General features: G+C 37.2%; 5 protein-coding genes across 7 annotated transcripts; 3 read left to right on the top strand and 2 right to left on the bottom strand.

The window, feature by feature from the left end:
• Nucleotides 1–337: 337 nt before the first annotated feature.
• Nucleotides 338–14654, bottom strand: eif4a2 (eukaryotic translation initiation factor 4A2). Its single transcript, XM_079877188.1, has 11 exons — nucleotides 14353–14654; nucleotides 13537–13594; nucleotides 9634–9766; nucleotides 9116–9255; nucleotides 8447–8615; nucleotides 8141–8250; nucleotides 7534–7677; nucleotides 7107–7244; nucleotides 6757–6846; nucleotides 1103–1182; nucleotides 338–1014 (listed from the first exon to the last, which is right to left on the bottom strand). Exons 1-11 carry the CDS (start codon nucleotides 14379–14381, stop codon nucleotides 870–872), a joined length of 1236 nt encoding a protein of 411 aa, XP_079733314.1. The 5' UTR covers nucleotides 14382–14654; the 3' UTR covers nucleotides 338–869.
• A 1254-nt stretch (nucleotides 14655–15908) lies between these two features.
• dcun1d1 (DCN1, defective in cullin neddylation 1, domain containing 1) lies at nucleotides 15909–24720 on the top strand. Of its 2 annotated transcripts, none has more exons than XM_079877189.1 (7): nucleotides 15909–16003; nucleotides 16658–16871; nucleotides 17738–17906; nucleotides 17991–18121; nucleotides 18212–18294; nucleotides 19009–19105; nucleotides 23626–24720. In XM_079877189.1, exons 1-7 carry the CDS (start codon nucleotides 15926–15928, stop codon nucleotides 23700–23702), a joined length of 849 nt encoding a protein of 282 aa, XP_079733315.1. In that variant the 5' UTR covers nucleotides 15909–15925; the 3' UTR covers nucleotides 23703–24720. The 2 variants fall into 2 exon arrangements, with proteins under 2 accessions (XP_079733315.1, XP_079733316.1); XM_079877190.1 differs by lacking the exon at nucleotides 15909–16003 and adding an exon at nucleotides 16072–16299 and having other exon boundaries at nucleotides 23626–24494.
• A 1831-nt stretch (nucleotides 24721–26551) lies between these two features.
• Nucleotides 26552–49645, top strand: ccdc39 (coiled-coil domain 39 molecular ruler complex subunit). Its single transcript, XM_079877174.1, has 20 exons — nucleotides 26552–26741; nucleotides 26845–26964; nucleotides 27072–27218; nucleotides 33666–33824; nucleotides 35993–36085; nucleotides 36211–36339; nucleotides 36507–36698; nucleotides 37560–37663; nucleotides 37771–37903; nucleotides 40227–40421; nucleotides 40529–40693; nucleotides 43049–43186; nucleotides 43446–43654; nucleotides 44216–44339; nucleotides 45271–45430; nucleotides 45794–45900; nucleotides 47531–47671; nucleotides 48265–48444; nucleotides 49085–49173; nucleotides 49350–49645. The coding sequence occupies exons 1-20, from the start codon at nucleotides 26649–26651 to the stop codon at nucleotides 49513–49515; spliced, it is 2844 nt and encodes a 947-aa protein (XP_079733300.1). The 5' UTR covers nucleotides 26552–26648; the 3' UTR covers nucleotides 49516–49645.
• A 910-nt stretch (nucleotides 49646–50555) lies between these two features.
• LOC307161352 (uncharacterized protein) lies at nucleotides 50556–54870 on the top strand. Its single transcript, XM_079876001.1, has 4 exons — nucleotides 50556–50698; nucleotides 50912–50992; nucleotides 51384–51481; nucleotides 54082–54870. Exons 1-4 carry the CDS (start codon nucleotides 50635–50637, stop codon nucleotides 54154–54156), a joined length of 318 nt encoding a protein of 105 aa, XP_079732127.1. The 5' UTR covers nucleotides 50556–50634; the 3' UTR covers nucleotides 54157–54870.
• LOC307161351 (uncharacterized protein) lies at nucleotides 54745–58422 on the bottom strand. 2 transcript variants are annotated; one of them, XM_079875999.1, is made up of 5 exons: nucleotides 58102–58422; nucleotides 55926–56034; nucleotides 55591–55707; nucleotides 55223–55301; nucleotides 54745–55136 (listed from the first exon to the last, which is right to left on the bottom strand). In XM_079875999.1, exons 1-5 carry the CDS (start codon nucleotides 58197–58199, stop codon nucleotides 55045–55047), a joined length of 495 nt encoding a protein of 164 aa, XP_079732125.1. In that variant the 5' UTR covers nucleotides 58200–58422; the 3' UTR covers nucleotides 54745–55044. The 2 variants fall into 2 exon arrangements, with proteins under 2 accessions (XP_079732125.1, XP_079732126.1); XM_079876000.1 differs by lacking the exon at nucleotides 58102–58422 and adding an exon at nucleotides 57849–57867 and having other exon boundaries at nucleotides 54751–55136.
• Nucleotides 58423–62678: the final 4256 nt, after the last annotated feature.

Below are 62678 nucleotides of genomic sequence, written 5' to 3' on the forward strand. Positions count from 1 at the left end.
CTAGAGCGTTTTCCCAATTTATGAGTAAAATAAGGTCTGTAGTAAACCAGTTTAAACACACCCATTCTGAAAGCACGAATTGGGGCGCGAATGTGTGCAGTTTATGTTGCAGTAGAACAAATAATATCAAGTTATGTTTATCACAGGCTTTATTTGACTCAAATTGAAAAATCCCATAGGAAAACCTTGAAGTAACCAGCAGCAAATTAGTCTTCCGGGTTCTGACGTCATCCCTGCACCACTATTAATCCAAGCAGAAATGAGGTTCAAAATAGCAGTGATTTCTCAAGATTTTGTGTGAGATGTTCAACTAGTTCAAAAGACATGGAACAACGAATCATGGACAGAATAATCCTCTTTATTGTCAAATGGGCCAAACATTAAATGGGACATCGAGCGAAGGCGTTGAGACCCACCTTTGAAGAGGACTTCACAAAAAGTAGAACTTGATCAACAATATACATTTAAATTAATACATTCCACAGAACTAAAAAATACCTTCATATTACTAAAAAAGGTAGGTGAAGTGAACAGTTAAACTGCACACATATGTTAGCATAACATAATTAGCAGACTTAATGCAGCACTTGTATCTTTTAGTCCACAAGTAGATTACTAAACGATGAAGAACATCTAATAGATACATTTTAAGCGTACTAGGGAAAAAATACCTGAAAAAGAATACATGTAAAGAACCCATGTTTTGTAAACGCCACCACCAGTGAATACTGATATGGTGCGAGTCTACAACCGTCCACACAGAGAGTCAATGTCACGTATCGAATTCGTAAGTTTTTTGTCTTCCAATAAAATAAGCGTAAATGGAAGTGATCATTCAACAGCTATCCCTGCATTCAAATCTCCAAAGTTTAAATCAGGTCGGCGACGTTCATGGGCATCTCCTCAACAGTAGTGTTGTAAAACGTCTCAATGTCTCGAAGAATCCTTTTGTCCTCTTCAGTCACGAAATTGATGGCTACGCCTTTTCTGCCAAACCGACCTCCACGGCCAATCCTGAGAGGGAACGATTACAGCGAACGAGTCAACGTTAAATGCATCAATGCAGTCAGAGAAACATGTCAACACCTGCAGGTTTACTCACCTATGGATGTAGTTCTCTCTATTTGTTGGCAAGTCATAGTTGATGACAAGAGAAACTTGTTGAACATCAATTCCACGAGCCTATGGAACAGGTTTTAGGATTACTAAATGGACATTTATTTCAGATGCACAAAACTCTTAACTGAAGGTTTAAGTCTATACACGGGACAACTGAGCAATGTTGCTTGGGCACTTTTCCCATCGAGTATGGGCAACAAATTTCTATCTGGATACTTTAGATTGGTCGTGGGCCCGGTCTCACACCTGGTTGCCCGTTGACGGCAACATTGCTCAAAAAGTTGCCCCCGTGCATCATCTTATGACATCCCGTGCAACCTTATGACATTTTCTACAGCTATTTTCACGGTAAAATCCAGGTAAAAAAAAAAAAAAAAAACAGAGAAACCTATACGAGTGGTCATAGTCGTTCCAGAATTAAACTTGTTCAATTTAAAAATGGCTGTTAACCTTTAAGAATATTAGCAGGATAAAATGTTTTTTTCTCAGGTCGTCTAGAAATAAATAAGTCATTAAACAATACCAACCCTTTTGTCTTGTCCATACAAGTAGTTTCATTAATCACCGTGTAATAGGGGTGTTGAAATTAATTGTTGCATCGATGCAGTAATAGAACATAATAGATCAAAGCCTACTGACGTTTCTTTGACATCATTCGTCACATAGGTGCTTCTTGCACTTTCGCAAAATGGCGGAGGTAGGCGAAACACAAAAGAGAGTAATAAACACACCCACTAATTTAATATTTACAGCCTGAGGCTGCAAGTGTGGGCGAGTGTGTATGAACGTTATTGTAACCTTAAAAGTTGTGTTTGATGTTTGCTACATTCAGGAAGTGTACAGGAAGTTGAGTGACAAGTGTCAGCTACGAGATGAAGAGGTCTTTGCAATAAAAGGCGTTGCGTGTCAAAATCAACAACCTGTCATTTCTTAGAAATGGTCCCTCTTTCTCTGGGCCAAGAGAATAAGACAATAAAATGTCCTTATCTGGTATAGATCTTAATTAACATAACAGGAAAACAGCACGTGTAAAAAGTCAACCGCACTAGGTGAGGTTGTCCTTCGCAGCAGAAAACACTGTTTTCTACTACAAAAGACAATGGGTTTGGTTTTCATTGCAGTCTCACCACTAAATAGATCATTTTTGCAACGGTTCCTGATTTTAGTACCGCTTAAATAATTGCTTTAACTTTAGACAGAATGTAGCTTTACACAGATATTTTAAAAAATCTCCTTGTTGGAGTCAACAAAAAAAGACATTTGTTTCAAAGGCGGATCAAGTTAAAGACACTAAAGATGGAATTAGCTTCAAGCAACTTGCACTGCTAAATCATTCAAAATTGTGAATAAAATAGATGACTAGGGTTGGGAACCGAAAACCGGTTCTTATCTAGAACCAGTAGTGTTTTTTGAAAAATACCGGAACCGTGCAAAATTCATAAGTTTTGGTTCCTAAAATGGTTCACACACAGAGACAGACAGAGAGAGAGAGAGAGAGAGAGAGAGAGAGAGAGAGAGAGAGAGAGAGAGAGAGAGACAGAGAGAGACACAGAGACAGAGAGAGACAGACAGAGACAGAGAGACAGACAGAGACAGAGAGAGAGAGAGAGAGAGAGAGAGAGAGAGAGAGAGAGAGACAGAGAGAGAGACAGAGAGAGAGACAGAGAGAGAGAGAGAGAGAGAGAGAGAGAGAGAGAGAGAGAGAGAGACAGAGAGCTTTACTTTCACAATCTTTTCAACAACACAGTAGGGCTGCAACAAACGATTATTTTGATAATCGATTAATCTAACGATTATTAGAACGATTAATCGACTAATCGTCGATTATTTTGCCAACTAATCAGTAAGTTTGGAACGATTATTCAGCCTTTTCAATTAGTTAAAACACTGAGTTATACATATTCTAACTATAATATAAAAAAAGAAAATCACTTCAGCTTTTGAAATGGTTGGTTTAATGAACTTTGAGCCAACTAAACAGGTCATTCTCTTAAGTTTTCAGATTTCTGTCCAACTCAAATCACACACACAAATGTTCTCTAAGCATTGGTTAAATATTCTGTTCTCTTTCAATAGAAAAAAATAAACAAAAAAAATGATCAGCTGCATTACAGACAAACTTAAACTGCAAACAATTATTGTAAGAATACAATGTTTAAAAAAATGACAATTGAGCTGAGCTGACAGAGACATTCTCATTCACCTTTTAATTTACAGTATAAAAAAATAACTGACATGATATTCTTCATAACATCTCTTTTTGTAAGTCTTCATGAATATGGAACAAAATACAGGCAAGTGATAAGACTGTAATAACTAATAGAGTTACAATAATAAAAACAGCCCTGACTCCTAAGCTCGATCAAGTTTTATTCTATGCAAAAATAAATCATCACATTACTGTAATTATATTATTATTGTTAATATTGCCATTATTAGTAGTATTGCATTGTCTAATAAAGAGATTTACTGCTAGTTATTTAGCTCCAGCTGGAGAACATTCACCTCTCACCGGCTCGTCTCGTGCCGGGTTTTTCCTCTTTAAGTGTTTTAACATGCATGTTGTGCTCCCGTGAAAAGCAAGTTCCGCCTTGCTTGTATTGCAAACGACAGTATTCTTGGTTTGAAGTTTTGTGAAACTTTACACACCTTGCTAGTTCGGATTCGTTTGCACTCCGTCATAATTCGCGCTGTGTTTTCTTCTACCGCAATAGCATTTGTAACGGCTGCATTACACTCTAGCGCTACAGCGCCGTAGCGGTCAAATCGCGATATTGCAGGCCCTTACATTAGGTCACGTGGGATCAAACGACTACTCGACAACAAAGATATTTGTCGACAATTTTTTATTGTCGACGTCGTCGACAATGTCGACTAATCGTTTCAGCCCTACAACACAGTATCGGTATTTCGGTGTTACAAATATTCAAATGATCACAGAAGTACTGAAATAAAAGTTTATAGTTTGAGAATAAACACTGATGTCTACGGTAGCAACCAAAACAGTAAATCACCTTTTGAAAGTCGCTTCAAATAACGAAAATTCGCTTCAGAATTTACTAAAATGTACATAATGAGCGAGTACATCATGAATGCCTTTTTTCAAACCGTGTTTTTGTCTTACCCTGAATCACTACAGTAAGCCTGTAATAAGCGTTTATACTCGGACTACTTTACACTGGCACCACTGCGGAGTAGCACACAGTGCCTGAGTGACTCACCCGCGTCATAGAAATAAACAGAAGTAGCTCCGGCTACAATGTTCTTCCGCAAGATGCATGCAGTTCTGTTTATTAACCGCTAGAGCGCTGCTTCATCCAGTAATGAAGTGAAGTCTTTATCGATCAATCATTCAAATCAAAATATTATGTTTCACCTGTCTGGATCTTACATGCGTGTTCAAGCATATTCTACCCCTTCTGAGAGGGTATATTCTCCACTGCTGGAGACACAAGCTATAGGAGAGGTCCCAAATTATCCTAGAGAATGCAGAAATATTTATTTTCCTTCAGAAAAATTTATTATTTTTGCAAACATTGCTAAATATGTTGAATTTGTTGACATTACCAGTCTGTTAAACTCATTTGACAAGTATAAGAAATAAACACAAAAAGGATTGTGCATTTTCAAACCCTTACTACTAGGGATGTCCCGATCCGATCATGTGATCGGAAATCGGGCCCGATCACGTGTTTTCAGACTCGATCGGAATCGGACGTTACCTCCCGATCAGGACTCGGATATATATGTATATATATTCTCATTATTTTTTAACACATCTATAGTTACGCCAGTTTCACACTGCACGCGTTAGCAGAGTGTAAGCAGCGCAGGAGCAGTGTGTATGGTGAGCAGGAGCAGGACACGCGCGTTTTGCTTTCACACTGGCAGCGTTTGTCACGCGCGGCTGAACCGCGGGTTGTGTAAGGCAGGCTACAGACAGAGTAGGCTACTCTATAATGGATAAGTTGGCATTGCTTTTTTTCGTTTTCAAATACATTTAAGAGAAAAGACTTGTCAAGAAGCTTATTTTATTAATTTCATATAACTTTTTGTTCATCTTTGTTTTTATTGTTATGGCAACAAGTTTGTTTTTGGACATTTGTTTTCTTTTTTAAATTGCTGTTGGTCATTTGATTGACTGTTTAAAACACAATAGATATCATCAATGCACTTTTTGGATAAAACTGCGGTGTATTTTGGCCATGATCAATGTATTGTCACTTTAATTCAGCAAAAGCGGCGCAGCAAAAATAGACTCGGCGCCGAAACGATCGCGGCACTCCTGCTCTGCTACGCACTGCCGCGCCGCCTCTGCGCGCTGGTGTGAATGCTCTAAAGCCTGGTTTAATCTGTTAACATGGGCGGCGAAAAAAATACGCACTGCACGCTCTGCTAACAGTGCAGTGTGAAACCGGCGTAAGAGTTAGGAGTGCAGTTCCTAAAAGCACATTACTGGCTTTGCAAACACTGTAGCACTTTTATTTTTTATTTGTTTACATGCCTGCCGGGTATTTTAAGTTGAGGTGCTATTTGTTTATATATTAGACTTTTTTATATTTACTGTTGCACTAAAGTCCAAAAGTGAAGAATTTATTTATTACTTGATTGTTCAAGCTACCTCACAGAAGTGCTCTGTTTGTTAACAGAGTTGTTGAATGTTAAAATAAGGTGAATTAAATAAAAAATAAGGAACATCCTGGATCTGTTTTTTCGCTCTTCTTTATTCTTTTTTTATGTATTAAGTATCGGATCGGGACTCGGTATCGGCAGATACTCAAAATCAAATGACTCGGACTCGAGGGCAAAAAAACCTGATCGGGACATCCCTACTTACTACTATTTGTTTTAATAATTTGTACTGAATGGGAACCAAAACCGGAAAATGTCTTACCAACCCTATAGATGACACTAGCAGATTAGTAGTTTTTACTACAGGTTGAATTAAAAGGACTTTATTTGTATTTTTACCTTTAGATAATTAACCATCATCAGGGCTTGACATTAACGCTTGTCCATGACAAGTGGATTTTTCGAAGAGACAAGTAAAAAAAATTTACTAGTAGCCGGATTTAAACGTAAAAAAAAAAGAAAAAAGATAAATATAGGGAACTAGGGAATCACTAAAACGAGAGAACAGCTTATTTCTGGGTTTTTTGGCTTGTTTGCTGTACACCTTGTCACATAGCAGCTTTTAGACACTGTTTTGATTGCTATTTTTGTCAGAAGTGACGAGGCAGCTTCTCGCAATGCAAAGTCAATGGAGACAGTTGGATTGTATCATTCTTTCCAACGTTTCTTATTTGTATATTCAAAAATTATTTAAAACAATGTCATAACATTATTTAATGCTGTTGTAATTTTTCAGTGTAAATTACCAGGGGGGGGGGGGGGGGGGGGTATTGAGAATATTGCTTCAGAATAAATTTACAATTTTTTTTTTTTTTCAGACAAGCAGCTTTTTTACTCTGACAAGAGAATGACAGATTTACTTGTACGAAGGACAAGCACATGAAAAGGCTTAATGTAAAGCCCTGATCATATCATTACATCACCATACTGTCATAACTCCAGTATTTAACAAATCACCATGCAAGATTGACAAATGAGAAATTGTGAAAGTAAAGGCCTACTCACCAGCAAATCTGTGGTTATGAGCACTCTGCTGGAGCCAGACCTGAACTCTCTCATGATTATGTCTCGCTCCTTCTGATCCATGTCTCCGTGCTGGAAGACACAAAGACACAAGTTTAACTTGGACGAGCCAGCATAAATGCCATGCTTGGTTACAAGATCTGGATAAGTATGATCAGTTGTGTTTAAAAATTTCTCCATAAAAGGTCAGTCCCGAAAGATGATGAACATCATTTCATACTTCATCCAGCATTAAACATAACGTGCCCTCAGTCTTTTAGCTCAAATCACTGGCCTACAATTGTAATCCTTTTGATTACAACATAATATGTGCATGTACTTCTTGGACTTACCAGAGCAGACACAGTGAAATCTCTAGCATGCATCTTCTCGGTCAGCCAGTCAACCTTTCTTCTCGTGTTCAAGAAGATAACAGCCTGGGTGATCGTAAGAGTCTCGTAGAGGTCACACAGTGTGTCCAACTTCCACTCCTACAGGAGTAGTGAATTAACATTAGCAGAGCAACAGTGCAAGGAATCATCTACATCAATATCCTGAGGTTCATGATGTGTATGGCACAAAATCTCGAGACCTTGGACACCGGACATTAAGAAAGAGGTCCTTCCTAGACTCATTTCCGACCGTGTGCTTTTGCTCTACCTTCTTTGTGATTAACCAGTACTAGCATGAACACCAGAGCGAGACCCGAAGGCCTCGGGCTGGTGATTTTAGCATGGTGCTTTTTAAAAGAAGGGACATTAGAGACAACCAGTGCCTCACCTCTCGTTCTACATTGATGTAAAACTGCTTAATACCCTCCAAAGTCAGCTCCTCCTTTTTCACCAGGATGCGAACAGGTTCACGCATGAACTTGGTGGTCACCTCCAGCACATCAGCAGGCATGGTGGCCGAAAGCAGCACAACCTGGCAACATAAGCAAGCAGTTAAAGCATGGAAAAAAAACCAAACCTATATACAGTACAGTGCAATAAATTATGAAACAACAAACGAAAGATTATTCTGCATTTAATATAATTGGTAATAGGTACATTTTATTATCAGCAATAATATAGAAAAACGATTTTCAACATGGTTAAAAAAAACAAATAAAAAAAACCTTTAGTTACTAAAAAATATATTGTTAATATGATTTCCAGTTGAAAATGCATGTATTGTCGCACTGGACCTTGAAACATAAGCCACTGGACATTAAGAAAGAGGTCCGACTCAGTTTCATTTCCGGCGCAGGGCTACTGCTCTTCTTCCACATGATACTCTGCTAGCATCATTGCATAAACCAGGAGAACCTGGACTCTGCAATTTTAGCACAGTTCTTTTGAGCGGAAGACGCCTCCGTTCAGTGTCGGGCATCAGGGCGTTGACTTACTTGTATGTTTGTGCTTAATTTCTGGAAAATCTCATAGATTTGATCCTTGAAACCACGGCTCAGCATTTCATCTGCTTCATCAAGAACAAACATCTTGATCCATTTGGGAGCTGTTTACAGAAAAAAAAAAAACTAACTGTAATTCAAACTTTTAATAAAAGCATCACATGGCTCACAACCATATTGGTGAAATGTATGATCAGTTGTAAAGTTGTAAATATCTCCATAATAGGTCAGTCCCGAAAGATGGTAAGCATCACTTCATACATCATGCATGTTTTAGCCTAATTAGCATTCGCTACTTACACAGGTACCTCCTGTTCAGCATGTCAAACACTCGACCTGGCGTGCCAACAACGATGTGCGGAGCCTCCGCCTGGAGTTTTTGCATTTCGTTCCGCACGTTGGTGCCTCCAATGCAGGCATGACAAGAAGCGCCCATGTAGTCACCCAAGGCCAGGATAACCTTCTGAATCTAGCGAGTGGACAAAAACGGATGGGGTTTAAATAAAAGAAACGCTTAATACCTGTACTGACGTAAGTCAGTGTGCACAAATAATGCCAAACAGTGGACAAGTATGATCAGTTGAAAAGGTCATCTCCATAACAGGTCAGTCCCGAAAGATGAAATAGCATCATCTCATGCTTTTGTCCATAGCTTGTTCCCAAGTGAAATCACCCGGTGGTCTAACAACATTAACTAAAAATCCGATTTCCAACCACCATTTCTATAACAGTAAACACTCCAAGCCATTACAGAAAGATTGAATTATTCTGGCTGAAGCACTAGCTAGATAAATATTTCCTGCAGAATAGTTCATCAATTTGTGCAATTTAAAATAATAAAAACCCACATTTCATGATTTTTGTAGCAGGAAAAACAGCAAAAGTGTACCTTGAATTGGGCTACTGCCAGAATATGCCGCCTTGGTCTGAGACACACTTAAGTTTATGGTGACCTCGGGTACAGCATACCTGCTGAGCGAGCTCTCGGGTTGGTGCCAGGACCAGAGCCTGAGTTTCTTTCTGCTCAATCTCCAGCTGCTGCAGGATGGAAATGGCAAACGTGGCAGTTTTACCAGTCCCTGACTGGGCTTGAGCGATAACATCATAACCTAATGGAGAAGAAAAATATATAAAGAATTCACACGAATGCATAACGCACCAATTGAGCACACTAGAATTTGACTACTAGACCAGTGCTTCTTAAACCCGTCCTGGGGACCCCCACCACTGTCTTCCTCATCGGACACACCCAATTCAAGTATTGCGGTCTCTACTATAGATATGGCGAGTTGAATCAGGTGTGCTACATGGAGAGAAAAAAAAAGTGTAGTGGTGGGGGTCCACAGGACATGTTTGAGAAGCACTGGTCTAGACCACGAAGAGATGAGCACGACGCAAAATGTAATGTGTACATGTACCTTGTGTTCTTTGAAAAAGCATGTTAAGCAAATGTCAAGTGTAATTGATCCTCATGAACTTGTTTGTACCTTTTATGCAAGGGATTATAGCTCTCTGCTGGATTGCTGAGGGTTTCTCAAAACCATAGGCGTAAATTCCACGGAGAAGAGTTTCCTTCAGGCTCATGTCATCAAAATTGTCCGTAATCTCATTCCAGTTGCTCTGTAAAATAATGTGTAGGAGATTTCAGTTTGAGCCATTACACACATCTAAAGTGGTAAACAGCTCAAACTGTCCCTACTGTAACCTAAAAGGACAATATGCTGCCTTAAAAAAAAAGAAAGAAACACCACACATTAAACAATAGGAACACATGAAAAGCACCACAACATTGTAATTACAAGTGGGATTTTCTTTAAGCCTCCACTTTCTTTTTTAGGGCATGTTCATTAAAGAATTGGTCAAGTCTTAAATGGGAACAAGCTGGATTTTTGCTGATTTTACGCATTCAAGTGCTTTAGGCTGTGTCTGAACTTGCCCCCTAAATAGGCCATTATTTGTAGCATCCAAAAACAGTGGACTTCATCAAGTGCACTCATTCAATCCCACAATGTACCGCAATGAGCGTAAAAACGATGTATGCTCAATGGTCAAAGAACACCCATAATGCACTGTGAGAAATGCGCTGAATGAATTCCCGCTTGTGACCAGAAGATGCATCATCCATCCACTGGTCCAACGTGGCTACAGTGTGATATCATACAGGCAGCCTATATCATGTTCTAATTGTTAAAGGTTATAGTTTACATGACGGAGTTCAAGATTTTCATCTTACTACTGGAGCTGTCGCAGTTCACCAAGAACTTTTGGTACGCACCCGGGTTTGACTGACAGAGTTTGGTTCATTTGGACGCAAACAGTTTTGTGAACTCGAGTGTGCACCAACAAACCTGACCAGAGTCCACATGAAGAGGATGGTCTGGGGTAGCCTGGAAATCCAGACCTAAATCTAAAAGATTAATGGTCTGGCGTCGACTAATGAAAATCGGCCAGCTCGAGGGGCGGCACCAAGCATGCGTTTGAAAATCTCACTGCACGCAATTGGATAACACTACGACCAATCACAACAAGCCCCATACGCTTAGCTACCAACTAGTAGATTAGACTCTTGCCGTATCCGGTCGGCAAAACAGCAAAAACGCCCTTCTTGCAAAGGAACGATTCGAGCGCCGTCTTCTGTTCCTCTTTTAGAGAAAAGGTTTAAATTAGTGGTTCTCAACTCCAGTCCTCGGGACCCACTGCTCTGCATATTTTGTATGTCTCCCTTATTTAACACACCTGAATCAGATCATCAGCTCGTTAAGAGAGACTCCATGAACTGAACTGAGTGTGTCAGATAAGAGAGACATACAAAATGTGCAGAGCAACGGGTCCCGAGGACTGGAGTTGAGAACCACTGGTCTAAATCTTTCAATGTAGCGGCCAAAGCCGTTTCAAACAACTGGTGTTCATCCACAGCCATCTTGCAATGTCATCTTGCAATGTTCGATGCAGCGCTGTCGTCATCTCGCCTCTGGCCCGCCTATATCAGATAACCCGATGTGATTGGTGCAGCTCAGATAGAGGGGCATATTTAATGAGCATCATTACTCGACACCAGAGTAATTTGCTGAGCAAATTCAACTTGTGCTCTCGCGAGAACTCTGGATTACCAGGGTAGGTCTGGGGTATGGTTTACGTGAACTGTTCACTGTTCAATCTTCTCAGTTCTCACGCATGCGTCGTGGCGCTCTCGTTAACTCGCGTCAGAGGCCCACACGGAAGAAAATGAATAGTTGAATAAAGGCGTTATTTATTTTTATGCACGCAAAAAGTATTCGTCGCTTGATTAACTTAAGGTTGAGCCACTGTAGTCACTTGGACTATTTTAACGATGCCTTTACTAACTTTTCTGGAATGGCAGAAATCGATTACCTGGCCTATGAAGGAGTGAGACAGCTCTCAGATTTAATCAAATATCTTAATTTGTGTTCTGAAGATGAACGAAAGTCGTACGGGGTTGGAACAACATGAGGGTGAGTAATTAGACGTTATTTTCATTTTTGGGTGAACATTTAAATAAAATGTAGTGTCCCATTCAAAGCTAGAGAGCTTGCTGACAATTCTGGAATTTGGGTCAAATAAATGCTGTTTGTGTAAAACATACACAATATGCATCAAAATGGTTATTTGTATGTAAATGGCAAGATAAAGCAATGTAGATGTTGTGGGAAAAACAAGACTTCATGGAGTCATTACAACAATAGAGGCTTTCGCAGCAGATAGTTATAGGAACTAGCCACCAGGGCAGATCTCCGGGAACTAAATGTTGTCCCCCAGGGCCATTTTCCTGGTTGCTTTCTGACCGCCAGTAGGAACTCTGAGGTGACATTAGCCAGCGGACAAACGTCATACAAGCGTGGCATTTAACAACGTCAACAACTGGAGGATGGGGGACGTCGTGATCAGAGCTGTGTTTTTGTTGTGAGTCGTGGGTTTCATGATAGCAGAGACAGAATGTGGACATACAAGTTATGTGATGAAAGAGCAAAAAGGAGGGCTAAGAGACGAAATCTCCAACTTGTGGTGCTACATATCGTCGAGGCTAAGACAAGAACACAGCGCAGACAAAGGTGACAAGTAAATGCCATTAACATTAGCTACTCTAACGTAGGAGCTAATTTAGTTCCCCCAAAAGATGTTCCTGCGGTGAGAACGGGTCAAAAAGTGGGTACTTCCGCCATTAGTTCCTGGAACTATGAAAAGGTTCCTCCAGTGTGAAAGCCGCTAATGTTTCTCTCCTCTGACCCGATTAAACCGCTCTATTTTGCATTACTTTTATGGTGTCTTTATGAATGGTTTTCAAAAGTTTGAGTTTTGGATGAACGGACTTTCAATGGAGAAACAGAAATCTCTCAAGATTTGATTAAAATATCATCGTTTACAAGAATTCTTATGGGTTTGAAATGACATGGAGTAATTGATAATTTTCCGTTTTGAGGGGAACTACATACCCTTAAATTTGGCTGCCTTAAAGGGATATCTCACAAAAATGCAATCTAGGGTCTTTTTTGTTAACCTACCCAAGGCAAACTTTCGTTTATAAGCATAATTAGAATGGAAACGCCACTTTTAAGTTTGACCGTATTTTCGTTTTTGGTCAAATTGCCTTTTGAATGGGAGTGCTAGGGGCACTTCTATGATAGCATCAAAAATCACCATTTTTAAGACACTATGACGGCTCGACACATGAAACTTTGCTCGAAGTATCACCAGGGGCTCTACACATCAACTCGAGCACTGAGTCAAAAATAGTCAATCTCCGAATGCAACGTAACAGGGAGGAGAGTAAAGATGGAAAGCTCCTAAAGCTTAGTTCCATATAAACTCACGGATAATTTGTTTTGTCAATAGTGAAAATCAATATTGACCTTGAATTTGAAAAAGGATCCTCATTTAAGAAAATACTAAAATTCAGAGTCAGTTCATTGGCATTCGGAGATCGACTATTTTTGACTGACAAAATGCCAGCGGACACAGCTTCAGTGAGTTCTTCAAAATCTTTCTTTTTAGTAAACTCTGTGTACACAAACAATGTTCTCAATGCTCGAGTTGATGTGTAGAGCCCCTGGTGACACTTCGAGCAAAGTTTCATGTGTCGAGCCTTCTTAGCGTTTTAAAAATAGCGATTTTTGATGCTATCATAGAAGTGCCCCATGCACTCCCCTTCAAAACGCAATTTGACCGAAGACGAAAATATGGTCAAACTTAAGTGGCGATTCCATTCTAATTATGCTTTCAAATTAAAGTTTGCCTCGGGTAGATTAACAAAAAGTCCCTAGGTTGCATTTTGGCTAGAGTTAAGTTACCCTTTAATCGATCAGTTCAAAAGCTTTATATCAGCCAGCCCAGATATTTATCCACCCCTCCAGACTTGACTAAATTATACAAACCTCGATGATACCATCAGGCTCCATTCCTTCGGGCCCCCCATGGTCTCGATCTCGTGAGCTAAAAGAAAAGACAACTTTGATTATTATCAGCGGTTCCTGAAGCTTAAAGTATTGAACTCGAACCTCCACGAGACGCGCGCGCCTCTCAGCGCACATTCCAAAAACGTCACGTGGCTCGCCGTTAACGGTCAAAACTGTACATAACTAAAGTTACTATAGAGAATAATCGGTTGTTTCCCGTGATAACGACTTGTTCATGGTCTACCTTAAAACCTACGCCCAAATTTGGTCTTATTTATTTCCAGTACTCGTCAGCTTTAATGCGTCAAGCGCAGCCCATAATCGTTGTACAATTATTTACCTCCTGATAATAAAATGTCTAAAACAAATACAATACATTCGACATTACAGAGTCGTATGACATAACGTTAAGGTATTGAGGAAGGCAGTGTGAATCCAAGGCCTCGAGCATGGAGGCCACGCGTTAGATTTCAGGGTGGGTGTGAAGCCTAGCTAAGGTTAGTCGTTTTGATCTATAATAACGCCACTTATTTGAATATATATAACGTTATATATACATACTTCAGCAATTAAGTGTGAATAATAACCATTTTAGTCACGTGAACACTGAATACGTGAGAATACACATAGTAGTAACGTTATAGGCGGTAGTTTGCTGTGCGGCCTGTTTAATATCACACAGCTGATTAAATGCACAGCACCATCGCTATAACTAGCGCGAAGCCTCTCTATTTTAACAATTCACACATTTATGAACATAACATGCATAAAGGCTATGTGTCATAAGGGGTTTACCTGTTGTAATCAGCAGAACCGCTAGACATGGTCCGTTCGCGACTTCGGCACTCACTCGGAAAGGAAGAGCATGTGAATCTCTGGCTATTTCATCTAACCGGAACCTCTTTTTACACATTTACAGTGAAACTGCAAGAGCACCAAATCAGCTACACGCCATTTACGTTTTATCGACGCCGACAATAGAGGTAATTAGAGTTAAATAGGTGTTAATATTAGAAGTGTTTATCTGTGTTATGTCGAAGTTTATTGGGGACTATATGGAGAAGCGCAAGGATATTGCACCATTGATAGGGTGTAGTAGAGTCGCTACGGGGTCTCCACATTTCTGGTCTTAAAATGGGACTGACTTAAAGGGATAGTTCATTCTAAAATGAAAGTTCTGTTATCATTTATTCACCCTCAAATTGTTCCAAACCTGTATGAATTTCTTTCTTCCGTGGGACACAAAGGGAGGTTTTTGGGACTAACAACCCTCAGTCACCATTCACGTTCACTGTATGAAAAGGTTTGGAAAACATAAGAGGATGAGTAATTGTGACACAATTTTACTTTTGAGTAAACTATTCCTTTTAGTCCTCTTTGTACTTTTTCCTTTTTCTTTTTTTCTCCAAATGCATAGATCAACTGACTACTAAACCCATTTTAAAACTTTAATATTTCACTTGTAAATGTCTCTGCGTGCTGAAAATGTGCATTCACATGTCATTTTATGGATTATTTTACCTCCACCAAACAAAGAAGTGAGAAAAAAGGGGATAAACCAATGATTCCATATGATTGTCAGATTGTACTTTGTATTGTTTGTATTTGCACTGTTTTCCAAACAACACAAACTATATTCACCAAAACATGTTTATCCATATCCATATTTAAATATATGGATAAACATGTTTTGGGTAATATAGTTTTTGTTATTTGGTAAACAGTAATTAGTAACATTTAAATGCTGACAATAGAAACACACAGGTTTCAAACCTTTCCAGTTTGTAGTTAGTGGATATAGATTTTGGGTCATATACAGTATTTGCATTTGTGAATCAACTGATTTAAATTTATAGCCTCCACAAGCACTCACAAAGACTAATATAGTCATTGAAATATGTAGCCATTATAGAAACTTTCATTACTTTTTTTACATTGTATAAAGTTTAATAACTTTTCCAACTATGGAAATCAACATGTAAAAGTTTAAAATGTATTTAAATGTTTTTAATACAAAAAAAATAAATCTAATATTTCTGATATCTCCAAAAAAAAAGGAAAGAAAGAAAGAAAGAAAGAAAATAAGAAAGAAAGAAAGAAAGAAAGAAAGAAAGAAAGAAAGAAAGAAAGAAAGAAAGAAAGAAAGAAAGAAAGAAAATTCTGTCGCGTAAAGTTCAGAATTGAGTTCAGTAGCCTATTTAGAGAACAATATCAAATATTCTGTTTATTCATCTAGGCCTGTATATAATATTACAGTTCACATCGGTGGATGTTATGTTTAACTTCTGCAGATTTCTGATTATGAAAGCAGTATTTGGTGTCTGACCCAATGCGGTGTCTCTGTGGGGAACAGCTGACTGCGGTACAAATGTCACTGCGCATGAGCGGAAGTACTTGCGGGGTAGAGAGGGATAGCGGAAGAGGGAGTCTGGAAATCACAAACATGGTAAATGTAAAAAAAAAAAAAAAATATTACAAAAATCAAAAAACTATTATTTTACTATTTTGCGTTACAGTCACAAAATACCTATAAGCCGCTGCTACGAATCCCGTTTGGTTATTATGATATTTTGACGACGACATTCCTTTAAATGTACCTTGCAGGAGAGTTGGTTTATTGATGAATTAATTTTTAGACAGCTCTGCAGAGCAGGTAGCTTTGAAGCTAGCGAGGTCAAAGCTGTTGGACAGCAGGGGTGTCAAGATCATGTAATAAACGAGAAGCCGGACTAGTGGACCACAGTAAAGGATTATTAGTTTTTTTAATCGCTTATAAAACCTTGTGCATACAAGTGTGAAATTCTGCTTAAAACTAGCAGTTAATCAGACAAGCGTTTTCGTGGAAGTGTTCGTGGTATATATATATATATATGTATTTATATTTATATACACTTGTCAGTAGAGCAAATAAATGATTTCTATACCCTCGAGTAAGATAGAATTGGAGGGGAAGATAAGCCATGTGTGGTCCATATGCCATTGTGACATTGATTCTGATTTTGTTTGTACACAAGGATATGCTGCTGTTTTATTCACTGTTAATATACAATATCTAACTAACTGAATCTACCTTTATGCTTTTCCTCTACCCCTATTACAGAACAAGCTGAAATCCTCTCAGAAGGATAAAGTTCGCCAGTTCATGATCTTTACCCAGTCAAATGAGAAAACAGCTTTGAATTGTTTGTCTCAAAATGATTGGAAACTAGACGTTGCTACAGACAACTTTTTCCAAAATCCTGACCTCTACGTACAGAATCTAAAGGGAACACTAGACCGGAAAAAGTTAGAACAGCTCTACAATCGGTACAGAGGTAAGAATTTAGCAGAACATTTTTATATATATATATATATATATATATATATATATATATATATATATGTGTGTGTGTGTGTGTGTGTGTGTTTGAATATAGCCTCTTAATATCACCAAGGCTGCATTTATTTGATTAAAAATACAGTAAAAACAGTAATACTGTGAAATATTATACAGTTTAAATTTAGTGGTTTCTGTTGTAATTAATTTTTTAAATGTCATTTATTCCTGCGATGTCAAAGCTGGATTTTTTTCAGTCTTCACACTTCTGTATCACATGATCCTTCAGAAATCATTCTAATAGGATGATTTGATGATCAAGAAACATTTCTTATTATTGTCAGTATTAAACACACAGTTGTGCTGCTTAATTTTTTTTGTGAAAAATGATTTTTTTTCAGTATTCTTTGATGAATAGAAAGTTCAAAAGAACAGCATTTATTTCAAATATTTTTTGTAACATCTATTGATTTCATAAATGTCTTTACTGTAATTTTTTTTTAAATCAATTATATGAGCTTTTGCTGAATAAAACTATGATTGTTTCTTAAATCTTACTTACCCCAAACTTTTAAATGGCACTGTATCATGATTTCCACACACAAAAAAAAAACATTGATAATAATAAGAAATGATCTCAGAAGGATCATGTAACACTGAAGACTGGAGTAATGATGCTGAAAATTCAGCTTTGATGACGGGAATGAATTAAATTTTTATAATATAATACAACAGAAACCAGTTAATTTAATTTAAGAGGCTTTTCAAAATCATTAAAAAACCAGAATGTTTTCAAATGTTTGACTGGTTGTGTGTGTGTGTGTAAATATAGTATTGAATTTAATCTTGTAATCATTTTTACAGACCCTCAAGATGACAACAAGATTGGTATAGATGGAATCCAGCAGTTCTGTGATGACTTGGGACTTGATCCAGCCAGTGTAAGTGTACTGCTAATCGCTTGGAAGTTTCGGGCAGCAACACAATGCGAGTTCTCCAAACAAGAATTCATGGAGGGAATGGCTGAGCAAGGGTATTTTTCTTTAATCACATCAGCGCTCTCTAAATCATTTTTACCATTCACTGCATCAATTGACTTTGTCATTGTCTTGTCAAGGTGTGACAGCATAGAGAAACTCAAAGCACAGCTGCCTAGGATGGAGCAAGAGTTGAAGGACCAAGGGAAATTTAAAGACTTCTATCAGTTCACATTCAACTTTGCTAAGAATCCAGGACAAAAGGGCTTAGGCATGTTTTGGGTTCATTCTCATTTGTTACTTTAATTTTTTGCATAGTTATCTAGTGTTTTTTCAGTTTTATTGTTTTGTTTTTCTCTAGACCTAGAAATGGCAATTGCATACTGGAATTTAATATTGGCTGGGCGTTTTAAATTTCTAGATCTATGGAACAAATTTTTATTGGTGAGTATCGTTCTGTTCCTGGCTGTAAGTTGACTTTATAAACCTGAAATGTGTATTTTGCCCCACAGGCATCACCAAACAAAACAAAAAAAATAGATAGTCTTGCACTAAAATCACAACGATTGACAACAATGATGTTCATTGGGATATTTCAATAATGACATTCTTTAATTATACCTTGATTTATGAATTAATTCATTGTTAGACAAAAGAAGTTTCATCTGTGATTGTGTCTAAAGGCTAGAATACAGTACTCGACTTTTATAATCTGAACAGATTTTAAAACACAAGGCATCAAAACACTTGCAGACTTTGAAAAGGTAATGGAGAAAAACTTTACATCATACACTAAATGACTGAGGATCACACACTACCAGACTTTAAAGTCGTTCCCAACACAATAAACTCACGAAACATGCGCTGCGTTGCTAGGAGACATAAGACAATTGAAAACAATATGTAGAGTCTGTGGCTAGCATACACTATGCAATTTTTTGTGAACTCTTGACTGCCAAAAATAGACAGACTGGCTCTGACTTCCAGCAACAACCATTGTTCCATGTTCAGACTGAAAATAGGGGTTTGTGAAGGGTTTGAAAAGATCTGGGCAAGATTTGTGTAGTGTATTCCAGCCTTTACTAGTAAAAAAATAATGTGTTTAATCACTAAAAACTGGATGATAACTCTTTGTGTGCTTTGCTTTTCCATCTGCAGGAGCATCATAAGCGATCCATTCCCAAAGACACATGGAACCTTTTGTTAGATTTCAGCACGATGATCACAGACGATATGTCAAACTATGATGAGGAGGGTTAGTTGGAACTTTTTTCATTAATTTAATCTCTGTTTTCTTTTGTTTAGATAACTAGTTAATAGGGCTGGGTATTGACACAAATTTCACAATTCGATTCGATTTCGATTCAAAAGCTTGCAATTCAATTAAATTTCGATTTGATTCGATTCAATATTGATTATTTTGGATATCAGGTACAATACATGGCAAAAAATTTTAAGGAAAACAAATCTCTTAACTAATGCTGTAAACTATGGGAGTCAGTCTACTAGGCTTCATTAGCCTACTATAATATTGAAGGTAAAAAATTACTGATTTGTATACAAACACTTAAGTTACACTTAGATTTATTTTTATAATAATACAATTATATGAAATATAAACATTTAAATGGTGGCTGACTGTCATAAAAACCTGCCAGATTTATTCAATTTAATTAGCTAGTTAATTTTTCTAGCTGACTAACGAGTTTATGGTCACTCGATATGGTTTTTCTGAGGTAAATGTGAAGTTACATGACATTGTTTACAAGCTGATTTACTGACGTCTTTCCACGGTTGAAACACTGATTGAGCGATTCCATGTCACATGATACGGATTTCGATAAGTTGTACTCTATCATTTAACACACTTTCAGATGCTCATTCATGTTTATTTCACGCGGTAACTGGTATTATTAAGGTAGAAGAGAAGATCATGTGCTGCTGCTTCTCTTGAGCTGAGCTGCACCAGAGCAATCTCACGCCACAGCGCCAAAACGGTATAGGCTATATGTTTTTGAATTTCGTAAGAAAATGGACGTAATTTGAAATCTGAGACTTTGTTTCATATCAATAGTAACAAAGCACAAACATTATTGTGATTTATTGGATGGGATGCGCGCTACAATGTTCCATTCATTCATCAGCTGAAAACAGGATGACTAATCGATTCTTGGGATTTAAGAATCGATATCGGTTCGTAAAAATGAGAATCGATTAAAATTGAGAAATCGATATTTTTTACCCAGCCCTACTAGTTAACATTCTCAGGCCTGGTTTCACAGACAGGGCTTAGATTAAGCCAGGATTAGGCCTTAGTTCAGTGAGGACATTTAAGTAGCTTTTATAAACGTGCCTTAGAAAAAACATTACTGGTGTGCATCTTGAGACAAAACAATTGCACTGACATATTTTAAGAAATGTCAGTGCAAGTTGCTTTCAGTTAAAACAGCGTAAACATGCATTTTAGTCTGGGACTAGGCTTAGAGGGATAGTTCACCCAAAAATGAAAATTCTTGATGTCAAAAATGTCATTCCACATTTGAGCTTCATCAAGAACCAATGAGGTTCATTCTCGTGTTACGCAGCACATTTGAGCTTCTGCAAGAACCAATAAGGTTCATTCTCGTGTTACGCAGAACGTTTGAGCTTCTGCAAGAACCAATGAGGTTCATTCTCGTGTTACGCAGAACGTTTGAGCTTCTGCAAGAACCAATGAGGTTCATTCTCGTCTTACGCAGCACGTTTGAGCTTCATCAAGAACCAATAAGGTTCACTCTCATGTTACGCAGCACGTTTGAGCTTCTGCAAGAACCAATGAGGTTCATTCTCGTCTTACACAGCACGTTTGAGCTTCTGCAAGAACCAATGAGGTTCATTCTCGTCTTACGCAGCACGTTTGAGCTTCATCAAGAACCAATAAGGTTCACTCTCATGTTACGCAGCACGTTTGAGCTTCATCAAGAACCAATAAGGTTAATTCTTGTCTTACGGAGCACGTTTGAGCTTCTGCAAGAACCAATAAGGTTCATTCTCGTGTTACGCAGCCCGTTTGAGCTTCATCAAGAACCAATGAGGTTCATTCTCGTGTTACAAAGCACGTTTGAGCTTCAGCAAGAACCAATGAGGTTCATTCTCGTGTTACGCAGCACGTTTGAGCTTCTGCAAGAACCAATGAGATTCATTCTCGTGTTACGCAGCACGTTTGAGCTTCATCAAGAACCAATAAGGTTCACTCTCATGTTACGCAGCACGTTTGAGCTTCTGCAAGAACCAATGAGGTTCATTCTCGTGTTACGCAGCACGTTTGAGCTACTGCAAGAACCAATGAGGTTCATTCTCGTGTTACGAAGCACGTTTGAGCTTCTGCAAGAACCAATAAGGTTCATTCTCGTGTTACGCAGCACGTTTGAGCTTCTGCAAGAACCAATAAGGTTCATTCTCGTGTTACGCAGCACGTTTGAGCTTCTGCAAGAACCAATAAGGTTCATTCTCGTGTTACGCAGAACGTTTGTGCTTCAGCAAGAACCAATGAGGTTCATTCTCGTGTTACAAAGCACGTTTGAGCTTCAGCAAGAACCAATGAGGTTCATTCTCGTGTTACGCAGCACGTTTGAGCTTCAGCAAGAACCAATGAGGTTCATTCTCGTGTTACGCAGCACGTTTGAGCTTCTGCAAGAACCAATGAGATTCATTCTCATGTTACGCAGCACGTTTGAGCTTCATCAAGAACCAATGAGGTTCATTCTCGTGTTACGCAGAACATTTGTGCTTCAGCAAGAACCAATGAGGTTCATTCTCGTGTTACGCAGCACGTTTGAGCTTCTGCAAGAACCAATGAGATTCATTCTCATGTTACGCAGCACGTTTGAGCTTCAGCAAGAACCAATGAGGTTCATTCTCGTGTTATGAAGCACGTTTGAGCTTCATCAAGAACCAATGAGATTCATTCTCATGTTACGCAGCACGTTTGAGCTTCTGCAAGAACCAATGAGGTTCACTCTCGTGTTACGCAGAACATTTGTGCTTCAGCAAGAACCAATGAGGTTCATTCTCGTGTTACGCAGCACGTTTGAGCTTCATCAAGAACCAATGAGGTTCATTCTCGTGTTACGCAGAACATTTGTGCTTCAGCAAGAACCAATGAGGTTCATTCTCGTGTTACGCAGCACGTTTGAGCTTCTGCAAGAACCAATGAGATTCATTCTCATGTTACGCAGCACGTTTGAGCTTCAGCAAGAACCAATGAGGTTCATTCTCGTGTTATGAAGCACGTTTGAGCTTCATCAAGAACCAATGAGGTTCATTCTCGTGTTACGTAGCACGTTTGAGCTTCAGCAAGAACCAATGAGGTTCATTCTCGTGTTATGAAGCACGTTTGAGCTTCATCAAGAACCAATGAGGTTCATTCTCGTGTTATGAAGCACGTTTGAGCTTCAGCAAGAACCAATGAGATTCATTCTCATGTTACGCAGCACGTTTGAGCTTCAGCAAGAACCAATGAGGTTCATTCTCGTGTTATGAAGCACGTTTGAGCTTCATCAAGAACCAATGAGATTCATTCTCATGTTACGCAGCACGTTTGAGCTTCATCAAGAACCAATGAGGTTCATTCTCGTGTTACGCAGAACATTTGTGCTTCAGCAAGAACCAATGAGGTTCATTCTCGTGTTACGCAGCACGTTTGAGCTTCTGCAAGAACCAATGAGATTCATTCTCATGTTACGCAGCACGTTTGAGCTTCATCAAGAACCAATGAGGTTCATTCTCGTGTTACGTAGCACGTTTGAGCTTCAGCAAGAACCAATGAGGTTCATTCTCGTGTTATGAAGCACGTTTGAGCTTCATCAAGAACCAATGAGGTTCATTCTCGTGTTACGTAGCACGTTTGAGCTTCAGCAAGAACCAATGAGGTTCATTCTCGTGTTATGAAGCACGTTTGAGCTTCATCAAGAACCAATGAGGTTCATTCTCGTGTTACGCAGCACGTTTGAGCTTCTGCAAGAACCAATGAGGTTCATTCTCGTGTTACGCAGCACGTTTGAGCTACTGCAAGAACCAATGAGGTTCATTCTCGTGTTACGCAGCACATTTGAGCTTCAGCAAGAACCAATGAGGTTCATTCTTGTTACCCAGCACATTTGAACTTTTGCAAGAACCAATGAGGTTCATTCTTGTTACCCAGCACATTTGAGCTTTTGCAAGAACCAATCACGTTCATTCGCGTTTTACGCAGCACGTTTTTCCACGCTTGAGCTTCTGCAAGATGTTTGTTTTCACACGTCAAGCAGTTTTGGTTGAGCTTCTGTTTATGCTCGCTGATTAATGTTCATATGTGAATAAAACCCTAAATTCAATCTGTTCGTCATATAAAGTGATCGAGACTCATCAGAAAATTTGGCTAAACCGCTCAATTCATATGGATTAGTTTCACGATCTCTTTTTGAAATTTCTGAAGTGTCAAAGTGGTAGTTGCGTAGACTGTCAATGAAGTGACTGAAAGCTCTCAGATTTGATCAAAAATATCTTTGTTTGTGTTTCGAAGACGAACGAAAGTTTTACGGGTTTTGGAACAACATGAGGGTGAGTAAATAATGACAGAATTTTCATCTTTGGGTGAACTAACCCTTTAAGCCTTGTCTGTGAAACCAGGGGACAAAGTGTTATGATTATGGCTTCTTTTAATCCAAATCTTAATCATGTGAGTAAAATTCAAATGAAAATGAATCTCCTTTTAATGGTATGTCTGATTTTTCTTTTTTTTCTTTTTTTTTTTAGGAGCATGGCCAGTTCTTATTGATGATTTTGTGGAGTTTGCGCGGCCTTACATTGGCACCAAAAGTACAGCTGTATAAGTACATTCCTTCTGAGGGCCGCCTGGACCTCACAGAAAACAAACAGCTTCTGCTGAGCACAGAGGACTGAACTGAGATCTGCATTGCCTTTTAAAAGCCCTCAGGACTGAGACATTTATACAAACCAGAGACATTAAAGGCATCTTTTCTCTTCAGTCATCTAATGGTGGTTTGGGCTTTTATCTTTTGGGGCCATTTTTGTTGTTTTGTTTCGACTTCATACAGGATCTTATTCAATCTCTGGGACTTCAGCGGTCTCATCCAGATGAAGCAGTTTGTCGAACAAGCTGTCACAGATACAGTTAGGAAAAGTCAAAAATCTTAATTTTAATACTCCACGTGCATTCTTGCTTTGAATGTTTGTTTCTTTCCATTTGGTTTTTATGAAAATTATACGTTAATGTCCTTTGATTGTTCTCTCTCTATTTTTTATAAAACAGAGTAGCTGGTGTCTTGAGAGCCAGTCATATTTGCTTTCTTTTTGTGTTTTATTGTGACTTAATGTACTTTTTCTGTTGATATCCAGACAGTGATTTCACTTTGCTTGTTTGGTTTTGATTAAATCGATAGGTCATAATAACTGAGAACATTATATTTTACAATCCTAGAAATAATATTAATTTGAACATTACCTCAGTTGTTCTTGATTAATGACTCCATTTGATGTATTGATATGCTGTGTTTGCAGTTCATTCAGCACTTTGATAAGTCACATAATCCATACAATAAAATCAGGTTATAGTTGATGAATAAAGTCAGATGGCCTTGACAATATTTTTTTGTGTGTGGTTGTCAGCGAATGTTTTTACACAACCTAACTTCCTTTAACGTTCTGAAGAATGTTGGTGACCAAACTGACTTTCATTGTATAGATTAAAAATTTATTTTCTTTTATAAGAAAGAAAGTCATACAGGTCAAAAAACACTTTACTCACCCTCATTTCTGGATTTTAATCAGTGTCTATTTTGATGTGTAATTATAAGGGGCTCTTAATATAGAAGCTTGTTTCTGCCACTGAATAAAAAAATCAAAAGGTAATTGCCACTTTTTATCTTGCCATTCTGACTTTTTTCAGAATTGCATGATACAAACTTGCCACTGCGTGTTATAAAGTTAAAAAAAAATCTTTAGAATTGGACTTTATAACTGGGTCATTCCTGGTATTCGGTGCCTTTTGGCCTTCATAAAATGTAGAAAATCAAACAGTTTTTAAAATAATCTTTTTGTGTAGTCATGATAGGGTGATGTAAAATGCAAAAATGCATTTTTGATTACTTTTTATTACATTATTGATAGGTTCATGAACATGGATAGGTAGAGAATGAACTCAAGTAAATTTTCATTGTCACTGAATTATTTGCTGACTTTATGAAATTATTGGTGGTTAAAATAATAACAGGTGGACAAGTGGTATAAAGAAAGGATGGATGTTTTTCAATCTTTCGCATACAACCAGTTACAATTTTACCTTATTTTTAACTGGATTTAGATGGTAAACAATATGTAAAACATTGCCAACGAACTTTAAATGCACTACTTCAACTTTAAACAAATTACTTTCACAAATATGTACGCTCTCAGTGTCCACTCTGTTAGCTCTTAACAGTGAACATTCTGACATAAAATCAGCCACTGCACCATGTCTGAGCAAAAATAAGCTAACATAAGGTTTATCTAATAAACAAGTGCATGGTCTTTAAAACTGTAATTTTAAAAATAGGATTTTTCTACTAACCTTTTCATATTTCCATTAAAAGGGTGGACGCACTAAGGTTGACCACATCAAATTTGTTCAAATACTCAGTTAAAAAATAATCAAGGATCTCACTAACTTGCCCAAGTTGTTTTACCTCCAAAGAAGTGATGACTGCTTTATTATTTGATGTCATTTAAGTTTTACAACTTTCATTAAAAGGGAAAGTAGTCAAAAACAACACGGTGGAGTGGAGTGATCAATAAATTGAAGGACAATCTAAAAACCTAAATTATAATTGTTAAAATAAATGTAATAATTGAATATATACATTAGAGAGAATCATTACTGATATACCCAACAATGTAAAGAGAAATTAGGGAAAAAATAATGTAAAGTAGGCTAAGTGTTGTATTTATCATGAAAATGGGATACAAAGGCCTGGTGGCATAGGAAAAATTGGGTATTCGGTTATCCGGACCACACCTATAACCACACCTATTTCTGAATTTTTTAAACAAAGTTTATTTAAAAACCACACCTATTTCTATTTACGTGTGGTCCGGATAACCGTATAGTACCAAAAATTGTGATGTGGTGGTTCAAAAAAAAATGCTGTAAAATATTTAAAATGACATTTTTTTTTAATCAACTAAATGCTTATAGCTCATGAGTCGGTGCTATCTGGGCAAATTGTGTTATTCATTACTAACGCAGGTTTAAAATTCATACTGTTCAACATTTCAAGTCAGTAAAATCATGATCTGGGGACAAATTCAAGTCAGAATTGCGAGTTTAAATCTTCAATACGGGCTTTTAATATGGAAGCTCGTTTCCACCATTGAATAAAAATAAAAAAGGTAATTCTGACCTCTCCACCTTTTCTAACCTTTCTGACCTTTTTCCTCGCAACTACGATTTTATATCTCACAATTCTGCGGAAACAAAGTGAGAACTGTGAGATAAAAATGTACAATTATCTTTTCCTTTTTTTTATTCCGTGGCGGAAACAAGCTTCCAAAACCTCCTAACCTGAGATTAAAAAACAAAACAAAAACAAAAAACAAATTCAGTTCGCGATAGAGGAGCGTTTGGCGACACCTGTAGGTTGAATGCGGCACATCTACAGTTAGCGTCGTTGCTATGAAACGAATCTTGTAAACACAACGATAAGCAACGGCGTTCGTAAACGTCTGGTAATCTCATCGAGCCGTTTGTGTTTTGTTCCTGAACGTCTCTGAAACAGAGCAAAATGTCTAACGCTCTGTTGTTAGCAGAAGTTGGTTGGGACGCGGGTTTCGCCCTCCCTGTGGCAAATGCAGAGAATAAAGCATTACAGGAGGAGGTGAGTAAGAAGTCTATCTGCTAAATGACATGTCTGAATAACTGATTTAAGAGGTGTGTGTGTACCTAAATTTAATTTTCTTAATTTCTTCTTCTCTCTACAGCTTCAAATGAAGCAAAAGGAGCAATTAAATCTTGAGAACAAACTTAATAAACACAAAGATGTTATAAAAGCTTTGACTGAGCATCTCAAAAATCTAAACCAAGAGCTCTCTCACACTCAGGTATGAGATAATGGCAGTAGAGGAAGTTGATTCTTCCTGTATTTTCTGGTTTTGAACAGTAAGGCTGAATGTGTAATGCTTGAGCGGGATTGTTCGCATGTGTTTAGGCTTTGTGCAAAGCCAGAGAGAAGGAGACTGAATCTGAGGAGCATTTCAGAGCACTGGCGGAGAGAGAGGCAGGCCGCTTGAAGCAGGAGATCACTGAGCTGGAGAATCAACTGAAAACACTGAATGAGAAGAAGAACGCACAAGAGGTTACAGCCGATCCACACCTCATCCATATTACATGACCTGTGCTTTCGCATAAACAGTCTCAAAGCAACCATAAATAAAGAAACCATCATTCATTGGTGTCTCACAAACTACAAATGTATAAACATGTGTACACACACTACAGTTCAAAAGTCTGGGGTCATTAAAGGTGCTCTAAGCGATGTCACTCGTTTTTTAGGCCAAAAGACTTTTTGTCACATACAGCAAACATCTCCTCACCATCCGCTAGCTGCCTGTCCCCTGAACACACTGTAAAAAAAGCAGTTTCTGTAGACACCCCAGGCTCCACAAACGGCAAGAAAAACAAACTGGGCTCACCCGCACCACGAAACATAACAAACTGTTCCAGCCAATAACCGACAAGAAGGATTTGGGGTTGGGGTTTGGGGGGTTAGTGGGCGGATGAGGAGGAGGGAGGGTCTAGCTAGCCTCCGTTTTGTTTGACAATACTTTAAACGTCAACAAGAAGTGACGTCACCCAACATCACTTAGAGCACCTTTAAGCTTTTTTAAAAACTAGTGCAAAATGCCCGTGCAAAATCAGTTTTTGTTTGTGTTTTTAGTAATTGTTGGTTTGGTGTGTGCTCATTGTTACAATTATACAGCAAAAGTTCAGTGACATTTTTATTTGTGCATGGTAGAAAGCACACAGTGAACTCCGAGAAAACGCTATGCTTGAGCAAACAGTTTGTGAATAGGCAACTACAAATGATGCCCGTGAAAGAGACTGTGAACGCATTGAAAAGGATATGTTTAGTTGGTGAATAGCATAGGCTACTATTACATAGTAGCGATAACGTTAAGCGCACCAGAATGAAATATAATCTTCAGAAGTAAACAGCATAGCTGACTTACAGATTCAGTTAACATCCACAAATGAATAAGCGCGACGTTTCAGGGAGCAGTGCAAAGTGCCCGTGCAAAATCAGTTTTTGTGAGCTGATCGCCGTCAAAAAAGTTCAGGAGATATTTCTTGGCGACGGCTGATTTCAACAGTTTCAATATGATAAAAAATAACTTTTATATTGATTCAATGGATTAATTGCATTTTGAAAAAAAAAAAAGTGTCATGAATTTATTGCATTTTTTGAAAATCTTTGAAAATCAAAATCTGGATTTGAATTTTTTATGTTATTATAACCTAAAGATGCTATGTGAAAGTTTGAAACAGAAAATAGTGGTTTTCATCTTGCCACTTTCTTGGTAAAGAAAACACATTTTTACTCAAATGAATCAAAATGGATTTATCACGTTTTGGAACCAAACTATAATATTCAGAAGTAAACAGTGTAGCTGACAGAGTGTTTATGTCAGAATGTTTATTTTTAAACCACAACCTTCTTGGGGCTTCTTTTACTGGTATTTTTAACGATATCTTTTGGATTTCTCATCCAAACAACGTCAAACTTGGCACTGCACTTACTCGTGCCCGTAGCGAGACACCTGTCAAGTTTGAAATCCATCGGACTAACTGTTCGAGAGATATGCGAATAACAGACATACAGACACACACACAGACATACAGACAGACAGACGTTTCTGTATTTTATAGATAGACTAGTGCAAAATGCCCGTGCAAAATCAGTTTTTGTGTGTGTTTTTAGTGGCCTAATTGTTGGTTTGGTGCCCGTGAAAGAGACTGTGAACGCATTGAATTCAGGGAGCAGGCTAGGTTACTACAAATGATGGCTTTGAATAAAACTAGTGCAAAAAATGCCCGTGCAAAATCAGTTTTTGTGTGTGTTTTTAGTAATTGTTGGTTTGGTGTGTTTGAGTGCTCATTGTTACAATTACACAGCAAAAGTTCAGTGACATTTTTTTTTGTGCATGGTAGAAAGCACACAGTGAACTCCGAGAAAACGCTGCGCTTGAGTAAACAGTTTGTGTATAGGCCACTACAAATGATGCCCGTGAAAGAGACTGTGAACGCATTGAATAGGATATGTTTAGTAGTTGGTGAATAGCATAGGCTACTTACAGTAGCGATAGCGTTAAGCGCACCAGAATGAAATATAATATTCAGAAGTAAACAGCATAGCTGACTTACAGATTCAGTTAACATCCACAAATGAATAAGCGTGTCGATTCAGGAAGCAGTGCAAAGTGCCCGTGCAAAATCAGTTTTTGTGTGTGTTTTTAGTAATTGTTGGTTTCTTGGTAAAGAAAACACATTTTTACTCCAATTAATCAAAATGGATTTATCACGTTTTGGAACCAAACTATAATATTCAGAAGTAAACAGTGTAGCTGACAGATTGTCAGAATGTTTATTTTTAAACCACAACCTTCTTGGGGCTTCTTTGACCGATACAACTCTCTAGTGTCAGAATGTTTATTTTTAAACCACAACCTTATAAAAATGATATATTTAACGATATCTTTAGCATTTCTCATCCAAACAACGTCAAACTTGGCACTGCACTTACTCGTGACCGTAGCGAGACACCTGTCAAGTTTGAAATCCATCGGACTAACGGTTCGAGAGATATGTGGTTAACAGACACACAGACAGACAGACAGACACACACACACACACACACACAGACAGACAGACGTTTCTGTAATTTATAGAGAGATGGATTTATCACGTTTTGGAACCAAACTATAATATTCAGAAGTAAACAGTGTAGCTGACAGAGTGTTTATGTCAGAATGTTTATTTTTAAACCACAACCTTCTTGGGGCTTCTTTGACCGATACAACTCTCTAATGTCAGAATGTTTTTAAACCACAACCTTTTAAAAATGATATATTTAACCATATATTTTCCATTTCTCATCCAAACAACGTCAAACTTGGCACTGCACTTACTCGTGCCCGTAGCGAGACACCTGTCAAGTTTGAAATCAACAAATGATGCCCGTGAAAGAGACTGTGAACGCATTGAATAGGATATGTTTAGTTGGTGAATAGCATAGGCTACTATTACACAGTAGCAATAACGTTAAGCGCACCAGAATGAAATATAATATTCAGAAACAGCATAGCTGACATATAGATTCAGTTAACATCCACAAATGAATAAGCGTGTTGATTCAGGGAGCAGTGCAAAGTTCCCGTGCAAAATCAGTTTTTGTGTGTGTTTTTAGTAATTGTTGGTTTCTTGGTAAAGAAAACACATTTTTACTCCAATTAATCAAAATGGATTTATCACGTTTTGGAACCAAACTATAATATTCAGAAGTAAACAGTGTAGCTGACAGATTGTCAGAATGTTTATTTTTAAACCACAACCTTCTTGGGGCTTCTTTGACCGATACAACTCTCTAGTGTCAGAATGTTTATTTTTAAACCACAACCTTATAAAAATGATATATTTAACGATATCTTTAGCATTTCTCATCCAAACAACGTCAAACTTGACACTGCACTTACTCGTGACCGTAGCGAGACACCTGTCAAGTTTGAAATCCATCGGACTAACGGTTCGAGAGATATGTGGTTAACAGACACACAGACAGACAGACAGACAGACACACACACACACAGACAGACAGACGTTTCTGTAATTTATAGAGAGATATAATATTCAGAAGTAAACAGTGTAGCTGACAGAGTGTTTATGTCAGAATGTTTATTTTTAAACCACAACCTTCTTGGGGCTTCTTTTACTGGTATTTTTAACGATATCTTTTGGATTTCTCATCCAAACAACGTCAAACTTGGCACTGCACTTACTCGTGCCCGTAGCGAGACACCTGTCAAGTTTGAAATCCATCGGACTAACTGTTCGAGAGATATGCGAATAACAGACATACAGACAGACAGACGTTTCTGTATTTTATAGATAGACTAGTGCAAAATGCCCGTGCAAAATCAGTTTTTGTGTGTGTTTTTAGTGGCCTAATTGTTGGTTTGGTGCCCGTGAAAGAGACTGTGAACGCATTGAATTCAGGGAGCAGGCTAGGTTACTACAAATGATGGCCGTGAATAAACTATAATATTCAGAAGTAAACAGTGTAGCTGACAGAGTGTTTATATCAGATTGTTTATTTTTAAACCACAACTTTCTAAGTGCTTCTTTTACTGGTATTTTTAACTACATATTTCATATAACACATATAACACAGATAGACAGACAGACATTCAGACAGACGTTTCTGTAATTTATAGATAGACTAGTGCAAAATGCCCGTGCAAAATCAGTTTTTAAGTGTGTTTTTAGTAATTGTTGGTTTGGTGTGTGCTCATTGTTACAATTACACAGCAAAAGTTCAGTGACATTTTTATTTGTGCATGGTAGAAAGCACACAGTGAACTCCGAGAAAACGCTATGCTTGAGCAAACAGTTTGTGAATAGGCAACTACAAATGATGCCTGTGAAAGAGACTGTGAACGCATTGAAAAGGATATGTTTAGTTGGTGAATAGCATAGGCTACTATTACACAGTAGCGATAGCGTTAAGCGCACCAGAATGAAATATAATCTTCAGAAGTAAACAGCATAGCTGACTTATAGATTCAGTTAACATCCACAAATGAATATGCGCGACGATTCAGGGAGCAGTGCAAAGTGCCCGTGCAAAATCAGTTTTTGTGTGTGTTTTTAGTAATTGTTGTTTGGTGTATTTGAGTGCTCATTGTTACAATTACACAGCAAAAGTTCAGTGACATTTGTATTTGTGCATGGTAGAAAGCAAATACCGATACTGACATAATGACATACAATAAATGTGGAACATTGAACTACACGATTCAGGGAGCAGGATACACAGTGAACTCCAAGCTACTTAAGCTCCGCTGCTTTCTTCGACCCTCTCTGTCTCTGGTCCTGGGCTGTGCTCACTCAGTGTCAGTGTGAGAGGGGGAGGGGCCAGCGGCTAGAGCGGCAAAAGCCAGTGTGTGCTTCTTTTACCGATATATATATTTAACGATATATTTTGCATTTCTAATCCAAACAATGTCAAACTTGGCACTGCATTTACTCGTGCCCGTAGCGAGACACCTGTCAAGTTTGAAATCCATAGGAATAACGGTTCGAGAGATATGCATGAATAACACACACACACACACACACACACACAGACAGAAAGACGTTCCCGTAATTTATAGATAGATATAATATACAGAAGTAAACGGCGTAGGTGACTTACAGATTTCAGGGAGCAGGCTGCACAGTGAACTCCGAAAAAATGCTACGCTTGAGCAAACAGTTTGTGAATAGGTTATTACAAATGATGGCCGTGAATAAAATATAATATTCAGAAGTAAACAGTGTAGCTGACAGAGTGTTTATGTCAGATTGTTTATTTTTAAACCACAACTTTCTTGGGGCTTCTTGTACCGATATATTTACCGATATCTTTTGCATTTCTAATCCAAACAATGTCAAACTTGGCACTGCACTTACTCGTGCCCGTAGCAAGACACCTGTCAAATTTGAAATCCATCGGACTAACGGTTCGAGAGATATGCGAATAACAGGCACACACAGACAGACAGACAGACAGACGTTTATGTAATTTATAGATAGATAAAGTAATACTGATATCGCAAGCACCCATTAAATTCATCAAAAGTGACACATTTTTAATGTTACCAAAGATTTCTATTTCAAATAAATGATGTTCTTTTGAGCTTTCTGTTCATCAAAGATCCAGAAAAAAGTATCACTGTTTCCACTAAAATATTAAAGGTAGGGTAGGCAATTTTCAAAGAGCCTAGCAATAGCGAGCTAGCTTTGAAGCTAGCATAAGATTCCACCCTCCCTTCAGAGCGTCTCCAAAAGCCACGCCTCCTTCAAAACGCATGAACGCTTACAGCAGGAAGCAAACAAAAGTGGTGTGAGAGACGGCGGTAAACTACCTCATGTCTCAAAACACATAACATTACAATAATAATGAACATAAACGACTTAAAGAACACTGACCTGTACCACCTGACTGCTGCAGATTCATTTCGGCGTTGATAGTGTCGGACCGAATGCAATGATTGGACGAACATTTTATGGTCCTACTCCTTCCACAAACGGTATACAGTATACAAATAAAAATTAATTTAGACCACTTAAATTAGTGATTGCAGTCAGGATGTGACAACACTTTCAACCAGCATAACAAAAAATGTGTCTGGAACAAATCTCCTACCCTGCCTTTAAGCAGCACAACTGTTTTCAACACCGATGACAATAAGAAATGTTTCCTGAGCAGCAAATCAGCCAATGAAAATGATTTCTGAAGGACAAGGAAGACTTGAGTAATGATGCTGAAAATTCAGCCTTGCCATCACAGCAATAAAATACGCTTTAAAATATATTAAAAAAGAAAACATTTATTTTAAATTGTAATAATATTTGACAGTTTTACTGTTTATACTGTATTGATCAAATAAATGCAGCTTCTTCAAAAGCTGGACGTTTTAAATACTTTTATTTTATTAGAAAGGAACATAATCCTAATCCTAATGTAATTCTGTCAATATCTTCACAGAACAGCATCTTTAAAGCCACTCAGAAGCTTGAGGAACTGAAGAGTCAGCTGAAATGGGACCAGCAGACCCTGGAGGCCTGGCTGCAGGAATCAGCACACAAGGATGAAGACACCATGGCCATCATCAAGTACGCCAAGCAAGATGAGAGCAGGATTCGAGTGAGTTTGTAGTGCCAGCTGCTTGAGTTGGGTCACTTTGAAAGCCAATACTGAGCTGTCATAAGGAAAATGTAAAAGGTTGGTTGCTTTAAAGCAGCCATTCTCAAACTGTGGTCCGTCCGCGGACCACTAGTGGTCCGTGAGGGTACTGCAGGTGGTCCGTGGAAAGGCAAAATAAAATATAAAATAATTTTTTTTTTTTTACCTTCATTTTACCAGGAAATTCCCATTTAAAAAAAGAAAAGTAAAAAGAATATGTAGGCCTATATTGATATAACATTTTAATTAAATTGTCAAGTTATTGTGTGATTACTAAAATAGCCTAGTGGTGTTCGGCCGTGACATTCAAGTTCAGTGCCGTTAGAACCACAACATTGGTTCGGTGGATAGCAACAGGTTCTCTGAAGAGAAAAGGGCAGAGGCAAATATGTTCTCATTATCACATCACACGCATAGCCTTTAATGGTGCGTTCACAACGGACGAAATTTCGCTTCAAACTTTTGTTTTTACGCGCGTCAATTTAGCTCTTGATGCGCGAATTGATACAAAGTGGTCAAGCGTATCACTAGACGCGGCAGGCGCGAATTTCACATAATCCCTTTTTGAATTTGACGCGCTATTCGCGTCTGGTGTGTGAACGCAGTCGCACAGTTAGGCATAGGCAGTTTATATGAAACGAAATGTTTATAAATGGAATGAATAAGGCCTGTTATTATTTTATTTTCCAGTTAGTTTCTTGATCTCGCGTTTCTGAAATGTTTTGCAGATGTGCTGTTAAGTGGACAAACTTTTTGAGGACTTGTAAAACTCGGAAGATTAATAATCCCCTAAAATCGCCAAAGGTTTTGAAATGTTGACTATATTCCAGTGTTCTTATTACTGTATAGATTTCATACTACATTGCTATGGAAATAAGCCTGTTGTTCAAATGAACCTGATTATGCCCTCGGGCGCTTGAGTAGCCTAAATAAATAAATTAAATATGTGGCAGCCGTTGTGTGCAGTAAACTTTCCTTTAACAAGCCTGTTGTAGCCTACTGTGATGACCAGTTATAGTTTTAGTGCTAGTAAGCCTATTTAAAGGTGCAGATTAATTCAGGTAGGACTGTGTGTAGACATATTTTATGATGTGTATTATGAGGTGGTCCGCGAAAATTCTTGATTACAAATAGTGGTCCACACACTCAAAAAGTTTGAGAACCCCTGCTTTAAAGGGTTGAATGCATTTGCAGCACTCAACTGTTAAACCAAAAGTGTGAGACTGCCAAGTAACACAAAGTACCTGGGTGAATCTCACAAGTCCTGCCAAGAACATATCATATCTCGTATCATATCTCACCCTAAACGAACAAGTGAGCACAGCTGATTGACAATTGCCAAGGACCAGATGATCTTTAATTTGTACATTATGATAATTATAATTTAGGGGACAAATGTGCTTAATTGTAAAAGGTAATATTGTCACAATAAGCTTTAGTTATAATATATTTAATATCAAATATTTAATTAAAATAAAATAAAATGTATAACATTAATTGTATACAATGTATAAGGATTATTTTAGTATCATTGATATACTATTATAGCTTTTGTTCATATTTTGAATTACATTTTCTTTTTATATTTTCATTTTTATTTTAGTTTCATTGAAATACTATTATAGCTTTTGATAATATTTTGAATTACATTTTATGTTTACATTTTTGGTTAAAAAAGTTATGTTGTATTCTGTTGTGTTTTTGACATTTTTATTAGTTTTTTAAAAATATGTCTATATGGTTTTTATTAAGTTTTATTTTTGAATTTTAGTCCATTTAGTTATATTGGTTATTTTAGTACTTCAACTTAAAATAAATGAAAAATGTATCAAAAATCATGATAAATGTTGCCTTGGCAACTAGCTAAAATAAAATAATTTTTTTTAAAATATATTTTAATATATTTTATTTTATTTCAGTTCATTTTAATGTTTATGCTTTTAGTTAATGACGCTAATACCATATTTTAATTTAAATATTATCACAATGTGACATTTTTTATGAGACTCACTCACTTGTATGGCAAGTATTTTAGAAATACTTGAAAAGCAGTATGCTAAGCTATAGTTTGTATTGCAGAATAATTGCCATGTCTGGGCTGATATAATATCTGCTGTCTTTTGAATCAGGAGCTGACACTGAACATTGAGAAGTTGACTCTTGAAGCCAACCAGAAGAGAAAGACCTTGAACAATGAAATCACTGAGTCAGTTACAGCACAGGTGATGGATATTTTTCTGTGCTCCCTCACATTTCTCAGTTGTCAGAGGACATTTTTATGCTTTGAGCATGCCATCATTCTTATAGGCTTTGGTCTTTGCATATGCACTTGTATTTTGGGATCCAGTTCGCTTTGGACAAGACAGCCGAGAGCTTTCGTCAGGCTCACATTGAGAGGCAAGAGATTATCGACCAGTGGGAGAACACCATCGAACAAATGAGGAAAAGAGACCAGGAGATACAGCAGTGTGCCATGGTAACCTGAAGATGGCGCTCTTTTAATACTAAGACATCATTAAATGCACAGCGTTTCTGTAGATGTAAACATATACATTGTAATTTTCTTAATAAAATAACTACATCTACCATTTAATTCTGAAAATGGTTTATTCAACTTTGATTGTAAATCACTCGATCTTCTAGTTGCAAGCGGAGGTGAACCAAACGATTAGAGAGAAGAATGATTTGGTCAAGGAGAGGAAGGACTTCATGGAGCGTGAGATAGAGAACAATAAAGAGCTGGAGAGGAATATAGACACGGTTGAACGTCAGGCGCTTCGACTCAGACAGCATCTCCAGGAAGAGGAGAGGAACGATAGACGACTGCAGCATGAGGTGAGTCCATGACAGCTTACCAACATCGGGGTGCTTCTCGTTTCTTCGCTCCTCTGTCCTCAAACCTGTGACCCAGAGGCCGATCAAAGTCCATCATGATGAAAGGCGCATCCATTGTTAGAAAGGAAAGGATCTAGTACTGTGGATCTCAACATGGAGGCCGGGCCCACTAGAGGGCCTCAGCAAACTTCCAAGGGGGCTTCAAGATGACTTAAAAAACAAGCATTAAAAGTCAAGATATTTCATAATACTTGGTATTTTTATACCAAAGTTCCCCCAAAAATAAAAATCTACAATTTACTCAACCTCAAGTTGTTCTAAACCTATATGTGTTTCTTTCTTCTATTGATCACAAAATAAGATAGTTGATAACCAGACATTTTCTGGTCCCCATTGACTTCCATAGTCATTTTTTTCATACTATGGAAGTCAATGGGGTCCAGCAGCTGTTTGGTCACCCATATTCTTCAAAATATCTCCTTTTGTGTACAGAAGAAAGAAACAGGTTTAGACTAACCTAAGGCTAAGGGTGAGTAAATGGTGACAGAATCTTCAACTATCCCTTTAAAGTCAGAAAGGTTGAGATCCACTGATCTAGTCCCATCATACCAAGGCTGTTTTAGTACCTTAACAACATTTTTTTTTTGTTCTTCAAAAACATTGGGTTACTATGTATATACCACAGTAGATTAATATGGTTATCATGGACATTATACCATGATACCATGGTTTTATACCATTAATGTACTATGGTACAGCCACAGTACATCTTTGTAAGGGTAGGGATTTTTTCATGTTAATCAAATGCAAATAAAGATATAAATTTGGCGAAACTAATCAAATGTGGTGTTTTGCTCTCAGGTGAAGGTTCTGAAGGGAACTTTAGAACAAACAGCCACAGATGTGGAGACCACCAGATCTCAGCTAACCAGCATGAAAAAGAACATTCAGAACAAAACAGCAAAGTAAAGCTTTTTCTTTTCTCAGACGACTGCTCAGTCTTATAGTTCACAGCAAATTCATAGCAAATATCCAATTCATTGTAGTAATATATATAGTTCTTTTGTTCTAGGGTTGCAGAGGTAAAGCTGCATATTGCTGCTCTGAAGGAGAAGCTGCTGGTGGTGATGGAGGCAGTGCTGGATGGTGAAGAGCAAGCAGCACAGATGGAGCAACTGCGCAAAGAACAGGAACAGGACATTAAAGTGAGTTTGACTCCTCTGACTCTTTTTAACTTCACAGCAATTCACTGGCAATCTGGGCATCAGGCACCTTCTGTTTTGCAAATCAGATGGGGCTAGATGCCATACTGTCACCTCTCTCTTTCTCTCTCTCTCTCTCTCTCTCTCTCTCTCTCTCTCTCTCTCTCTCTCTCTCTCTCTCTCTCTCTCTCTCTCTCTCTCTCTATATATATATATATAACTATACTCTATTTAGTATTAGTATAGTTTCAGAAATGTTCAGAAATGTTAGTATATCTATTGACCACTCAGGAGGAGAATTATTTTAGTATTAGTTATACACTATAAATCAAATTAGTTTTATTAATTTTGAGTTAGCTTTCATTTTTAATGTTCATTTTATTTGTAGTTACATTTTTAGTAATTTAGTAATTTTTTAAATATTCATTTTTATTTAGGTTTAATTTATTTTTAGTTCAGTTTTGTTTAGTGAGCGTTTCAGCCTATATTTATATTTTATTTTATTTTACCTTTATTTCAATTAATAAAACTGTTTTTAATAGTTTTATTTGACTATAGTAAACCTGGTCCACAGTTTTGGAAAAATAAGACGCATGATTTACTGTTATAGCCAATAACTCATAAATACCAGATATTATAATTCTGTGCTATTTTGTAAGCAAGTTAATAAAACACTAAAAACTAAAATGAATTTACAGCATTATAATGCACAGTATGGAAAATGGATATTCATTTAGAGATTTTCTAAAGATTACATTTAACCACCAGTGCTATTAAATTATTAGTGTTATTAAAATATTAACAAAGTGAGTGTTAAATGTAAAAATAGGGGAAATGAGAATTACAATTGATTAATGCACAATTAAATTTCCAATATCAACCCATACCTATATTATTTTAAAATATATTTTTTTAAATGATTTGTTAAGCCTGTTTGTGATTGACTTGTTAATGAAAGTTATTATCGAGGGCTTGGAACCAGAGGGGCGTAAGTGGCATTTTGGGCGAAAATGAGTTCTATATATCAAATTAAAGGTCTTGATGAGCTCTATCTAGTTGTGCCAAAAAGACGCATCAGAAATCAACCTGTATTGAATAAAGCAACGAAACAACAAAGACCTAACACAAAAGTTTGAGCATTGTTTGGAGCCAGAGGGGCGTATGTCCACTTACACCCTTCTGGCTCTAAAAAATACATGTATGGCCTACACATTGTTTGGAGCCAGAAGGGCGCAAGTGGCATTTGACCAACTTTACAGGAGAGCCAAAACAAAATTTTGACCACACTTCAATCAACTGTATTTATTAACCTTCATCCACAACATTGCAACCACATACATACTTATATGAGTAAGTTCTTAAGTGAACATATTATGGCATATTAACACGATGAACATATTCTAAAACCTTGCAAAATCTTGAAAATATGGCAAAAACATCAAATACGCCTTTTTGGCACCAAACATTTCCAATGCTTCTAAAGAAAAATAGGGCGTATCTGCTGATCAATGCAGAAATGATTGGTCAAAACATTGGTTAAAAACACTCTAACTTCATAACTTTTCATTTTATTTAAAATACTGTATACATAGTCATTTAATTTCATCATTTCAAATTGTTTAACATTTAATTTCCAACCGTTTAATTAAAATTTTTATTCAACTAAAGTGAACTAAAAAGTGAAATGTGTAATAAACAAGAGAAATTAAACTGTTTGAAATTAAATGTTAAACTGTTTTAAATGAAATGCATTAATGTGAACTCATGAATAAAAATTGAAATTAAACTGTTTGAAATTAAATGTTAAACTGTTTGACATGAATGTGAACTCATAAATGAGAATTGAAATTAAACGGTTAGAAATTAAATGTTAAACAATTTGAAATGATGAAATTAAATGACTATGTATACAGTATTTTAAATAAAATGAAAAGTTATGAAGTTAGAGTGTTTTTAACCAATGTTTTGACCAATCATTCTGCATTGATCAGCAGATACGCCCTATTTTTCTTTAGAAGCATTGGAAATGTTTGGTGCCAAAAAGGCGTATTTGATGTTTTTGCCATATTTTCAAGATTTTGCAAGGTTTTAGAATATGTTCATCGTGTTAATATGCCATAATATGTTCACTTAAGAACTTACTCATATAAGTATGTATGTGGTTGCAATGTTGTGGATGAAGGTTAATAAATACAGTTGATTGAAGTGTGGTCAATTTTGTTTTGGCTCTCCTGTAAAGTTGGTCAAATGCCACTTACGCCCCTCTGGTTCCAAGCCCTCGTTATGATGTGTCTGTACTTGGATTAATAAAGCATTAATTGTGTAGGAGATCGATGCTCAGCTGCTCCGGCAGAGAGAGCTCATGTTCAGGAAGAGTCAGGAGTTGCAAGGGCTGCGTGAAAAAGAGAAGAACATCACAGCTGAGATCTGCGCCACTCGGGCCGCCCTCTCCAGCCTGGAGAGCAGACTCAGCAAACTGGACCAGAGCTTTCTCAAACAGCAGATGATCATCTCCAACCAGGCAAGAGAACAAATAGTTATCATCTGATTAAATTTGTCAGCATGCAAGCGGGGTTGTTTTCTAGAAGCTGACAGATGACTCAAGTGTCCTTCTTTTGTTTGGTCTAGGACTTTCAGATCCAGATGCTGGAGAGGAAGACTTTACACTTGCAGGGGAAGGTGAACACAAAGGAGAAGGAAGCTCTGGAGAAGAGGGCTTCTGATCTGGCTGAAGCTCTAGAGGAGAAGAAGAGGACGGCCGCCACACTCAAAACACAGCTGAAGAAACTCCAGGTGAGAGTGTGTTTCTCTGCTGTTATATTGATTTCTCAGAGCTCTCCTCAGCTTTGGAGAACAGCTGTTTTCAGTAGGCACACAGGTCCGATTCACAGGTGATATGTCATGTATGTGTTTATTGATTGATTACTGATTTCAGTTTTTTGGTATTCTGCCCTTGAGTTGTTGCAATTAAAAACAATGCACCTTATTTCTATTTCTCTCAATCTTACATTCCCTGCTGTCCCTTATGCAATATAAATATTTGGCTCAGTCATGAAACTCTAGAGCAGGGTTCACCAATCTCGGTCCTGGAGGGCCGCTGTCCTGCAGAGTTTAGCTCCAACCAGCTCCAACACACCTGTTTGAAAGTTTCTAGTATGCCTAGTGAGACCTTGATTAGCTGGTTCAGGTGTGTTTAATTGGGGTTGGAGCTAAACTCTGCAGGACAGCGGCCCTCCAGGACCGAGATTGGTGAACCCTGCTCTAGAGGGAACAGGATGATTGGTCCTTTGCATGCAATCTGCAAGCAATCACATCATTACCACATGGCACAAGCTGATTGGCCTCTGCTGATCCTGCAGCCAATGAGATTGCTTGCTCAAGATTTAAATAGTCAGGGGCACGTTCAAGTTCAAAACGGTGCGCAACGTTTTGCTATGGTTTCCGGGTTGAACGTCATGTTTCCTGGAAACGGCGTGCACCGGTGTGCAACGGGGTTTGAGATACGTTTTCTCTTGTTTGGTGGGTGTGTCAGAACTGCAGTCCAATCAGCAGCAACATGTATACAAAGCACGCGGTATTAAAGTGAACTCGCACAATAGGTTCAAGGAAAGTAATTTACAAATGTGTTCAATGCAACAACTGAGGATATTAGAAGACATGTTTGTCGTAAGTTTTATTGTAAAAATATAGGATATCAACATAATGATGTAGTTGTTTATATTTTTAGCTTCATTGCAAGTGTATGACATTTAGAAATAAACAATGGTAATTAAGTGCTTTCCTAAAAATGAGAAAGAAAATGCAGGGTATTAAAACAGTATGAACTACAAATAAAGTCAGTATGTGAGGCTAAATAGATGTGTTTTAGTCTGAATTAGGTAAGATGTGTGCTTCAGTTTCAGCAATCCCTTCACTCGATTGGGTTGTTCTCTTTTGTTCTGGGCGGCAAGTGCAGTAACTGTAACATCGGGCATATTTTGTAGTATTAAAAACATATTTATACCGACTTCATCAGGCTCAGAAAATTCTTCACAAAGAACACAAAGAATGGCCTTCTCAGCTGCCATAGTTGCAACTCTTGCGTCATCAGAACAGTGTGTTCAACGCATCACCGTTTCTGTTTAAAAAACGTTGTGCAACGTTTTGTCGGGGCTGTACGCAGCCCTGGTTCAGTGTTTGCTGTAGGCTAATCCTGTATTGCGCTATCAGAGTTCCTCTGAAACCCTCCACCTCCCCCATCTCCACCTGCCTGGATCTGTTACGGGATTTATGTCTGTCTATTTCGCAGCAGCTGCAGCAGATCTTACATTCTCACAGCAGCGTGTCTGTCTATCTATTATCAGTAGCAAGTCTATACTTGCTCTGCAGCAGCAGCAACATAGCAGATCTAGTCTGCCAAGAAAAAATACATTAATATTGCCATATTCAGTAACATGCGAAAACTGTTCAGAGAGTTGTCATGATTGAAATATAAAGTTGCATATAAATGAGCATTGTGAACTAGTGAACTAACAGATTTAAAACAATTTGGCAGGTGTTATTTGTGATATTTCAAGACAAAATAAAAAAAATAAGAAATTATATATTATTTAAAGCTGATTAAACATATTTTAGGAACATAAACAGTTGTTTTTTTTTGCATTGCACCTTTATTTAACAATTAAGCACATTTTCTAAATTCTTCACAATTTGTAATATTCTTATTTAAATTATTTTAATTAATTAATTCATAATAATTAATTATTACTGATAATATATATATATATATTAAGTTTGGGGTCAGTAAGTCTTTTTTTCAGTGACAGTAAAGACATTTATAATGTTACAAAAGATTTATATTTCAAATAAATGCTGTTCTTTTGAACTTTAATAAATTGCATTCAAAATATATTCAAATAGAAAACAGATATTATTATATACAGATAACAATTTCACAATATTACAGTCTTTACAGCATTTTTCATGAAAGAAAATGTATCCTTGTTGAGCATAAGAGACTTATTCCAAAAACATTAAAAAAATCGTACCACCCCAAAACCTTTGAACGGTAGCATATACTTTTCTTTACTATTCTTTTGATTTGGGGGTGGAACATGACCTGTTTTTGGACCTGTGTATGGATGTTTCTAATGGTGCATATATTCTCAGGATGATATCCGCTGCATTAGGAAAGACGCAGAGAAGAGCGAAGCAGAGAAGAGAGATCTGACCTCCAAGATCCAGGAGCTGGAACTCTTCATCGACATCTCTGAGAAAGACCAGAAAAAACTCAGGCTCAAAAAACAGGTCAATAACTTGATTGTCCACCACTGATAAATGTACCAGGTATCTGTACCAGGCCACAGTATTTCACTAAATTCAAACTCTCAACCGTTATGAATTTCTCTACTTGCCAGTTTGCATGCATTAAATATTTCTCATTTTTATCTATTGTGGATAACTTAATCTATCAAAGCATTTTATAAAATATCAGCAGTAAACCATGTTAGAGAACAAACCACATTTGCTCTGTTGCACACGTGTGAACGTCGTCTTCTTCCATCAGGACAGTATGGTGGAGAAAGGTCTCCTGAAGATGGAGGTTCAGCAGCTGAGAGACCTGCTGTATGACAGAGCAGATGGAGTGCTGACTCTGGAGAAGAGACGTCTACAGCTGCAAGCGGCCATGAAAGAGAGAGAGGAGGAGATCCGTCTGTACCGAGAGATGCTGGTTAAACAGATCAAGCTCACCGAGCAGGAGAGACAAGGGCTCAGGTAAAAACACGCTAGCCAATGATAAATGAAAATGATTTTATTATTTAGTGTGGCTTAGAAGACACATTTAAAGGTATAGCGGAGGATTTTCTTTTTCCGGGTGGATCATCAAGACTATTGGTCCTCCTAAGTGTCAATCATTCTGGTGATATGTTTACGTAAGGGCGTCGTACGTGCTCGTGCACACGATTCACACGATGGCGTGCGCTCAAAACACAGGTTGGGCTTCCCACTGATGCCTCAGTCGCGAAGTTTCTACTTGACAGGTAAAGTTTGGCACGCTATTTGGAGAAATCCATTTAAAATCACTGCTAGTAAAAGTTAATGTAAGCTATGATTAGCTCGTGCACACGTTTAATAGGCGTTCCCTCTCGGGAGCAGGTAGAGTGTTGCGCATGTGCATTTTTTCAAAAAGTGGAGAGGGCGGTTCTTTTCTAAAATTCGTGAAAATCCTCCGCTATACCTTTAAACGACAATACACATATAAAAATGGAAATAAGTTGATCTGCACTGATGTCATATGCAGTATTTGACTCAACATTTTTCTCCACCTGGCCTCAGTAATTCGGTGAACGAGAGAATGTTCAAAATTGACAAGATGAGGAAGAGGTATGAGATCCTGACTGTTTCCATGGCTGCACCAGAGGGAGAGGAGGATAAATCCCAGGCCTACTTCATCATAAAGGTATCATACCACTATTTTTAATAACATTGATTATTTTTCCACTTAGATGCATTGAGCTCAAGTGCACAAGGTAGAATCACAGTAAAATAAGTCATATTATTTCATGCATCAGATTCCTAGAATGAAAAAGCTTGTTCAGAAACATGTGATAGCATGCTTAATGAAGGATATCCCTTTTTTTTTTTTTTTTTGAATAGTAAACAACATTCTTTAATCTTTATATAGTGTTATTTCATAATATAAAAAATAAAAAACAGTATACACTACCATTTAAAAGTTAGGGGTCAATAAGATTTTTAAAGAAATGTGTACTTTTATTCAGCAATGAAGAATTAAATATATCAAAAGTGACAACAAAGACATTTATAATGTTAAAAAATATTTATTTTTCAAATAAATGTTCTTTTGAATTTTCTATTCATCAAAGAATCCTGAAAGAAAATGTATTGTGGTTTCCAAGAATTAGGCAACTGTTTTCAACATTGATAATAATAAGAAATATTCCTTGAGCACTAAATTATTCATCATATTACAAAGATTTTTAAGGATCATGTGACACTGAAGACTGGAGTAATGATGCTGAAAATTCAGCTTTACAGGAATAAATTACATTTTAAAATACGTTCAAACAGGAAAGTTATTTTAAAGTATAATACTATTTCACAATTTTACTGTTTTACTGTATATTGTTGATCAAATAACAATATTAGTTTGTTAATTTTGTGACTAGCTTTGGTAATCACAAAATACTTCTTTCAAAAGCATTAAAATTAAATATGGTTTCATCAAAAACAAAGAAGAAGTGCAGCTTGGCTTTTTGCATTCAAAGCATTCCCAACTCCTGACTACTCCATATTTTTCTCTATATCTGATGAACATTACAACTCTATATATGTCACAATTTCTAATAAACTCTGTACTTTTTGCGAAGGCAGCTCAAGAGAAAGAAGAACTCCAGCGTCAGGGGGATGTTTTGGACGCCCAAATCCGCAAGGCAGAGAAAGAGATCCACGCTTTGGAGAACACCCTGCAAGTTGTCAGCAACTGCAATACAACCTACCGCAAAACCCTGACCAAAGTCACCGAGTCCAGTAAGTATTTCTATAATATTAAACTCATAGATTACTCCAAAACATAGTCATGCTCAAACACTTTAACTCATTGGCAGCTTTTTAAAACATTCTTCACCGCTAATGTCACCATGTGTCTGTTAAGTTTGTTTGGTTACCTGAAGTATGAGGAAAATAACAGCTGTAGCTATGCACAAGCAACACGTCATCAAATTAAATATTTTCAGCTTAAGCCATACCTACAAGCAAACGTCACTTTTTTGTGGTATATAGAGATATACTATGTAGGTTTTATTTGGCATGTAAACAATATCTGTAATGTTGCAGTGTATATAATCAAACAGAATTTTGTTGTGAGCTGAGCAGTGCACCATCTCGCTGTAGGTCCCGCACACCAGGAGAAACTCAAGCTGGAGGAGCAGAGACGAGCAGCCGAGGACAAATACAAATTTAAGAAACGGCAAATCCGAGACCTGCAGGAGGATGTTGAAGTAAATATTCTTCGAGACAGAAAATGCGGACAAAAACTACATTTATAGAAATATGTGAAGTATAATCTCTCATGATACAGAAATGTATTTCCTAACATTAGTTAATTGATCTATTAGGTATCATGGAACTAAAATTTTTTTCATTTAATAATTATATTTAAATTATATATTTATTTAAAATATATTTAAATATTATATATTATAAAATAAATATTTAAATATTGTTTTGTTTTAATTATAATTAGGTCATTCCTGCAGTTAGTTTTGTGGATTTTGATCTGAGCAGGTTTGTTAAAAAAAGAAGAAGTTAAAGTTCTATTATTATCTTTTCAGAAGGAGAAAATGTCTGTCCATCAGAAAACACACTGGTCAAGCTCAGGCCTCAAGCTCGAGTAAAACCTAATAATCATTGTGCATAATCAAGTGCATTGAGTAACAGCCAGGGTGGACATTTTAAGCTAATGAAGCCCATTACTAGCTGGGAAAGAACAACATGCTAGCAGAAGATATATTACCTGTCCATTTATAAATAAAGAAACATTTTCATGTCCAGTATAAATGGACACATCATGTTGTGTTCGATGCTATTAGATAAATATTCAAAAAATTAGGAAACTAGAAAAGTTTATGACTAACACTTTGTTCTTGAAGTAAATTATGTCACTTCTAGCAAGTCATGTGATTTAGGGCATATACTATATGGACTAGGGTTTGAAAGACAAACTAATTTAATGGTTTACACCTTAAAAAAAAAGTATGTATCACAATACATATTATATAAATATTTTATGTCAAGGAGAGTAAGTAAATGTATATAATAAGAATAAGAAATTGCTAATTAAGATTTAGATAGACCATAAGTAACCATAGAAACAAACAAGGATCAGGAACAACACTGTCAAACAGAATAGAAACAAACCAAAAGACAATTTAACTAACATACTTGTGACAGGGGGCAGGCAAAACCTATGCAATCATTTCCAATGGATCATCTGATGATTTGTGATTTTTGGGGATAATGTAATTGTCTCCCAAACTTGATCAGAAAAAATAACTTGTATATCACCAGTGATGTCCTTAGACCAAGTAGTTGCTATGGAAAGTAGTTTGTATGAGTTTTTTTTATGAGAGAGGAGTAAATAAATAAAGCAGAGGTAATAAGAGTTTTCAGATGGAAGGATTAGCTTTCGTAAAGGATGCATGAGCAATTGTGGATTTCACGGAACTCCGTAAGCGCGAAGAGCAAACCATATCTGGAGATACATGAAAAAGGAAGAGCATGGTAAATTAAAAATGTCCTAATATCCTGACATTTTCAGGCCTTTGTCAATTTGTGCCGAAACAATTTACATTACATGTGACCCGTTAAAGGGTTAGTTCATCCAAAAATGAAATTCCCAAAAATGAAATTCCACATATGTGCCCTATAATTCAAAGTGTGTACTTTCACTTTAATATTTATGTTACTAGGTAACACAAAAGTTAAAAAGAATGTTTGAAAACAAGTCTAACAAGTTTCTGTAAACCTGTTCTGTAAAAAGTAAAAACATGTTAATTAGCAAGGCCAGCTTGATTCAGTAATGTTAAATAAAATAAAAGCATTGATGATGGCACATTTTTTACATTTCAGAGCATGTCAAGGACATTGGAGGGTCTTCTTCAAGAGGAAGCCGATCGGAACGAGAGCATTGAGAGGAACCGAGCACATGTTCTCTCTCTCAACAAAGACATCCTCTCTCAGGAGGAGAAACTCAATAGAGCCGCCAAACAGGTCTGACATACGCCCTCACAATTATCCAGCTTTATCTTTTCAGATTCATACAGAATCTCAATGACTTTTCTTTAGTAATTAAGTTTATAATAGTCAAGTCACCTTTAGCACTTAGCAATAGGCTATTAAATGGCATGTTTCATTGCGACAACTTACGCTATACAGTTTGACAACATGCCCTGCTAAGTAAAAAGTAACCCTATACAAGGTTCTGTCATGAAACTCCTGGCACAGGCTGATGGGTCCTTTACCGGCAATCTCTGCTAGCAATCACAGCCCTCATTTATAAATTTTATTTCATTTATATTATCAGCAGCCAATGAGCTTATGTGTGTCATGTGTGTATTTGCAGTAGCAAGTCCTGTACATAGAAGCATAGATCTATTAACATATTAACATGATATGACCAGACATATTAACATGGTCATCCCCATTACCATGTCAAACACTCTTAGAGTTGTCATGACGGGAATATATTTATATGTAATGTATATATGGCCAGTAATGACCAAATATACCCATATTATTGTTATTATCCAATATAAGACAGAGAGCGCCTGATCTTATAATCTCATCCTATTTTTGTCTCACAGTGTGCCAAATATACCAGAGAAATTCGGTCTGCTCAGAACACCAAAGAGAAGACTTTTGAGGAACGCGACATTGAGCTACGAGAACTCAGAGACTTAAATAAAAGCCTAAATAAGATGCTCCTAGAAGCCATAGAGGAGAATCCTGACCTGGCAGATACAGTACAGATACGTTTTATGCAGGTACAGCTTGACTGGAAAAATTACACATCATGATCTATAAGCAACATGTAGTCATTGTAAAAAAAATAAAAAAAAATCATTACAAATCAAAAAATGTAATTGCTGCTTGTGGATAAGTTAACTGCAAGTTTCAAATACTTTAAATTACCTCATGTTGAGTAGGCTAAAGTTGAATATAAATTTCTGAGATTATTGTGATAAGTTGTAAGCATATACACTACTGTTCAAAAGATTGGGGTTGATTGATAATTGAACATTTGGGGTTAAACATTGATAATAAAAAGAAATGTTTCTTGAGCAGCAAATTAGCATATTAGAATGATTTCTGAAGGATCATTTGACACTGAAAACGGAAAATTCTGCTTTGACATAGCAGCAATAAATGACTTTTTACCATACATTAAAAAACATAATAATTTATCACATATTACAGTTTTGTCTGTATTTTTGATCAGATAAACCCAGCCTTGGTGAGCATAAGAGACTTCTTTCAGAAACATTAAACAATTTGAACAGTGCTTTTTTACAGTGGGGTCAATTTATCAGAGGAATTCTTCTGAGATTATTTTACTCATTACTTGCTTTGTTGCATCTAAATGAAGCTACTAATGAACTGTAATGGTTGTGTTCCTCATTGCAGGCTGGTCTGACTCTGCCCTCTCCTGCTTCCACTCCATCCAGCCGTCTGAGCTCAAAGATCAGCTCAGCGCGCAGTTCTGCTTCACATCGGTATTCACATAATCATGCTTTCAACTGCAAACTATTGCGATTTATATTCCACACGTACAGTACTTCTGCTGCTATCCAGCATATTATCCAGTCAAGTGTGACTGTTTATACCAGACCAATATGCATGACGTGGAAAGTCCTGATTGTTGACTTACGTTGCCCCACATGCGTTTCAGATCCTCAAATCTATCGGCCTGCAGCAGTGCCAGAAGCCAGTCTGTCCTGTCCCCCCCAGTGAAGACAGTGGATCTGGGATTGGGCCTCTCCGTCACGTCCCCGCAAGGATCTCTGCCGCCCAGCGCTGCCAGCAGCAGCAGGAGCAGCAAGTGCAAGAGCCCATAGGCACATCAGATCTCCCTGTGAGGAAGACTTGTGTGTCTGTCAGCCAGGAAGTTATTGTTTTTAATTATACCACCGTTCTCGTTATTCCAGTTTTACCTCAATGTTTAATTTATTCCACTCAATGTTATCTTTAAAATTCACTTTTATCTGTGTGTGTGTGTGTGTGTGTGTGTGTGTGTGTGTGTGTGTGTGTGTGTGTGTGTGTGTGTGTGTGTGTGTGTTTTCATTTCTTAGAAGTTTGTTATTAGTTCAGACTTTACTGTTGATTATACACTACCGGTCAAAAGTTTGAAATAATTAAGACTTGGATTTTGGGATGGATTTATTTGATATTTATTTTAAAAAATACAGTGAAAAGAGCACTATTGTAAAATATAATTACAATTTTAAAGAACTGTTTAATACTTTAATTATTTATATATATATGTCAAAGACATTACTCCAGTCTTCAGTGTCACATGATCCTTCAGAAGTCATTCTAATATGAGGATTCGCTGCTCTGTTGTTGTTGTTATTATTATTATTATACAATGGTACATAAATAATCATCATATCAGAATTATTTCTGAAGGATCATGTGACACTGAAGAGTAATGATGCTGAAAATTTCAGCTTTGATCACAGCAATACATTTCATACAACACAGTTATTTTAAATTGTAAGTAAATTTCACATTATTACTTTTTTTACTGTAATTTTGACCAACTAAATTCAGCCAAATAGACTTCTTTCTAAAACATTAAAAAGTCTTAATCATTCCAAACTTTTGACCAGTAGTGGAGACTTTTTTTTCCTTGAAAAATTATAACCGCAGGTCTCGTTTCATTTCGATACTTATGATTGTGTTATGTGGCAGCAACAAAGAAAGAAACAATAAAACCCTACATTCATTAAATGTTTTTGCCCACGATGAATTGAAAGAAAAGAACGAATAACTTCCTTCTACGGCCCATTGTGTTTGTTTTGGGAACGCTGGGGTGTGTCCAGTCTCTCTATTGATAGAAACCCATGAGACTGACACTTCAATCAACGCCCTCATACAGCCTTAAAACCTGAAGAGCCACTGACCGTATCCATACACGCTCCTCCAAAAGGATCATTTGCAGAACCAAGGAGAAAATGTTCCACTTCATCTTGTTTGTTGGATTTCTGTGTTTTTCTGTGGGAGAATCCAGCTCTACTGGTAAGTGACTGATCAAACTCTTACAGCTTCTCAAAATGACAAAAATACTGAAGACATTCAGGTCATTACCCTTTCAACAGGCTTACTGATTCAGTTCACGAAAGAATGTTTTATGATAAATATGAAATATTGCCCTTTTCATTTATATATTCACTCAAAAAACCTGTTCTGTTTGATTAATAATGGTGATTGTGTGTTTAATGGAACTCACAGGTGCTCCTACAACCACAGAATTGACATCAGAAACATCAGAAAGCTCGACAATGACTTCTGAGCCATCAACACCGCAGCCTGGTATAGTTCCATATTTTGCTAGCCTTGTTTGTTTAATATAACAAATCAATTTTAATCAGACTACATTGTGTCAGTTGACTCAGCTGTGGATTTCACATAAACTTGTTAGTAGTGAACTTTAGTTTAAAGGGATAGTTCAACCAGAAAAAAAAGTCTGTCATTACTCACTTTGGAACACAAAAGAAAAGAAGAAAAATGATAAACTGTTTAAAAATGTCCATGAGTTCCAAAACAACAGTAGACTGACTTTGAAACAAAGTCATACAGATTTGGAATGACATTAAAGTGAGTGAATTATGATGGAACTTTAATTTTTTGGGGGTGAAATATTGCTTTATTGCAATTTGGAGATTCGTTACATTTGTAATATATTTTCTCATACTGTATATAGGCCCTTCAATAATTACTGGTTTGAGGGTAGCTGTCAAATCTGTGGTGGATCTGTCCAGTAACCCTTATTCACCTGAGATGCTGCTCCTTGTCCGTCAGGTAATTCTTTATTCTCGTCACCTTTATAAAAGTATATCCTATAGAACAGGGTTCACCAATCTCGGTCCTGGAGGGCCGCTGTCCTGCAGAGTTTAGCTCCAACCAGCTCCAACACACCTGTTTTAAAGTTTCTAGTATGCCTAGTGAGACCTTGATTAGCTGGTTCAGGTGTGTTTAATTGGGGTTGGAGCTAAACTCTGCAGGACAGCGGCCCTCCAGGACCGAGATTGGTGAACCCTGCTATAGAATATAAAGTATTACAGTCAGTTGCCCAGAATTATTTTCACACATAAAGTGGCAGTTGCAATTCTTTTTTTCCCTATCGTGACGTATATCCTATTGAAACGGGTTCTCCAACAAGAATTTTTTTTAGCCCTTTTGCCACTCAGTCCGGCTGAGGGGGGCGTATTCCGGCGGGAAAGTGACGTCAATACATACCCTCTATATTCCATAAAACATGGAAGTGTCCATTTTGATTTCATGGTGACTTTAAAGGTGAGGCCACATTAGTGAAAACTGACAGGGAAAGAAAAGTGTGTGAAGTATGATATGTATGAAGTTATGAAGCACTTTCAACCCTAGCAGCTTTCTGTTGGTCAACTCGGCGTATTCTTGTGACCAACTTGATTCTGATCTATTGAAATGACTTGCTTTCGGATTCGTAATAATTTGTTAAACTAATCTCGTAATTTTTTGGTATTTTTAGGGGCCAAGCACCGAACGTGCGGAGGCACCTATTGTATCTGTTGGCGATCTTATTATTATTCTTCCATTTCTTCTTCTTCTTCCGCTCTGGGACAGCCCATAGAACCGCTTACGAGAAAGTTATGAAATTTGGCACACTGATAGAGGACAGTCTGAACAGTCACCATAGCAAATTTGTAGTCTCCAACTCAATCCCTCTAGCGCCACCAACTGTCTAAAGTTGCACACATGTTTATGCTAATAACTTTTGAATCATAATGAAACAAAATTCTTTCTTCATTTGATTCCTTAGCTCAAGACGATTCGATTGCACCCTGCGACGTCATTTTCCGTCATGAAAATTTGTCTGCCATTTTGAATTATCCGAAAAACCTACTTTTTCAAACTCCTCCCAGGCCGTTGCTCATGTTGATGGAATTCATGTTGATTCGTCAAACCATTCTCGAATACCGCACAAACTAATTTTACGTAGCGCTTGTGAAAACAGACGTAAGGCTATATTAATAGTTAAGTGGCATAAAAATGCAAACAAAGTCAGGTGTGGGTAATTTTTTATATGTTTATACATATAAATGTCTATAACTTCAAAACGAAATGAGATATTTTCACCAAATTTGACACAAATATGTATGGGCTCACTCTGAGGACACAAAAAAAAATTGTGGGATTGTACCTCTTGTTGGCGCTATATAGAGCAAAACATGAAATTGCCATTGACTTCAATACAGTATTGTGATATAAAATGTTATACTTTATGAACGCATTAGCGTATCATTACGAAACTCGGTATGAGTCATTGGCATCATGCCTTGAAGGTACTTAAAAACCTTGCGGTAAAACATTTATAACGAAATTTAAAAAAATGCTAATAGCTTTTGAATAAATTTGCGTATTGTAATGACACTGGTCTTAATAGATTCCTTGGGTTATGCCAAAAACATAGATATCAATTTTTCCATAGTCAGCCAAACTTCCTGTCCGCCATCTTTATTTACTTTAAAACCTACTTTTTAGAACCTCTCCTAGACCGTTCATCCGATTTTCACCAAAATCGAATCGTATCATCTCCAGACTGTGCCGAGTAAAAGTTATGGATTGCGACGAAACCGTTTTCGTATACCACAGCAGCAAAGTTGAGGCATGATGCCAAAATGACTATTCAGGCTTTATATCTGCAATGCCTTGACATATTGACACCAAACTTTGTATGTGTCATTGTCACTTCACTCTGACCACATCACATCGATTTCATAACCACGCCACCTACAGGTTGAAAGTGCTAAACCATTAAGGCATATTTTTAGTTACTGTATGTGATTTTTTCAGCCATTTTGCCTAAATTCATCTTTAAATGTCTTTAATTGCTCCTTGCTGCAGTTGGTCTGACACTCCCAGCCATGTTGGCATGTCTTGTCGTCTGCTTGCGCTTGGCCCCGATAATTGCTGCTTGCAGCTATATTTATTTTTGTTTTCATCACACTTTGTTAATTTGCCAAATGGAAACGCAACAAATCCAAAATGGATTTAACAGCTTGAATATTTGATCTCTACATGGGCAGGAATGAAACGCCCCTTTCCGCTGGTGGGTCAACCAAACATCAAACCGTGAAAGAAAGATAGCACATTTTAAAACAAAACATTTCACAAAAAGACATTAATTAGGCACATCTCCTGGGCATTTAGAAGATAACTGACTTTATAGCCTACATCAGCTAAATATCACAAATACAATGGTTATTAATATTTACTTTTGAATGGCTCATTATATTAAATTGAATATTTCTTATTTGTACTGTATAACTTTTCATTGTTTAAGTGTTTGCACTGATATGAATAGGCTATTAAACATCAAATTAGGCCTCAATGAAGTTCTATAATGCTCTCTGTCCTTTCAGATCGAAAGTTTCATTCCTTTTCAACAAAGAGCAACGACGTCCATCACAGTGAGAAAAGTCCAGAGAAGCTCCTAGAAATCCTATTAATGTTGTCAGCTATAGTGCTATAGTATTCAAATTGTTAGTATGGTCAAGTTATAACTATGGTTTTGTTCTTTGTGTATATGCACTGATCTATATAATGACTATATAATTCGATATAGATCAGTGTGTATATGTCTTTTCAGAGCATTTAATCGTGTGTCATTTTATACAGTAAGATATGCTGTTGTGAATCAAATGCCATTCAGCTCTGGACAGCAAATAAACAGTTTTGTTTCAGATAACAGATTTTATTTTTGTTTTATTTTATATATTTTTGTTTGTTTATTAGGTCTGTCTTATTTGATCATAATTTGGTTTCTATGTATTTCTCAGATCGCATTTACATTACATTTACTGAAGAAACAAACTTGCCACCATGATGCTAAAGTGTTCTTTGTGGTTGCCAGGGTGTTGCTCTGTGGTTGCTAAGCTAATTTTGGGTGGTAACTTGGTGGTTGTTTACAAATCAAAATCCAACCTGCAAGTCCCTTATAAACCTCCCTCCTACACTGGAAGTATGGTATTGGATATTTTTTACAATGACAATGGAGAAATTTGGAACAAAAACAATACTTTAAAAATGGTGCAATTCAACAACTCTTTTTATTGTTTATGTGCAGTTTTGTGTGCACATCCCACACACCCTAATTGGGCTCAGGTGCAAGACAACAGAAGTAACAATAATTGAAAAAAGAAACGATAAAACAGTAATGCATTTTGCTGATCATGTCAAGCATTAGTAACAACAAATAGCTATAGAACAGTATATGAGTGATTGGAGAAATACTAAAAGCTTCACTTGGAGAATAAAGAGCAATTCATTAATGTTCCGTGGTCTTTGTCAGTGTATTAAATCATATCAAAGACTGACAGATCTCATCAGTAGATGGTGCAGTTGGCGGTCGAGTACTCCAGACAGATCCATTCATTGGTGTACATCTTATAGCCCTCAGCATCCACCAGCCCGCTGCCTGCAAATGCACACAAAACACTGCATGACTACACAAGAAAAAGCTATATTTATCAAAGCCATCATAGCATGAAGTCTCAGTCTCACCCTCCACGAGGTTGTAGAGGGTGCAGTAGGTTGTGCCGTTGTCTTCCAGCCTGGCCCACGCTTTTGAGATGGCATATCCCTGTGGCAGTGGCAAAAAGGAGAAAAAAAAAAGGGAAGCCAAAAGTATGAAAATCCCTGAGAAGGAATAGTTAGCTACTTCGTGCTTCAGCAGTTTTCAAAAGAGAGAAAATAGCAGACATCAAGATTTTAGGTTATATAGAAAGCCAAACATCATAAATATCATTGGGAATGTCGAGTTCTTGCGTGACCAGACAAGTCTAGCAATACATATTTATTGTTATTAACCCCACTATCTCCCATTTGTTCTTGATGTTCTGAAATGAAACATTGGAAGCAGGGCATTTTACCGTCACTCTACAGACAGATTCTTCGGTTGCCACTAGGTGAAAGGTCAGATCCTGCTTGCTGGTCCACTGTCTGGAGGTGTGTTTGGCTACGATGTGGAAAGGTGTGGCAGAAACCAGCTGAAGAAGACAACAGTTCACTAGATTTGTAAATATACTGTTGTCAGACTCCTTGTGCATACACAAATCTCAAATGGATTATTACAATAAATGGCAAAAAGACCAAAAACAAATGGATGTTTTTGTGAAAACACTTGCATGCCTAAAACTTTTGCATACTCAACCTGTCAATACAAGTTTAATACGTAGGATTAAATATAGCAAACAGTTGCACTTACTTCGTACAGGCATCTCTGTCCAACAGTCATACAGCCAGACATGCCCCTCCACTCCTTGATCTGGTTCACCAGACTCACAAAAACGTCCTGGCACGGGATCCCGAAGAGCCTGGCGAATAATCAGAGAGCTTTCAATGCAATGTCATGTGGTTCTAGGTGGCGTGAATTTGTAAATTGGATTGTGGATCTGGTGCGTGACTAAAAGGACAGAATTCAGACATACTTGCATCATGCATATCAAATGATCTTTATGAAAGTGTACAGTATGTGGAGGGTCAGTCACTGTGAAAAATGTGCATGGATGATAGAGATAAAAGATCAAAGCCTTGTGATGCTAGACATAAGTTTACCATTTGTCTTGGTTTTTATGCAGCTCAATCATAAGATTGTTGATTTGTCTTAGTAAGAGTGTAATTAAACCTTTTTTTTTTTTTTTTTCAAATATCATCAACAATGTAAAATTAACTGGAATCTGCAGAAAAATGCTGTAACTTTCTCAGACTTTTACTCAACTTCATTTTAAACAACATCTATTATTTTATCATTTAAGCCCCCTTTTTTCTTGTGAAATATTTTGCTTGAAAAATTGTGCATACATTTTTTTTAGATATTTTGTGACGTTCATTCATTCTGAAGCATAAGTGTCCAAATACTTTTTAAGGTCACTATATAAAATATATCTATATATGCTATTGTTAGTCAGTATATAGCTAAAAACAACATTCTCAAATTATGAAGTACTTTAGACTCCAAAGTAAAACAATTAAATACAGAACAACATGATTGAAATACAACAGTAGTGTAAAATTTGCCTCGTAATAACAAGCCTCTGTGTATACTTAACATTAAAGTTTTTTCCCCTCCAAAATTCTTACTAATATGTCGAATAGTATTTTTTAATGAGCTTTTATTTTTATATTTTCATTTTTAGTTTGTTTTAGTAATTTTGTTGTCAAATTTAGTCAAAATGTTTGTCCTTGTTACAGTGTAGGTATACAATTAAGTACTGAGTAATATTAATTAATTTTAAAATTAAGTATTAAGTTATATGAATCAAAAGCGTGTACTATAGGGTTAGAGTTAAGAATGTGCTTTGGTTTAGGGTTAGTTGTAATTCTGCATAATTTAGTGTTATTACTATACTAAGAATATGTAAAGTGTAACAAGGACACTGAAGTAGTGTTATCATATATATATATATATAGTTTGAGACATTTGAAACTTCATCTTAAACTTAGATTTCCATCTAATATTTATATTTTATTTTATTTCAGTAAGCAAAACTATTTTTAGTCAACAATAGATATACCTATCGTGATAGTATTGTACATTAAGTTATACTGATGTTACATTTATTAAGTGTTAGACTATTTATACGGCGTGAGTTCGACGCAGAAATATAAATTGGGCTTGATACTGATAACCACACATACAATCTTAAAGCCCGATCACACTACGGACGGTAATGATAAAGACATAGTTCTAAAAGAGTCCACACTACAACAATAACGAAAATAGCACAGAGAAACGATATCGTTGGAATGACTATCAGAGCGATATTCCCAGACATTGGAACAGTAAAAATATTGAGAGCCAATCAGAATCCACCAGACTTGAAAGAGCTCGAGCATTTAAAGTGACCGACGACAAAACTGCTCGCACACTTGAATAAACAGAACGTTTTGTCTGCAGGTGTGGATGCTAATATAGACCTTATTCAGAGCAGCGCCGTGACAGGTATGAAAGCGAGGCTGAGAGGGATAGACAGACTTACCATGTTTTCAATGGCATCAGCTGTAAAGCTATATAAAGCTGTATAAAGCTCCTAGATTATTTATCATTTTCCACAGGCTCATATTACCTGTTTTTTTTTTTCGTCTACTGAAATTCCGTCAAAAACACATTAAATACCAGTACAACAACATGTAGCCTCGCTTTCATTCCCGTTAAAAATCAAAGATGGCGCTGCTGTGAATAAGGTCTAGTTATTGTTTTTGTCATCACTCTTTGTGTGAACGGGCCTTTACCATGTGACTGACAAGGAATGACCCACTTACTTTTTATTACACCTCTACGAGTGCAAATGCACTGACAGCAGCTGAAACAATCTTTCCAATATGTGTGCACAAAGAAAAATTTCAATAAAATAAAATTCTCCAGTCAAGCGGCATCTTACCATATGATTCTGCACTGAGCGTGGAGCGGTTCTCCAGTTGCCATCAGAGTGAACCCCAGGGTCAGGGTGAGAGCCAGAAGCAACGTTCTTGTTTGCATGGTGAAGATTTCTCAGAGGTCTGTGCGTCCTGGCGATGAACAGACAGAGACGTGCTTGAGTTTTATAGTGCGCTCAGATGGGAAGTGGAGCCACAGCATTGATTAGCAAAGCCCACGTCTCGTGAGCTCCAGAAACTGAAGCGTTTGGCCATTAAATGTGGGCCCTTCTGTCTAATTAGAGATGCCATACATGTGTTAGGCTGTTGTAAGTCATCTGATCTGTGTTTGACACAGATTTGTGCTCTGTTTGAGTGTGTTTAAAGGCTGTTTAGTAATATGTGTAACTTCTGAGGGATGATATGCCTTTTATTTATGCTGTACACACAAAGACAGACACAAACAGCCCTTCATTTCTATGAACTATTTGAAACAGTAAGATATTCATGTAGTAATTTCAAAAAGATTCTGGTGTAGACAGCAACAACTGGACAAAAGTCTTTGTATCAAATATGATGAGCTGTAAATGTATTCAGTGTGTACTGTTCAAAAGTTTGTGGTCGGTAAGTTTTTATTACTTTTATTCAGCAAGGATGCATGCATTGATCTAAAGGGACATTAAGGGCATTTATAATGTTATAAAAGATTTCTATTTTAAGTTAATTCTGGTTTTTTTTTTTTTTTTTTTTTACTTTCTGTTCATCAAAGAATCCTGAAAAAAAAAAGATTCTCATGCTATCCATAAACATTTTAAGTGGCACAATTGATTTCAACATGGATGATAATAATAATAATAAGTGTTTCTTTAGCAGCAAATCATCATCTGTGACCCTGGATCACAAAACCAGTCACAAGTCGCACATGTATATTTTTGGCAATAGCCAACAATACATTGTATGGGTCAAAATTATCGATTTTTATTTTATGCCAAAAATCATTAGGATATTAAGTAAAGATCATGTTCCATGAAGATATTTTGTACATTTCCAACCGTAAATTTATAAAACAATTATTTTTGTGAGTGAATGCAGCACAATCGCGAACATAAATGTAGAACTTTAAAGGCCATTTTCTCAATGTTTAAATTTTTTTGCACCCTCAGATTCCACATTTTTATCTCGGCCAAATATTGTCCTATCCTAACAAACCATACATCAATGGAAAGCCTATTTATTCAGTTTTCAGATGATACAACTCAATTTCAAAGAACTGACCCATGTGACTGTGGTCCAGGGTCACATATTAGAATGATTTCTGAAGGATCATGTGACACTGAAGACTGGAGTAAATGATGCTGAAAATTGAATAAATGACATTATTCAATATATTAAACTGAAAAGTTTTTTTGTAAAATTTTGAAATAATTAGTTATATATCACAATATTACTGTCAAATGCAGCCTTAGTGAGCATATAAGAGACAAACATTGAACAATCTTACCAACCCCAAACTTTTGAACGGTGTCTATGAATACAAATGTATAGGCCTATATGCATTTTTTACATGCAGTTACATAAAAGGTACATATTACAATGGTACATTGCCGAGAAAGGCAGTAATGTAGCGTGAGGCAGCAGACTCGGCACGCAATGCTGCTTGTGGGAATGCAGTCAGTTTTGACTGCAAAAGAAGAAGAATAATTTGATTGGATGTAATGTATTTGAACTTTTACGGCATTACCATTTTCCTGTTTTAAGACAAGAGGATGAATTCTGAATTAGGAATGCATGCTTGGTTTTAATGCTATTTTAAGATGGGGTAGAATTAAATGAACAGTAAAGATCAGCGTTTTGTTTGTGTACACCCCCAGGGATACAGGTACCCTTACAAGAAAATGTGATTCATCAGACCAGGCAACCTTCTTCAATTGCTCTATGATCCAGTTCTGACGCTCACATGCCCATTTTAGGGGTCAGGGGTCATCATGGGCACTGACCAGTCTGAGGCTACACATCCACATGTGCAGCAAACTGTGATGTGCTGTGTGTTGTGACACCTTTCTATCATGGGCGGCATTACGTTTTTCAGCAATCTGAACTCTCCTGTGTGATCGGACCAGATGAGCTAACCTTTGCTCCTCATGTGCATCAGTGAACCCCGGGCGCCCAGAACCTATTCAACGATGCTGGTCCAACGGTTGTTCTTCCTCGCACCACTTTTGGTTGGTACTAACCACTACATACACTCTAAAAATGCTTGGTTGTTTCAACCCATGTTTGGGTCAAATATGGACAAACCCCAAACCCAATTGTTGGTTGCAATTTTTTTTATTACATTTTTAAACCCAACAGTGGGGTTTGTCCATATCTGACCCAAACAAGTCACCCAGTCGTCTAGCTCAGTGGTTTTCAGTCCTTGTCCTGGGGATTCACCGCTCTGCACATTTTGTATGTCTCTCTTAAAGGAGAACTCCGGTCAATTTTAACATTGAGCTAATTTTTTTGTAAATTTGGAGTGCTGTCAGTACAGAGAACAACGACAAAAATCGGTGTTGCCTACACCGTGTTATCCTCTTTTTAAAATTTGCACCCTGTTGACTTCAATGGGGCAAGTTTTAAACCTGCTTTTAGCCTCTTAACATCCTTGATGTGTCATTACAAGTGCCCAGCCATGTGAGTGATTCCTTCAGAGTGAACACGAGTGAATCTGACTGCAGTAGATGTGAAAGAAATGGATAAAAATGATGTTAATTCAGCCAGCGCACATACCTGTATTTTCTTCCTGTTTTCGGGCGAAGTCCGAAGTAGTCGATTGTCGAGTTCACGCGCTTTATAACCTATGCAGGTGAACTCGACAATCGACTACTGTGGACTTCGACCGAAAACAGGAAGAAAATACAGGTATGTGCGCTGGCTGAATTAACATTATCAGCACTCCAAATTTACAAAATAATGAGCTCAATGTTAAAATTGACCGGAGTTCTCCTTTAAGGCAATCTCACAACACACGACTTTTGGCTAGATTTTGCTGTTTGAGACAGATTTCCAAGGTCTGCGACAAAAACCCCAAATCGGTGCTCGTTGCGGTCGCTGATGCTCGTCAAAAATGGTGACGTGATCTGAGCCGATGCTCAGTCACAGATGCTGCAATATTTTCAAACCAGTTTGATATTAATCGCCACGTGATTTGGTCGAGTGAGCGATTAAACAACATGGTAAACTGCTCAAATGATATCATGCACCTTAATGTACATGAATGAAAGGTGACAATTTGATCATACTTGTTAATAGTAATATACTAACAAGAAATATCTTTTTAAAATGTAAATAGGTGGTCTTTGCACTATACTTAACATAATGATATATTTTATATCAGTTTTTGCGGAACAGACATGGACAGCTAATTTTCTGCCTCATTATTTTTCTGCACATATGACTTGGACAGCGAGCGTGAGCAGTTCTCTAATGTCCTGCATGTAAGAAAACGTTTTTCCATTGTTGGTTTGGCCAACTTGACAAGGACAAAGATCTAGTAGTTTGTGCACCTTATCGGCATTGTGTATTATGAGCGCTGCTAATGCCCGGTATACACATTATTTTTGGCTGTCCCAGACTAAAACTCCTAAACGGTGGTCCTGCGTCATAACAGTGAGAGAGGTTCAAAGACGGCCAGTCTCGCGACCAAAAATAGCCTGTGATAATTTTCTGACAGTGTCAGAAATGTAATATCTTCATCTCAAAGTGTGTTTGCTGCTACGGCCTACGTCTACTGACTAGCCAATAAAAATGCAACATGAAATGGTGCTAAAAATTTAAACCTACTTACCTCAAGCTCCATTTGCCAAGTTGGCCTCTTTTCCCTAGCCATGACTGCATCCATATTCTGCTCTTTCGCTTCTGGCGCTTCCTTTTTCTTCAGTGCACATAAAACCACAATTTCCAAAGTGCGATTCATCGCTCTATTTGTTAACCATGCTGATGATGTTTTATTCTATACTAACTTGCGTTGTAGCCTATGATTCAATAGGTGTCATCATCGTACAGCCTTCATACATATCGTACCCAAGTTTATTCTATCCATATCATACAGTGTGATTTGTAAGGATTTTATAGGATTGCCGAAGTCTGTAGGCATAAGACAAGAATGACGACAAACGACAACATTTGTTGTGTAGTTTGAGCACCACTGCGGATTCATAGTCTTATAGCTCTGTAGTGTGAGGTTGGTCTAGCCATCACTATTTGACCCTTGTCAAAGTCACTCAGATCTTAATGCTTGGCCGTTTTCCTGCTTCCAACACGTGGGATTCAAGAACCGACTGTTTACTTGCTGACTACATCCCACACATTGACAGGTGCCACTGTAACATAACCAATATTATTCACTTCACCTGTAAGTAATTTCAATATTCTGGCTAATCAGTGTAAATTTCTACTGAATTCAGCAGTATAAAACAGTCACTGTGAGGGGGATTTTTCACATTATCACATCTGCGATTAAAATGACAAACCTGTTTGAAATTATCTTGAGGTGAAATTCTGAAGGCATAGAAGGGATAATTGAAAAGCGTGGATAATCTAAATGGATGAAAGTCGAACATAC

This window comes from Squalius cephalus (genome assembly GCF_949319135.1).
Source record: "Squalius cephalus genome assembly, chromosome: 7".
In the NCBI taxonomy this organism is placed as follows: Eukaryota; Metazoa; Chordata; class Actinopteri; order Cypriniformes; family Leuciscidae; genus Squalius; species Squalius cephalus.

Coding starts and splice junctions, on each gene's coding strand:
- LOC307161351 (XM_079875999.1), bottom strand. CDS start 58,199: ATGCAAACAAGAACGTTGCTTCTGGCTCTCACCCTGACCCTGGGGTTC. Junction 56,035..58,101: donor GCTCAGTGCAGAATCATATG/GTAAGATGCCGC, acceptor ATTATTCGCCAG/GCTCTTCGGGATCCCGTGCC. Junction 55,137..55,222: donor CCTCTACAACCTCGTGGAGG/GTGAGACTGAGA, acceptor GTGCATTTGCAG/GCAGCGGGCTGGTGGATGCT.
- dcun1d1 (XM_079877189.1), top strand. CDS start 15,926: ATGTCACTGCGCATGAGCGGAAGTACTTGCGGGGTAGAGAGGGATAGC. Junction 17,907..17,990: donor GAGGGAATGGCTGAGCAAGG/GTATTTTTCTTT, acceptor TGTCTTGTCAAG/GTGTGACAGCATAGAGAAAC. Junction 19,106..23,625: donor GTCAAACTATGATGAGGAGG/GTTAGTTGGAAC, acceptor TTTTTTTTTTAG/GAGCATGGCCAGTTCTTATT.
- LOC307161352 (XM_079876001.1), top strand. CDS start 50,635: ATGTTCCACTTCATCTTGTTTGTTGGATTTCTGTGTTTTTCTGTGGGA. Junction 50,699..50,911: donor GGGAGAATCCAGCTCTACTG/GTAAGTGACTGA, acceptor TGGAACTCACAG/GTGCTCCTACAACCACAGAA. Junction 50,993..51,383: donor GCCATCAACACCGCAGCCTG/GTATAGTTCCAT, acceptor TACTGTATATAG/GCCCTTCAATAATTACTGGT.
- eif4a2 (XM_079877188.1), bottom strand. CDS start 14,381: ATGTCTAGCGGTTCTGCTGATTACAACAG. Junction 9,256..9,633: donor TATAATCCCTTGCATAAAAG/GTACAAACAAGT, acceptor CTTCTCCATTAG/GTTATGATGTTATCGCTCAA. Junction 8,616..9,115: donor CCCGAGAGCTCGCTCAGCAG/GTATGCTGTACC, acceptor TCCACTCGCTAG/ATTCAGAAGGTTATCCTGGC.
- ccdc39 (XM_079877174.1), top strand. CDS start 26,649: ATGTCTAACGCTCTGTTGTTAGCAGAAGTTGGTTGGGACGCGGGTTTC. Junction 44,340..45,270: donor AGGCCTACTTCATCATAAAG/GTATCATACCAC, acceptor CTTTTTGCGAAG/GCAGCTCAAGAGAAAGAAGA. Junction 45,431..45,793: donor GACCAAAGTCACCGAGTCCA/GTAAGTATTTCT, acceptor ATCTCGCTGTAG/GTCCCGCACACCAGGAGAAA.